The following is a 69,465-nucleotide window of genomic DNA, read 5'->3' as shown; positions in this document are numbered from 1 at the left end:
GGTCTGTGGGGAGGCTTCGGGCTGTGCTTGTTGGCTCCTTCTGCCCTCGGAGGCCGTGGTGTGGGCCGGGTGCATGGGCACAAAGCCCCGCCGGTGAGGTGGATGGGGTTAATGGCTGCGTGCCATCGCGGCCCGGCCGGCCTTCGGTGGCCTCCTCTCTGCGTGCCGCTCACGGACGCTGGGAATCTTTAATAATTTACCCCGAGCAGACAGGATGTGTGCACATGTGCACGGTGCGTGGGCACCTCGCTGGCGTTTCAGGTTTTCATGGTGCAGACGAGTCCCAAAACCCAGCGGGAGGTGACGGGCCTGAGCGGGACGGTGCTGAGCCGTCCCCGCACCTCCGAGCCCCGCGAGGTTCGCGTTGCACGGCGATACGCAGCGTCCGACCCGCACACGGCTGCTGCATGTGTGTGTTTGGGGACTCCATACGTCCTGGCGCTTGTGTTTGTTTTAATTACAGCTAAATATTGATCTCACTGAAGGCAACCGCACTTAACCCCTTTTTGGGGACAACATTTGGTGCTCAGCGCAGTCACATTTCAGATCCTCGTTAACTGCTGGATTTCCGGCTCGTTTCCACGGCCCTCACCCCGCTTCATCTCCGTCTTCTGTCCCACCTCAGCCGAGGGTGGGAGGGCGCGCAGGAGCCTCAGAAACCCGGTGACGGAGGAAAGAGCTGTAAAAAAACAAGTGGAAGAGATAACATTTGTACAGGAAGCCAGCGCTAATTACGGGCTGGGTATTTTCTCGCCGGCGTGGCGCGGCGCCAGGAGGACAGGTGAAGCTGCCGGGGCAGAGCAGCCCTCGTCCGCTCCCCGCGGGACCGGGGGCTCCGTGCCCCTCGCCGGGGCTGCCCAGCTCCTCCGGCAGCTCCCTGCTCCCCGCAGGGCCGGGTAGGGCTGGGCAGGGGTTGGGGGAGCCATGGGGCCGCGGGGAGACCCCAACCCCGACCCCAACCCCAGCCCCAGCGGCATCGCACCAAGGTGCCCGCAGCCCGTGGCGGCGGGCCGCGCCGAGTTCCCCTGCCTTGTTTTCATGGTCTCACCCAGCTCTGACCTGCCTCAAATGTTGACACAATGTCACGTTTCCGACTGCAGTCTTTCATGTGCAGCCGGAGGCTAAATACGGCTGCTGGTTCCTGGAAAAAGACGTGCCTGGCACCCTTTCAGCAGAAACCCGATCCCCATGCAGGCTTGGCACAACAGCTGAATAACATGGCAATAACTCTTTCAGCAGCATTTCAACCCATAAATAGGGCTTCCCAAGCAACTCCTTGAAGGAAGGCAAGGAAGATACGCTCTTTTTTTTTTTTTTCTTTTCGTTTTTCAAAAAAAAAAAAAAAAGGAAAAGAAAGCCAGAGTGCGAGAAAAGCGAATAGGAGGAAGCAGCCTGGTTAGAAGCAGATCAAAGGAAATCGTGGAGATGCTGAACGTGGTCTGGTGAATGCGAACACAGGACTGCCTCAAAAGGAAAGCAATGCTCGTGAATTTTTTACTGTCTCAGTCCCGTTTTCTGCCAGCCCTGTGGCAGTGGGATAAGAGCCTTCCTGAAAGCGAGGACCCTCCCTAACCCCGGCGAGGACACAGACACACATAATTTTAGCTTTTCACCACCTGTTTGGAAAGCTCCTGTAACTGAGCGCTATGGGACTGGATGGTTTTTACAGGCATGTACCCCAGGAGCTGCTTATTTGCATTATGCATGGACCAGGGCCTAAAATAATCTGCAGTGACGCACATTTTTTGCTGTGATTTTTTTTTTCCTTTTTTTTTTTTTTTTTCTTTCAGGACTCCATTTTTTGTGACTTTTCAGGAACAGGCGCCCAGAAGGGGACTCGGCCCCGGGCTCCCCAGCCCCGGAGGCAGCGTGGCTGAGCCCACCAGGGAGCGGGGGCTCGGCCCCCCGGCCGTGACATGGCCACGCGGGGAGAGGTGCCCTTCTGCGCTGCCCTGGCTTTCATCTGCAAAGCATGTAGCTGCAAGTGCCGAGTGTTTACAAATGCAGGCATTGCAAGATCCCTTGAACTGTGTCCTAGTACAAAAGAGGCTTTGAAACAAGAAACACGTTGTCATGGCATGTTCCAGGCCAGCAGCACCAGACTGAACCAGATAATTGCTGTTTCTGCTCTAGCTGCTTCATTGTGGAAGAAGCCATCGGTCTTGAGCAAGCCTCCTTCCCTGCAGACGGCCGGGGCGGTGGGGGGGGCTCCGAGGGCAGGGCGGGTGTGCAGGGCGGGGGGCCACGGGGCAGGACGGGCGCTCTGCACCCTCCTCGTCCCCCACCCGTGCTTCTTGCCAGCAAAGTCACGGCGCTGGGCTCAGGCTGTGAAACCGTAGCCGGAGGAGCCGGGGCGCTGACCCTCGCTGCGTGACCCGGGTTAGCAATGCCCAGCCCTGACTCAGGGCGCGCTGCGGCAGCCGGGGAATGCGTCCCTCGCCACCCGCCGCGCGCCGGCCTTTTCCCCAGCCCTGCTCGGGGAGCCGGGTGGCACCGCCGAGGTACCCAAATAGCTCTCGGCGGCAGCTGGCCCTGCGAACACTGCTGGCGGGGCACACGGCGGCTCTGCCCCGCTACACACGGGGGGAGTGAGGGCGGGTGGCGAGAGGGGTCGGTGCTGGGACCCGCCCAGGTCACTCGTGGTGGGATTTGAGAAACGGAGGTGGGATTTGCGTCTGGAATTTTGAAATAAGGCGTTTCTTACACATCTCCCTTTCTCCTGGGTGTGTGTCTGCTCTGGGCACCTCTCTCCATGAAGCCAGATATTGCCATTATGCCCGGTGGCTTTGGAAACCGTGCAGCGGCCAAACTGTTTGGTTAGTGCTCGTGGCTATGTGCGCGTCGATAGAAACTGCAGAAACCAGGGAAGGCCGGGGAGCACCAACAAAACAGAGGTGGCCGGGCAGGGCACAGGCACCTAGCAGGCCTGGTGTGGGTTGGGCACGCCGGGCTTGGTCGGGTTGGGAGGGCTTGGCTGGGTCCCCACCCTGACCTCTGCCTTTTGCTCCGTTACTCAGCACAGGATGCTGTTTTATTATTTTCTGAACACCACCTTGGTCCAAACCGGTGACAACGGTCTGTAATCACCAGCGCCGTCTCAGAGGAATGGGTCATTGCACTGCTCTCTGCCACCCAGCTTCCCTCCCAGCCCGGGGGCTGCCCCCTTCCCCTCTGCCGGAGCCGTCCGCCTGCCCTTGGGGCAGCCGGAGGGAAAGGCAAAGGTAAATTCTGGTTTAAAGCACTGATGCACATGCAGACAGCGATTCCTGGAATATTACTTATCCTCGTCACAGGGTACACGCGGAGTTCGTGTCGGCGCTTTGCCTGAGGATATACACAGCGTGAACGTGGATCTGGGCAGCTTATGGAAGATTTAACTCTTATTTCTATTCTCGACAGCGAGTCATTAGCACGGTTATGGCAACGTTAAGGGCCTTCCCCAGCGCTATCATCTTGCTGCATCTGGTGCTTGGAAGCCTGCCTGGATAGCTTCACTGCAGATACCGACTGGTGCACGGCGGGGGCAATATTTCATTCCGCATGGGAGCAGTCACCGACGGTTATCGTGGGGCGCTAGCACGTGTCGTGAAATCGGTGTGATTTGTGGCAAAACGCGACCTTTGGGCGCGCAGACCTTGCAGCACGCTGCGTGTGTGTGTGGCGTGCGGCACGGTGGGCGCGGGGCGCGGCGAGCTCTCCCTGCCGCGGCACCACGCTGAGCGGATCCAGTGCTCGCTCCCCCCCCCGGGAAGCGGTGGGAGGTCTGTCCCTGCCCCCGGCGAGCGCTGGACCAGAGCCAGCTTTTACTTCGCAGGACAAATTATTCCGTGGGATTAACGAGCGAGAGGGACCCCGCTCCCTGCTCGGGGCTCCGTGGCAGGGAGGTTGCCTTGGGGCTTCTGGGGGGGGGGGGGGGGGGGTGAGGGCACCCCCGGCACTGCTGCCTCGTGCTCCCCCTGTGCATTTGAACCCCCTCGGGGTGTGACTGGGGCCAGACCACGGTCAGGACCGCATCCTGTGAGGGCACAGCACTGCCAGCCAGGCTCGGGGCACTGCTCCCCGGGGTGCAGGCTAACGGCGCAGTGCTGGGCGCTCCCTGGCTCAGCTCTCTGAACAAAATTACGCCGCTGCGTCAGGACAAGGCACGCGGGGTGACTGTGAATTGGTACCAAATTAAAAACCTGAACAAGCGCCGGGAGGAGGCTCTGGCGCTGAGCACGGCGGTCAGCAGCCTGCTGGGGAGGGGTTTTCTCTGGTTCTTGATTTCAGGCAGGCGTCTGACTGCACGCCCGCACCCGCTGCCCTCGGGCCGAGTTCCCCTTGTGGTCTCCCAGCACCTTCAGGGTGTGGGCGCGATCCCGGCGGGGCCGTGCCAGTCCCAGACCCCGCGGGCACCCAGCCCCTGCGGCCGGAGTGACTCAGGGGCCCCCCGTGCTGCTGGGGAACTGAAGCCATCTGTTTATCATGGAAAAACTGCTCTTTGCTGCAATTCAAATGGAAACTTCCCAGAATGACTGTTTCAGAGCTTTCCCCTTGAATCACCATCGCTCCGAAGAGCAGCTTTCGAAGATGATGCCCTCAGGAAGGCTTTCGGTGGCCTTGGCCATGCCGCGGTGTGACCGAGGCCCGTCCCAGCCTCTTTTTGGGCCCGCTGCTACCGGAGCATCCCTGCCCAGCGCGGCCGGGCTGCTGCTGATGGCAGTGCTGGGGGAACGGGGCCGGGATGTGGGATCCCCTGGGGACCTTGGGCTGGGGCTCAGCTCGGGCGCTGTGCCTGGCTTTGGGGCTGTAGGGCACAGCAGGAGCTTGCACCGGGAGGGACGGTACGGGGGCGTTGACGGCAGCACCTCACAAGGGCCGTGTGCTCCTTTTCCCTGCCCGCTGGCTGCCCGTCACCCTTTCCATGCTTTAAATGAGCGTCCAAAGGTCACGGCAAATTCAGCCTCTGCCCAGCGGCTCACGTCCTCGAATGAATAAGCAGTGGGTGTGCAGCGCCTGAGTCAAACCTCCCCTGCTGCACACCCGCCGAGCGCTTCCCACCACGTGCCAGCCGGCCGAGAGGGGCCCCGGGGGATGCTCTCCCCAAGGGATGTGCTCCTGGGGCCACCCCGGCCCCGAAGCTTCTCCCACGGGGCGTTTGGGGATGTGCAGCCCCAGCTGCGTGTAATGGTCTGAGTTATCAGCCGTGGCGGACTGGGGAAAGACGTGAACCGTCCGTGTGTCGCAAGGGGGCAGGCGGCGACGCAGCTGGGCCGGTGACGGGGCACGAGGGCAGGTTGTTACGCCTGGGTTATTTCCTCCGCCAGTGTCCGCGCAGAGCTGCCGCCGTGTTTTCTGCATTTACTCATTTTGCTCACTTCCAGGTGTTCCTGCGGTGCTTGTCCCCGAAGCAGCGGAGCAGCCCGTCCCTGTGCTGTGGCACTGCGACATCCCCGGGGCTGCTGGTGGGAAACTGAGGCACCGCAGGGCCCAGATCTCACAGGCATTCGGCGTGCTTCGCTCCCGGGGCTCGGCACGTTCACCGAGGTTGCGCGGACACGCAGAGGCTGCAGGGGTGAGCGTGTCCCCACTGCAGAGAGCTGCCACAAACCGCCCTGAGCCTGCCGGAGCCGTGGCCCCGCTGCACCGAGCGTGCCGGCAGCTGTTCGGAGCATCCCCTCCGGCAGCACCCGTGGGACTCTCCCTGCCCCGGGGGCCCCATCCAGCCGGTTTGGGCGCTCGTCCCTCTCTGGTGGCTGGGACCCAGCGGGAGCTCGCCCCGGGGCGAAGGCGGCCGGGGACAGGCGCTGGTCCCTGGGGCACAGGCAGGTGTCGGGGCTGGTGCCCGGGGGGGACCCCGCTGATCCCCGTGTTTGCTCCGGCGAGGCTGGGCGCTGCCACGCGCGTGACCAGCACGAGCCCCGGCGGCTGCGTGCCGGTGAGGCACCGACCACAGGGGGGTTTTCCAGCTGCAGCAGGGCTCTGGCAAACACCTGGGCACTTGAGGCCAGGAGGCATTTGCAATGCGGGCGTTTGAACCCAGGAGTGAGGCGAAGGCGGTTATGAGGAGGCCGGGAGATGGAGATCTCCGTGCGGATCCTGGAGCTGCTCAGAAGAAAGATGAGTCAAAGGATTCCTGAAATTATTACAGCTGCGAGGGACGGCAGCGCCGGCACATCCACTGTCAGCAGAACTGCCAGGCTGCCTTGGACAGCTGCTAGCGCTTGCAGGTTAATAAGACATATTAGGCAATTTCCCATTAAAAATGTTTATGCGAATGTATAAATATTCATTTATACGGAACCCGCCTGGCCCTCTGCACGCGGAGCGGTGTCGGGAAGGACGTGAATTGCTGTAAATCTATCGAAGAACTCGGGACTGAAGTTGCCCTCGCCGTCCCGCAGCAGCCCCGCGGGGCTGAGCTCGGCTCCTCGCAGCACCCGCCCTGCGCCGCGCTCCCCGCCGGGCTGCACGGGGCCGCCGCGGGACCTGCGCCACGTCCCTCCCTGCTGCAGCTGGCGGAGGGCAGGGTTTTCCCTGGTGTGATTTCCCAATGGCCACAGGAAGAGCAAGCACAGACCCGAGCTGGATTAAATCAAAGGAAAATTTTTTTTTTTTTTCATTTGCTGTCTTACGCGCTGACCACTAAACCACATCCTTCGAGCTTGAGACCAGCACAGTGAAACAAAAACTAGGCCAGGGCTTTTTGCTCTTTTTTTTCCCCCTAGCGTTCCTCCCAGTGCTAGCGATGGGGGAACCCCTCCATCAGCTGCTGCGGCCTCCCCTCGAGCAGCGCAGACCTGCCGGGTCCTGCTGGCCCTATCGAGCCGAGTTCTGCGTTTTGCTCGGTGACCCTAGCTGCTGGATCCAGCGGGGCCCCGGGCAGCGGGATGCACGTGGGACGTGGCTCTCTGCGTTTGGCCAGCACGGATCGCCAGCTGCTTCAGCAGAGCAGAAAGCGAGCGAGCACCTCGCGTCCCCCTGGAGCGACCCCGAGCTCCTGCGCTCCCCGAGCGGGGCCTGAAGGCTGTGGGGCGCATCGCGGTGTGTGCGGCCGCGGGTGCCCCCCAGGCAGCCTGGAGCTTCCCCCCGCTGAGCCAAGCACTCGCAGCTCCACGTGCAAGCCAGTAACTGCAGATTATGCTCACCGAACATCAGGGGGAGCAAATACAGAGCAGTGCTAGGCAATGACGCCCTGGCCGATCATGCTGCCGGTGCCTAATGAGAAGCAGCGCGGGGATTGCACTCGGCTCCCACCCGAGCGCATCGAGCAGCCGGGCGTTTCGCAGGCTGGGGGGGAACCGCCGGCGGAGAGCCGCGGGCGCTGGCAGAAGCGGAGGCAGCAGCAGGACACCTGTCCCCTCCCGACGGCTTGGGAGCATCGGTTGTGATCCGGCTGCATGGGGAAGTTCTCACGTTTAAAGAACAGACAGCAGCTTTATTGGTTTAGTTTGCAAACCAAAACCAGCCGGGAGTTTCTGAAGTGTCTGCCATCCCCGCAGAGAGCTGTTTAGTCATGCCTTGTGTGCATGCATGTGAGACAGAGTGCAGGGGAGGGAGTCTCTAGGACTTTGCAAAGATTAAAGATTTATGCTGACCCTTGAATCCGATCCAAGACTACTAATCTGCCCTGATCCTATCGTCGGCTCAGGGTGGATCTATTTCACTTTCCTTTATGGTATTCCTGACTCACTCCACTCCCACTCCAGGCCAGCCCAGTGGGAATGGGAAGCACTACCACATATTTGTTTGGGTTTGCATTTAAAGCTTTGGCCCTGTAGTGGGTGCAGCTCATAAAGGAAACCAGCGTGGATAAGATATGGGTGAGCTGAATGCTTGGAAACCACTCCCAAGCCCAAGCTGAAGTGGTTAGAAATCAAGGTGGAGTGATGTGCGGAAGGCACAATGCTTGGCAGCTACGCCCAGCATGTGAGAAAGGCATCTAAACCCGAGGTGGTAAGGTAGGCAGAGCATCAGGCGTGCTCCGGAGGGAGACCTCGGGGCTTCGCAAGGTCTTTAAAGCAAGGTTTAGCCTCGCCCGGAGAGGAGCGGCTCTCGGCCCCCTCTGCCCCCTCTCCTGCTCTGCCCCTTCCGCCCCTCGCCAGCCCCCAGTGGTGCCTGGCTCTGCCCTCAGACCTCCTGCTGCTCGCACCCCACCGCCAGGTACCGAAACGCTCCCGAAGGCTGCTGGGGCTTTACTGTGAAAAGCAAAGCGCAGAGGGAAATACAGACGTGATTGTGCTGAAGGCAGAATTAATCTTCTCTGCCCTTGCAAAAAAAAGGTGTGGCAGAAAGAGAAACACGAGCTCGCCGCCCCCGCGCGCCTCTCCTCGGCCTCGGCCTCGGCCCCATGCGTGGATTCCTCTGGAGGAAGGCAGGGGCCGGCGGGCAGCTCCTGCCCCCTGGCAGCTGGGGGCCGGAGGCAGCAGCGTGGCAGCGGGGCTGGCAGGCTGGCCGGCGAGCCAGCAGGGCCCGCGTCCGAACCGGCCAGAGACGGAGAGCGCGGTGTATCCGATTTCAGCCCCCCTGGGACATCCTGTTCTCCCGATAACCGATGATATGTAAATATAGCAAATGCAAAGCGAGGCACTTTCCTACCATGCCTCGCTCAGGCTGCATATAGAAGGGGGCTGAAACCTAGCAGCACAGTTGGAAACACCCATCTGCAACTGTTAAATAGGCATCATGTTTTATTTTTAGGTTAAAATGAAGTTCCTGTTTGTAAGGCCAGAAGGGTTACAGGAAAAAAATGATGAAGTGGGATCATTTACTGCTATTTTTCTTTTCACGTGTCCTTCCTTCCTTCCTCCCTCCTGAGAAATAGGATGTAGAACATCACCCTTCCAGCCTGCAATATTCGTTAACAGCGAAGCTGGTTCTGATCCCTTCCAACAGGACCATTACACCTTGTGTAACAAAAGACACCGGGCTGCCTAACTATGCCAATTAGCCTTGATGTCTAGTTGCTACATGAAGGCGCTTATCTCATGTAAATTAAACGCTGCCTTAACACTGACTCTTACTTCCTTTCTCTTTCGTCAGACTTTTGGGCTGCCCTGCCAGGCAGGGGTGAAGGGCAGGTCAGGCGGGAGGCACGAGCATCCCTCGCCTCCCGCCAGCCCGATCCCCCCGTGCCTCGTCAGGACAGACAGAAATGACGTGAAGCCTTTGGCCATGTCAGCCAAACGAGCTGTTCTAACTAGCAAATCTGGGTGCTAATTAGGCTGCTGTTCAATTAATTGACCCAGCACCCAGGCCTCCTGTGTTAGGGGGGTGGAACTGGATGAGCTTTAAGGCCCCTTCCAACCCGAGCTGTTTTGTGATTTCATGGTTTCTCCTTCTAGCTGAGGTCTTCTAGGATTTGTGGAGCGGGAGCGCTTTGGCAGGTGCCTGCACAGTTTTCTCCTTTCAGTGCCCCAGAAGGGAAGGTAATCGTGAGCTGGCAGGAGGGGAGGTGAGAGCTGCTGGGAATTCCCAGCCCAGGGTTTTGAGGAGCCTTGGTGTGTGGATTAGGTTGCTTATACACACTGTCATGTGAAGGAAACAGGCAGTTTGCTAGTGCCCTTGCACTTTAGTTTAATAAAGCAGGATCGGTCTGGTGGGAAAGAGGCGTGGTGGGATTTAGGCTGTGCGAGTCGTGTGTGTGGTGCTGCAGCAGGGCTGGCTGGGGAGGGGGCGTGCAGCCCCCGCATTGCCTCTCCCCCATGCTCTTCTCTTTTTAACCATGGTTTCTGAGTGCCTGCACCATCAGATGAGCTTTAGTTGGGACTAAGTTCATGAAAAATCTGCATGCAGATTCCTGCACTAAATTCTGGAGCCCAGTTTTTCAGAACTAGGAGTGCCCTGGGTCTAGGAGACCCCAGCCCGCTTGGTTTGGGAGCGCTGGGGGCTGCTTTGGCCCGAAGTCAAGACCCACATAAACTGAAAGAGGATAAAGAGAGGGGTGGATAGCACACAGCAAGAGAAGGGGCAAATTAATATCTGGTACAGCCTCTGAAGGGAAACTAGATCCTTCTGCTTCTGATTTTAATGAGAAAAGCCCCAGTGGAAATTTTAAATCTGGATCTGCATCAACTCCTCAAAGTTCAGGGAGTTTAGGATGACGAGTTCGGTCCAGTCCACCATGCAACAGAGCTATCTGCAAAATTCACAGCATAACGTGTGTGTGTTTTTTTTTTTTTTTTTTTTTCTCCAGTGATGGGTTCTGCCAAAGATGAGTGCTTGGATGTGAGGCATTTTTCTTCTTTTTCATCCCTTTTGCTAATTTAATTCCCAGATCTAAATCTAATTTTTCTGTCTCAGACCCCTATGACCTGGGATGTATTGTTTGCAGTTATGAAACTGTTGTGGCTTTGTCACTCCTAGCATTGCCCGATGAAACATCTGCAGTGTTTACCTGTCTGCAACAGCCCGGTGTGGGGAGGCCTCAAGGTTAGGTGCTGGGCAGGTTTGTTGCTAAATTGAGCCAAAGCTTTCTGATGTGATAGCAAGCAAATCGTTACATTGCTCCTCTTCTGCATTTCTTTGTTATTAAAAGAAAAAACCCTACCAGTTTTTATGATATGCTCAAATGTGCCACTGAGGAGGGCTGTGAGCAACCAGGAGGATTTTTTGAGGAGCCTGGGAGCAGTGTGGCACAGAAGCCACACGCTGGGCTCTCCCTTATTTTCATTCTTTCTTATTTTCTTGGTTGTAGAATAAGAGATAATCAGCGATGCTCTGCAGCAGGCTTTTGTGTGCAGCATTACAGTAAAATCCTAAATTCCCTTTCCTGCTCATGCATACAAAGCAGGAAGAACTAACATGGCTGCAGTCTGTTTCTGTTTTCAGATGATTTAGCCAAGGAGAAAATAACTGGATGGCTGAAAGAAAGAGTATTCGGTGGGAAACAACCCTGGAGCACAGCTCCAACGTGATGGCACGTGAGGCGTCCAGCGTCCTGAGATGCCCGTGCTCCCAGAAATGTCAACTGCCAGAGGAGACAGCACGGGACAATGAGGAAAACCAGAGCGTGCAGGATCTGATGGATGACAGGCTTCCTCCTCCTCAGAGCTGGGTGCTCCCTTCTGCTCCTGGTTCCAGCACTGACACAGGGAAAATTCCTCCTGGCCAATTTAGGGCTGCTGTTAGGTGCTGTGGCGGCGAGCCAGGAATTCGGCTAGTGTAAATCAGCGCAGCTCGGCGGGCTTGGTTCAAGCAAGGATGTTTGTACCCGGGGATGAGCTGCTGCTGCCCAAACCAAGGGCAGGGACTCCGGCCCCTGCACCTGGCGCACGCCCTCCCTTAGGGCAGGGCAGGTTCTCCATGGCAGAGAGCCTTGCATTGATACCTGAGCAAAGCCCGACACCTCCCTGTGCATCGCTTCACGGTCTGTGGTCGGCAGCCTGCAGGAGAAACCTCAGCTTGCCCACAGCCTGAGGGCTGTGCCTGGCTCTGAGCACATGGCTTTTCCTGCCCCGGCCTCAGCACCCCGACTGCACGACGCTCTGTGAGGCGCTTTGAATATCACTGATTAAAAAGTATTAAATGAGACCGTCTGGTCCCTCGGGCATGTCGCGCAGCCATGGCAGCTGGGCACAAACACCCCCCCGGCTCCCTCGTTTTGAAGCTTCACCCAATTCCCAGGATTATCCCCCCCTTGTCTGTGACAACGTGGAAAGGCGCTGGGACGACACGAGGCCAAGTGTCGCTGCGTGCCCCCGGCCATCTCCTGCTGGCACCTGGGGCCGATGAAACCCCTCGCTGTGGATTTATGCCGGGTGCTGCAGAGATGTGCTGGGGGGCGAGGGGATTTGGGGAGGCTGAGGTGAGGTGAGGTGAGGCCAGGGCGAGGCTGACGGTGAAGCTTTGGAGGCCTCAGGCGAGGAGCACGGTTTGGGTGAGGTTGCACCCCCACCTGCTGGATAAGACAAGCAAGGACAGGAGAGAGGCCTCCTGCCGGGGACAAGTGGGGCGAGAAAAGGAGAAAATAAATACTCGAGGAGGGCAAAGGAGCCCCGGCTTCCTGGTGTCTGCGGGGGCACAGGGCGGAGACCCCGCTGCCCGCCCGGGGAGCTGGGTGTCCCATGGGGTGACACTGAGTTGGGTGCTGGGTGTCCCATGGGGTGACACTGAGCGGGTCCAGGACATGAGGTGGCTGTGACCCGGGCTGCGAGGGCCTGGACGCGTGGAGCAGGCCGAGTAGAGCTGCTCCATGCTGCTTCGTGCCAAGGGGCCACGGCCAGAGGGTGCTGAGGTACAAAGCTAGTGGCCTTGGTGGGACTTAAACGTGTAGAGGAACCCAAACCACAGGTGCCCAGATTTATCAGGAATGGTGCTGCACGGCTATCTATGGTCCATGATCTATGTGACCAGCACCCTCGCAGTGAGTGGGCATAAGCCCTGGGAAGGAAAACGATGCCATTTTGAGGCACAGGGCCTCCCCCAGGACTTCTAGGAGGCTGCTGCTGTGGGTTTTCCCTTGGTGTTGGCTTCCTCTAAATTCAGTAGTACACGTGTCTGCACCAATCTGGAGGCTCAGGGCTCCGTGCCCTTCTTGCAGAGGCTCGCTTGGAGACTGTTGGTGGCTACACTTAGCACTGGAAGAATGTTTTTCTTTTTTTTTTTTTTTATTCTTTTTTGGATTTTAATTCTAAATTATAGAAAGGGTGAAATGGTGTGACTTAGTTGGCGAAGGCCCTGACTGTGCAATAAATCTGCAAGCATGAGCTGGCTTTTTTACAGGGGTCTGTGCAAGTGCCAAGGTCTCTGCTAATAAATCTGACTGGAAAACCAGGAGGAAACTTTTTTTAAAAAAACTTATTGCTAACAGCAGGCTCCTTTTTTAACCATCATTTTTTCCCCTCTCTCTTCTGCTGATTCATGCTCCTGTTGCCTCGCCGCGGGGAGACTCCAGCATTCCTGAAGGTCATCACTTGCATGCAGCAGCTCACGCTGCAAAGTGTTTGCCAGCATCTACCAAGTCAGAATGCTAAAGGGACTGCGATCATTTATCTTTTCATTGCCAGCAATGGAAAAACTTGCATCTTGCCAGCCTCTTAGCTGCCACGTTTCCAGTCTGCTAGGGTACCAGAAGGCAGAAGGGGTGCAGGAAAGGCAATTCCTCCTGGCAAACCTGATGTCAGGTTGCCTCACTGCTGTGGCAGCCCAAGGATTTCCACCTGGGCTTACCTATGGGCAGTCCCCTTGGAGATCCAGAAAACCTAGAGCCCCAGAAGGCACCCACCTGGCAGCGCAGCCCGTCCCTCAGCCAAGTATGCAAGACGCTGGGGAATGAGATAGTGGTGTACAGGTCGGGTTTCCTGCAGGCGTCGCAGCGCTGCCTGCGGCCTCAGCGTCCCTCGCCAGTGCCTCCCTCCCCTTTTGCATCCCTCTTCCCCAGCATGGGAAAGGCTTTACGCTGTCCTGTGCGACAGAAGGGAGGCAGGATTGAAAGGCACGCTATCAGCATTCAAATATCTCTAAGAAAATAAGAATTATGTTTTGATTTTCAATGCATGTCTCACTTTTAATGGCAAAGGAATATTTCTGTTTTAGCTCAAACAATAATAGCACAATAGACAAGTTTCTTTCTGAGAAAAGGTGTGGGGAAAACACAGTGAAATCCTTCCTTTACTCTGTTAGTATTTCCACTGTGGCAGTACCCAAAAGTCCCAGAAAAGAGCAAGCAAGCCCTGAGTACAAGTGCGGGAAGCCACGGGTCACTGCCCCCAGCGCGTCCAGCCACACCAGGTGTCACAGGCTATGTGCCAGCCTTAGATCTTGTTACAGCTACTTTGATGTCCATCTCTTCAGCTGTTTCCTTAGAAAAAGGAAGTAGTGCAGAAAGAGAAACGACTCTTCTGCTGTTAGTATGAGTACTTAGAAACTGCCCCCAGCTGCTATATGGGGGGGAGACGGGGAGGAATCTACCTGATTTGTTGTGGTCTGCCTTTAGCCAGCAACAGTGATCGCAGAGTACCACTGATTAAAGGGGAAAAAAAAAAAAAAAAAAAAAAGTCCAGCATTAGGCTGGGATGGCATTTAACGTGGATGAACAGGCGGTTTGTTGATGTAGGTCTGATTCACCTGAGCTGAGATTGCCAACGTATTAGGCTCCAGCTGCTGCCACTGGGATGTGCAGCTCTGGGCAGAGGTGATGATGGTGTCCGTCAGCCTTATCACTTTCCTTTGAGTGTCTGTAACACGAGGGTGACACATATTTTGTATACGCTACCACACGCCTGCTTTTCTTTTGCCAATACTTTAAGTTGGACTTGAAAGTCCAGAAGCGGAAGCAGGCCCCACCTGCTGGTGCTGCGAAGCAAGAGTCCCAGTCATGGCCACTTTGTTCACAAAACTCCTGCTTAGCTGCACCAGTTCCTTCTGCCCTCGGTAAGGGAGGATGCCTGATCTGGAAGGCACCGCCAGCTTCTAAGAATATTTCACAAATCATTCTTGAAAGAAAACCGGTGCCCAAGTGAGCAGAAGGCACAAACAAGGTGTGTATACTTGCCTCCTTAAAGCATGAAACATGAACAAGCAGAAATGTAAAGTCTCAGAGCAATATTGATGCTATTATTTTGCCAAGGTTGCTTGTTCAGCAGCAGGGGAAGAGCCACACAGCCAGGTTCTGTAACTAATCAAATCAATTAGTTTCTTTGTCTGCATCAGCCAGTGGGAGTAGTCTTTAGCTGAAGACAAATTAAAGAAACGTCCAGTAAGAAATTCTATTTTGAGAGGAGCTGTCCTATTTTCTCATGCTAATGACAGACTCAGAAATCTGTGCACAATTTAGCTCGTTATTAGGACTAATTGGTGCCAGGCATTCCATCCTCTTTGATACGGCTAGACATGGCTAGAAAATTTTCTGAGTTAATGAACCATAAAATGGATTAAGAACTTTCAAAGTGTAGTTCATATCATGGCTTAATTGGAAGGAGTGTAGTAGTTGGCTTTTTATGGACACAAAGAAAAGCCATGTTTTGGGGTGGGAAAGCACATGCACAGCCACCTTCCCTGCCGCTGGGGAGCTGGGAAATTTCTAATTCCAGTGCCGCAGAGCAGTCTCATTTCATAGCAGGCACCTTCCACGAAGGCAGCACAGCACGCCGTGCAGCCCGGCTCAGTGGGATCTCTGCAGCGGAGGTGGATGGATGGGCTTTTCTCTCTGCGTGCGGTACTTAGCATTCCTCCTGCGTAACGCTGTGTGGAGAGAAACCAATTAATACAGATCCCCCAGCAAGGTCAGTGGAGCTGCCAAGCGGATGAGGTGCCAGTAGGAAATGTAGCATGAATCCTCCTGATGTGGCTGGCATCGCTGATGCCAGACTGTCACGCCCGAGTGTGCAGGCCCAGTGGTTTTACACAAATCTCATTCTGTTTGCTTTTTTACATCCGTTTGACAGTGGTCTATAAGAGTAGATTTCCTCCCTCCCTTTCTTAACTGTTGGCTTGGGAAAATAATGTAGTGTTATTTAGAAAATTTCCTTCTAGCAGTGATGGTGAAGGAGAATGAGCAGGTGTCCCACAGTGGGATGGAGCAATGGGCTGCAGGATCCCAATGAGATCACTGTAATGCCTTGGGACCCTAATGATACCAGGTGAAATGGAATACATCTGTATACACACAGGCACATGTACATCACTGAGCAGTGCTGATCAGAGATGTAATACTCTATGTTACCTTTCATTATGTCAATATTTTCCTGAACATGCATGGAAAAATCTGAAGCCTTTGTCCTTAGTAGGAGTTACACAGCATTTTTTTTTTTCTTGCATTATCCAAACATTATGAACTTTAATGTTTCACCTGAGGATACAGCAATTTACCATTTCATGTTATGACAGAAATTTGGCACTGTAGGTAATGTGTAATTTAAATGAGTGCCAACCAAAGTGTACCTACCCTAAATATATTTGGGATGATGTGTTGTGTCACTGGGTGAATCCAGTGGCTCTCCTCTTGTGCCTTGCAACCTCCAGAGAATTTCCAGGAAATGTCTAGACACAGAAAGTGATAATCTGGCTTCTGTTTTTATGTGCTCTTTTCCTCTAATATGGCCATCTGCAGACTGGTCCTCCTCAAATGCCAGAAATATCCTGCAAGCCATGGCATCAGTAATTGCATTGCTGTAAGTGCTCTGCACTGCCGCAATAATGAGCGCAAAGATTCCCAGGGTGCTTTATGCAGACAGCCTGACAGTAGAAATGCGAAGCAGAGTCAAAGTCTAAAGACCTGAGAAACCCCGTGTGGAACAGTCAGTAGAATTATGTACCCAGATTAGTGCTCATTGCTGCCTTGCTGATCATAGCAAAAGGGATTTTGGAGAGCCCCATAATTTGAGGTGAATGCCAAGAATGTACTATTAACTCGGTGTAATGAATTTTATCATTCCTTTGTGTTTAGACACACATAGCTTTTGTTATGCTGCACACTATAGCAGGATTTTAATGGGAGAAATATTCATAATGTTCAAACGGAGACACGTCAGAACCTGCAAATGCCTGAAATACTCTGCAACTTCCCTAGGCTTGAGAGAACAGACACAGCATCCCCATTTGCTGGCTCTGGAAGTATCTGATAGTAAATCACAAAGTCTGTTGCCTGAAAACACGCCACAAATGGGAAGAGACTTCCTCTACTAAGGATTTGCAGCCCATGTAGAAAGTCTCTCTGATATCTTTGCGATACAGTGGGAGGGGGCATCGTGTTGTTGTTGTCAGCTATAAAAGCGCTGGGTACCTCTCGTAGTATTTTGTTCCAGTTGGTGAATTAGCAAATTGGATTGGCTCCCGGGAGTAAAATATTCATTTATCATTTAATCGAAAACATGACTGCTGTATACAACGTGCTATTGCCTGTTCCACATCTGTTTCCAGTGAGCTACTATGCGCACCTCAGGAAGCTTTTATCTTTGAAATAATGACGGACACACAGGAGCAACCGGCCACTCAGATCAGCCCTTAGCTGGCTTGTTCAGTCTGAGTGCTACAGCTTCCAGCTCCTGCAAAATCTTCAACATATACCTGTGCAAACCACAGGCAGAAAGGGACTTTGGAAGATAGTCTTCTGTGCTTTAGCCAAAAAGCAGAGAATACTATGGGCTGCCAGGTCCTCAGATGCGCAATGTACTAGCAGTGGTGGGGCTGGGGCAGGGGGTGGCCCCCCAGCTGTGTGGGGGCTGACAGGGCAAGGCAGGGGAGCCAGTGTCTGGTTCTGGGACCCCCAGTACAAGAGAGACCTGGGCAGACTGGTAGGGCCACCAAGGTGGTGGAGGGGCTGCAGCACCTCTGCTGCGAGGAGAGGCTGGGAGAGCTGGGGCTGCTCGGCCTGCACGAGAGGAGGCTCCAGGGAGGCTCCCCCATGTCTGTAAGCACCTGAAGGAAGGGACGGGGAGGACGGAGCCTGGCTGCGCTTGGCAGTGCATGGTGCCAGGACCAGGGGCAGTGGGCACAGCCTGGAGCGCTGGAGGCACCCGGAGGTGTTTCCAGCCTTATCTGATCTGGGACTCTGTGATCCTGCGACAAACAGATCCTGTTACATATTCATTTGAGAGGGTGGTTGGGCACTGGAACAGGCTCCCCAGGGACATGGCCATGGCACCAAGCCTGCTGGCGTTCAAGAAGTGGTTGGAGAGCTCTCTAAGACACACGGCCTGATTTTTGGGTGGTCCTGTGTGGAGCCAGGAGCTGGACCTGATGATTCTTGTGGGTCCCTTCCAACTCAGGATATTCTATGATTATACAATCCACTAATAACTCTTAATGGAGGGAATTCGTGTGATAACTATTTTTCTTCAGCATCATAAGAAATCCTGAGGAAAAAAGAGTGCACTTCAGGTGAAGGGACATGGTTCTCTTCCCTTGGGCACCTCAGGGACCCTCCTACGTTCGTTTTTCATCTCTGCCTCCACATGCTCAGCTCACATCCCTCCTGCCTTGGCCTCACTCAGCAGGTGCCACAGTTGAACTCTGTGGAGCTGGCGCTGGGCGGGCTGGTGGATGGCACGGGTATGTACACTGTGCTCCTCGGCAGTGCCTCTCCCAAGGACAGACGGGTTGTTTAGAGGAGTGGTGTTTGCTATGTAGGTGAAGGTGTCCAGTGTGTAACTCTGCACTGCTCCTGCCACCTTTGCTTAGGTGTGTGCACGGGTTTGTGTTCTTTTCCTGCTGTTCTTTAATAGAGTTAGGGATTTCTGATCTCCCTCCACCTGCTATTGGCTCTTCTGTATGGAACCTTGGCTGGGGAGGAAAATAACCAGCTTCAGGTCCGTGACTGGTAGAGATGCAGTGCCCATGGCAAGTTCCCTGAAAAGCTCTACACAAAATGCAGGGCAGAAACTGGAGAGCGAGCAGGCGTGCGAGAACGGCCAGTTGTGAAGCTGAGCCTGTTTCTGGATTCCCCGTGAGCACGCGTTCCTTTGCGTTTCACCCGTTTGAAACCACTGGGTCCCGCTCACACCGCAGCACCACGGCCCCTCACTCCCCATCCCCTCCCCGCCTTCCCCAGCGCCCACCCGGGGGCGCCCCAAGATGGCGGCGCGGCCCGCCCCCCCGCCGCGCTCCCGCCCAAGATGGCGGCGCCGCCCCTCTCCCCGCCGGTCCTCCCGGGGCGCCGTGCGGGCGGCGGCCGGCAGGGAGCGCTGCGGCGGGCGGCGGGGGGGTGGCGGCGGCCGGGCCGCGGCGTCACATGAGGGCGGCGCGGGGGCGAGCCGGCAGCGCGGGTGCCCGAGAGCCGCCGGAGCGCTGCCCGCCGCCGTCCCCGTCCCCGTCAGCGAGGGCCCGGCCGCAGCCATGCTGGCGCTGCTGTCCCGGCTGCTGGACTGGTTCCGCTCGCTCTTCTGGAAGGAGGAGATGGAGCTGACCCTGGTGGGGCTGCAGTACTCGGGCAAGACCACCTTCGTCAACGTCATCGCGGTGAGCGGCAGGGACCGGGCTGAAGAGGGGGGCGATGCGGCCCGGGGTGCGGCCGGGCACGGTGCTGGGCCGGGGGGCGGCAGCACCGAGGGGGCCCGGCCCGGCCCGGCCCGGCCTCGTCGTGCGGCCTTCTCGGGGCTCCCCCCCCCCGGCCCGCCCGCTCCCCCCGGCCCAGCACGGGGCCGCCACCCGCCGTCCCCTCCCTCCCTCCCGCCCGGCCGCAGTTTCGGGGTTCCCCCCCTCGCAGCTGCGCTCCCGGTTTTGCCTCTCGGGGCTGCCGAGGCCCGCGCCCATTACCTCCTCGCTCTGGAGGTGTGTGCTGAGCCCGGCAGCAGCCTGCCGAGCCCGGGCCTACTTGTCTGATAGCCGCCTGGAGCAGATGAGGGAAGGGTGTGGGAATCCTCCCACACGGAGCTCTCCCGTTGTCGAGCGAGAGTGGCTTGCTTAAATGGCTTGTTTGGCTTCTTCAGCGCCCTGCTCGGCGGATCCACGCCACAGAACGACCGAAGGGGCGAGTTCAGAAGGGGGGGCTGATGTGGGCAGGCAGGGGGCCTTGGTGCTCTGCAGGGACCGGGACTGGCCTGAGTCTAGTGCACCTAGAATTGTGTACAACTTCAGGCCCAAACAGACCTTCAGCCTCTTCTACGAGGTGGCATCTTAATGTTTCTGAGTGTTCTTATAAATGCATTTATTTAAGGTCCACACTTGATTGAAAAACTGGATAGGGAAAAAGACTCGTTCTTCTGCAGTTACACATGGTTCTTGTTACAGGGACAGTGTCAAAACCTAACAAAGCTCTTGTGCAGCTGAATCGTAGTCTTAATGGTCTTCACGATACCCACGTGAAGTGGGTCTACCTTAGTTAAAAGGTGACCCTTCCTCGGCCTGGTTGTGTTAAGGAAAAGTTGCTGGACTCACCTGAGGACTCCAGAAGCCTTTCCTCTCACACGCCAGTGGCTGCAGCTTCCTCTACTCCTGGATTTCTGCAAGTGGAACTCATAAGCCACTGAACAACCTCGATGTGTGGGCCCTGAACTGATACTGCTTGGTGCGTTCTGGCAACTGAATTTGGGTTCTGGGATTACTCTGCAGGTTTCTCCTCTTGTGTTGTCCCAGATGGCGATGGCACGTGTTGAAGTACTGCTCATCTGTGCTTTGAAGCACAGCTCCTTCAAGGAGTTCGGTGAAACTGCTGCAGGTAACGTGGAGTACCACAGGATAGCTGCAGTGGTCACACAGCATTTTCGTCCATCTAGATTGTCCCAGGTGGTAAAAGCACTGGAAGTAAAGCTGGCAACTGCGTCCAGCTTGCTTTGCTAGAGGTTGAATCTTGCAAGGTTTTGACTGCTCATTAGGATCACACCCAGAAATTTATCTGAGTAAGTGTCATTCAAATAGGCTTGCAAAACTGACTGAAATAAGGAAGTCATTATGCATAAGACACAGGATCATTTACTGCTTCAAGTCTGGAAGCAGTAAGGCATATTTCTGAGGCTTTTAATTAGGAAATCTAGTGCCTCTTTAAGAGAAACAGAGTGAGGGAAACTTGCTTAGGTTTTTATTATTGGCTTAAGAAAAATAGCATGAGCTTTGGTTGTCAGCACAATGCAGTCCGTGGCGTGCAGAGCTAACCTCTTGTCAGGTGTTGCCTTGTCTTTAGTTCAGAGCGTGCACAGGGAAATTAGTGCTGGAAAAGAATAACTGCTCTCTGCAGGCCAGTTAATGCTTTGGGTGGAAGTAGCTGTCAAGCGTTGGGATTCCATAAAACTGAAATGAAAGGAATGACACAGCAAGATGCTAGTCCTGTAGATAGCTTTAAAAGCTGGATTACATGCCAGGATGTAGCTTAAGGTTGCATTCTGCCTAGCAAGGGGCTGTTACCAGTCTCCTGACGGCAGTGAGTTTAATGTGAATCTCTAGTGCAGTCTTGTGTCTGGCGTGGGTCCCCACTACAGTCAGGCACATGTAACCAGAGGGAAAGCTTGAGCCCGTTACATTGGAGGCTTGATACAACTCCTGGATGACCGCTGAGGTGGAAATGCCACGAGAGGCAAACAGTCCAGTTCTAGAGCAGTGTTTGTAGGCAGTGAGCTGGTTTGGGCTGTATTTATCTTTCTAGTCTGAACAAGGAGTTAGTTTGTAACCAGACCAAACTTCGTTTGACTAGGGGGCTTAGCAACCTCAGCAGCGAGATCTGCTCGCAGCTGGATGCAGCTTCTGCTTTGCTGTTGGCTCCATATTAGTCACGGCCTCTAATTAGATATTTAGCATAAGTTTTCCGTGTGCGTGAGTAAACTTGCTCACAAGGGAGGATATCATTTCCTTCTGCTCCTAATTTCCATAAAGTAGATGGCCTGTGGCTCCTTTCAGAGAAACTGCATGTCATCCCAGCATCGCATCGGGCACGGCGAGCTCCTTATCCGAGGGCTGGAAATGACCATTATTTTCTGGAGTCTGCAGCATCTTCTGTCGCTCGCCTCTCTGCAGCCAGCGCCTGTCCACGGGCTTTCATCAGACCTGCTGTCAGAGCTGCAAGTCACAGCCACGCTGCCGCGGGAGGCAGGACAGGCAACCGAGCTCTGTCACGTGGCGCAGCTGCAACATGACTCGAATAAACGGGCCGCTTCCAGGCGGCAGGGCTGCTTCCGCGGCAGGAAGGTGCTCCGTGGAGGGGCACTGCGCCCTGTTGGCAACCTTGCACGCAGCGCCGTGCAGCGATCCTCGACCCAGGCGTCTGTAACGCTGCAGCTTCGGGGTCTGGGCTGCAGTGGGCAGGAGAGGGGAGCTGCGAGGGAGGCAGGCTGCCCCGGTGTGGTTGTCGGGTTTAAGAGCTAAACTTAATCTGTTCTGTTTGTGCTGATAGGATAAATAAGATCTCTTTTTAGGATTCCTGTCAAGGCCTGAAGCAGTGTGTGTCTTCTCTAACTGTGGCATGTCTGACAAGCCTTTGAGTGAGGCTTTGGTCCCTGGAAAGAGACAACACCAAACGAAGCTCCTCGGAATGAACGGTTCCGCTGGGCGGCAGCAGCAGTGGCTTCCTTCAGTCCTCGTGACTGTTACACGTAACTTTGTCTTAGAGTTGTCCTGGAGGAGCATGGAAAAGGATTGTTCCAACCAGCTTCAGCACTGGCTTAGTGCCTTCTGAAGCACCCAGGTAGGCTGTAAATAGTTTACGTTGACGCTTGGTAGCACTTCAGTGAGAAGTGCGATACATCTTTAAGTGAAGTGTTCCTTAATTGCAGGAGTCTATTGAAATGGATTGCCTCACTTCATTAGGTAATAAGGCAACACGAAGTGACTCACGTTCAGTTAATGCTGTCTTTGAGGTCCTGCTTGCTGTACCCCAAGTGGTCTGAGATAGAAATGTTTGTCTGTTGTCACGGTCTTGAGTTCTCATGTAGCTTCTGAACGTGATCACAAGTAGCTGAAACGCTGAAGTACTTCAAGAGGAAGGTGACTGCAGGAACCATGGAGCCGACTTGTCCTTGCGTGATGCACGCCTGTGGTTGAGGCCATCAATGCTGCAGAAGAGGCATAGTGTACGGGTAGCTTTATATAATGCTAAAGTGACTGCTTTTTGAAAATAACTGGTAAGATGCAGCTTTTTTCATAGTGTAGGCAGAAATCTAGGGGCAAGCAGCGGGACTTACGATGGTGTCCTAGTTCAGGTGGACTAGGAGTGTCCTGGCTGGAGTCTTTGTGCAGTAACAAAGCTTAGGTGAAGAAATCAGTCCTATGGCAGTAATAAATCATGTTAGCTTCGAGATGCAAACCGAGGTCGGCCCTACCGCTCTCTGTTGCTATAAAGAATCCCCTCGTGCAGGCAGCGGAATGGTGATCTTGTAGCTATGAATCGGTCACCGAGGACCAGGTGGATGAGCCATTGTAGATGTGGTTTCTGGTGCCAGCAAGAAAGCTGCCACACTAGCCAGAAGGAAAGAGGAAGGAATGCAAGCTTTACTACTGCTACTCGAGTTCTGCCTTTTAATTGTTTCAGCATCCTTAACATTTTAAAGAATCTTTAGGGAAGGTACAGGAAACAGGAGCTCCAGTCTTAAGCTTTGTTACTTGCTCGAGCTGCTTTGGCATTTGTGCTGCCAGCCCGGTAAGCGTACCTTTCTGGAAGCTGGCAGTCCTCTGGCTGTAGCTTGTGGCTACAGAAAGGCGGGCGGGAGCTGGAGTCTTTTGTTCTGTTCTTTTGACTTGAGCCAACTGAAAATGGTACAGCTAGTAAGCAGCTTGTTTCGATGCTATGTATTTAAAGAAGAAAACAGCATCCTTTGTATACTTTTGAAAAGCTAGATGATGCTAGGCTAAATGCTTGTCTAGAGCATTCATATCCTCCCCTCCCACAATACGAAGCGTAGCTGTAACTGGCACACCGCAGTTTTGTTCCTGAAGGAAAACTCTGGGGATGCCGGCTGGCGAGGCTGCCTCGGGGCTGCTGGTGGGCTGAACAAAAGGAGACCAGGGCTGCGGGAGAGCAGTGCAGACCCAGGAAGGCACTCTGGCAGAGTTCAAGGTAGAAAGCAGTGCCTGTGCGTGTGGTTGTACTTTAACACGTTTGGTTGTGTTTCAGGGCACGCAGCGGCCGCAAGACCCCGTTAAAGCGGGTGCAGACCGAGGAGCTGACCGTGGCAGCAGTGCAGAGCCTGGGCTGATGAGCGGTGTGAGGGCGCCCAGCAAACCACTCGGGTGCCTGTTGCTTCCCTGTAACAAGGAGCTGTACGGTGAAGCTCAGCGCGGTGCAGCCCCAAACCAAAGCTAGCGTTAGCTGGTGTGTAACAGGCGGACCAGGTTGGCGTGGTGTGGAGAGCGTTCGTGAGTGCCGTGGTCTGTGCAAGGGTTGGAACTGACTGTGCTAGTCACAGGGGAGCTGAGTCCAAACTGATGGATGGACGTAGATGTCTGCCCTGTGCTCCTAAATTACTTAGTCCAGCCTAGAAGCAGTTTTGCTTCTCTCGGTAACCCTTATCCAAGGCAGGCTGATACTTGGGCAGGTAGGGGGTGCGTATTGCCCTGTGGGAGAAGGTTACCTGTATCTCACCTGCCAGCTTGTTACGAGAACTGTCTCTCGGAGTGGGCAAGCGTCGCGCAAGGCTGGCTTGCTGCCTGTGTAGCTAGCTAGTAACCCCCGTCCTCTTAAAGTGCTTCAGGTCTAGCACTGGGTGTGACTTATTGCCTGACCTGGAATATAAGAACTGTTGGGTCGAGGTGGGCTTCGCTGGGCAGTTCCACACTGAGCTTCCCCGTGTTGCTGGGACTCAAGCCTCATGGTTTTGTGCACCAGGGCCCAGTTAATAGTGGGATGACTGTAGGCAGATGTGAGGCTTTCAGAAGGGTTGTTGCTTGCCCGTTATCCATAACATACCAAGTGTGAAGGGAATATAGTGTCCAGATACGTGAGGAATGGATACCAGAGGGCACTTCTAGCTCATCTCAGTCACTGCTGCAGTGGCTAGTGCTGTCTTCTGTTAAACAGGTTATAGGTTTAATTCTAATATTCAAATACCTTAATATAAATGCTGTGGAACCGCCTGCTGATGTGCCTGACCTTAGGAACTGGATGACACTAAACTTCTGATACATCACGTGCTTGGGTTTTCCAGGAGCATGGGATATTGTAAAGGGAGCATCTCTTAAACACAGAGGCTTAAAGACTAATCCTGCAGGTTCTTTCTGCGGTCTCTGGAATTCAGTCCGTTTAGTCTCCCTCTTATCTTTCACTTATGGACGAGAGCTGACTAACTCTGTTTTGTGACCTTCAGTGAACAGCTTCTGTTAGTGCTGTATGGTCTGTGTGGCCTCAGAGCTACGGGCCGAATTCACAACCACTTGCAGTGCACAAGGCTGATCCGGCAGGCCTGAATGAAGTGCAGTGTCTGCCTGTCGGAGTGTTCACGGGTGCTGAAAACAGATGCTGTGGCTAGGTTTGCAAGCAGCTACTCTGCTGTCCTTGAGTGTTTGAGCAATGTGTGACAACAGCCAAGTACTTTCAGGCTGGGGATTGAAAATATTTCTGTGCTTATCAAACTTGTTTTGAAGCTGATGCCTATTTTAGGAGGAGAAGGCATCATATTGTGAAAACGAGGGATAGGGCTGAGTAATCTGCTTTGTGTTCGTATGGGGGGAGGCAGGGGAGAAGCCCAACTCAAACAGAACTGTGTACAGATGAGGAGTTCCTCTTATCTGAAGGAATCTGTGTTCTAAAGATGCAGTGGGAGAGCATAAGCTATTGATGGGAACAGCTCTCTGTTGAAGGATCTGGAAGTAGCTGTGAGTAGGAACAGCTAACAGCATGTGGGGTACTGTGAAGTAGCACAGAAGTGGAGGTTCAGGGAGTGTTCAGGAGACGCTTGGTTAGAAGATGTGGGTGTAGGGTGTGACTGCAGAGGGAGGAATGCAGTGGTTCTTGAGCAACCGTGGCAAGCTGACCCTTCAAAGGCAAGACTGGCAGTGCATGCTTTGAGCTAAGCTGCATCAAACGTGGAAACAATGCTTACCCTTCTGCTGTTGAATTACACACAATCAAACGGGCTGAAACGGCCGAGCTGGGCGCTAGGCTTTCAGGGCCGTAACGGGAAGCTAATAAGGAGGCGTTCAGGTTGTGCACCTACCTCGCTGAACTTGGCAGAAAGGTTTGAGCAGTTCCTGAAGCGGCGCTGCGTGAGACTGCTGCGTGTTCTTCTGTGTAGTCTAGGCAGCTGAAACTCCATTTAAATGGAAATGCAAAACATCTGCTTAAAGAGGCTTAAGTTGTTCATTTTTAGGTCATCACTGTTTTTAGTCACATTCCTTAGATTCAAGGACTTAGTTATTTTCAAATGCCTTTTAAGACTGTCTGTATAACTGTACATCTGGGAAGCAGATCTTAAATGTGACAAACCATCACCTGTTCAGGAGGCTGCTGCCTTTGTGTTCAAGCTCTGGATATATTCGTTGTGGAGGTCAACCAGAACAATGTGCCACTTAGCTTTTCAGCTGAAGAGTTTCAGTTTGGCCAAATAAACAAAAATGAGATTGTCATCCATATGTTTTCAATGTATTTTAGTGTTATATTGTGTATTGTGTGAAGCTTCTGGCTTCGGTTTGCTAGTGGAGGTCCGCAGTTCTGCTGGGGAGGGGAACAAACCTATGAAAGCCTGGGGTTTTTAGGTCAAGAGCTGAATGACAGAGCACTGATATTACAAACTTCTGGTTGCAGACTCTGAAAAGCATGTAGTCAAAGCATGTCCAGTCAGACTAAGGCAGTACTTCCAGCTCGTGAGCAGCTGGGCCCTGACTTGTAGGGTGCTGTGATGTCAACACAGCTGAAGCACAGCTGTTGTAAAGGGGCTTTTCATTCAGGCTGCCTTCTCTGTGCAGCTTGGGGGGAGAGAAGCAGGCTTCCTCCTGCTGTGATATCGAGCACTAATTAAACAACTGAATGCATCTGAATTGACCTTTTTTTTTTTTTTCCAAATCTGTCTGGTTCTGTTAAATGCAGTGGATGTAGTGAGATGCATAATGCCTGCCGTGGCTGAGATTCACCTTCTGCCAGATAACCAAGGTTGCATGGGAGAAGTCTGTACTGCTGTTGATAACACGTGTTGTGACTGCTGGGCTAGCTACCAGAGATAGCTGTGAACTTGGCTTTCAGGCTGTTACAGATAAAAGTGTAACTGATAGTAAAACATCTGCCATTAGAGAGCCTCCCTAATGCATCACTGTTCTGCAGCAGTTATACCAGAGCTTAAAGTGATGCTGAACTGGTAGAAGCAGGAGGAAACGCTCTCCACTTGCTTTGGTCACCTCTTGCACTGCTGAACGAGTTGGACACTGTAGCCACACAGGAAGCAGCCCGGGCAGGTCCTTCCACTTGCCAGCCTGTGAAGACTCCTCAGGTGCTAGCCATACCTGTGGGTTGAAGGCTTACTCCGCAAGAGTGATTTATTACTGCAAATGTTGCCCGTAGAGTAGCTTGCATCAGAGGAACAGCTGGCTATTTTGAGCTTCCAGGAGACTCGCAGATCCTGAAGCACAGAACTTGGCTCCAGCGGAAGTAGGTGAATGGCTTTCGTCCTATACTTCTCCTGGCTGTCCATCTGTTAAGCTATGTAAAGCACTGCTCTATAAGTAACTTTGTGCCTCTGACTCCCTCAAGGCTTGAAAGATTATTTAAGTGCTTTTAAGAAATGCTGTGACTGCCCGTGCAAGCTTCAACACCCATCGGTGTAATACCTGTGACTTCCTGGCTATAAGGCCTTCGACTGGAAGGCTAGAAAAGCTTGTGGTATTTTACCACATAAACTAGTTGTATGAGAAGTGCTAGACTTAACTTTCTTTTATTTTTTTTTCCAGTCAGGTCAATTCAGTGAAGATATGATTCCTACTGTGGGCTTCAACATGAGAAAAGTTACGAAGGGTAATGTTACAATAAAGGTATGTTAACGTTGACAGTCTTTCTTTTTAAACCCATCCAAAATTGTCTTCAAGTTCTAGTTTAAAAATTGTACAGTTACTGTATTTTGTTCCCACCATTGGGACAAGTATAGCAAACTGAAGAGGCTCTGCTAAATCTGTGAAATAGCATAAGAATACAGTTATGTTTATTTACGGAGTTTCTTAAATGAGAAAAAGTATGTGATTTCCAGAGTCATGGACTAGTTAAAGCAGTGCTTTAATAATGATGTCTGGCTTTAATCTGAATTAATTTTCACATTTCTCCTGTTCTTCTTCTGCTCTTCAGTATTGCTCAAAGCTTAAGTCAAAACCGGAGTGTGAAGTTGGTACATTGTATTTTTGTGTATTCTACAGTATGCTTCTGAGAAAACTTAATCCACAGGTTTTCATGCATCTGATATAAGATGTCCTAGTTTATATCTTACACTATTGGGCCTGTGAGATTTGAGCAGCTGTATTTTCACTGCTTGCAGAGATTATTTCTGTTCTAATAAGTGAAAGGTCCTGCAGCTAGCATAAGGAAGGAAGAAAACTGTTTTGACTTCTTGCCTTGTATGTATGACATGCTTAAATGGTGTATGGCTAAATTGTCTTTTTTCCTTCCACTTCAGATTTGGGATATAGGAGGGCAACCACGATTCCGAAGCATGTGGGAACGATACTGCAGAGGAGTTAATGCTATTGTGTAAGTGTCATTTTCCTTAGGCTTATGTTTAACTGCAGATTTGCTTCTCTTCTGTATCTAGTATAGTAGCACACAATGGACTTGGTATGCTCGTATTAATTCTGAAACTGTACTGCAACTGTATTAAGTAACTTCTGTACCTTCAAGTTCAGGGCTCAGGATGTGTTATTTTCTCATCAGTGTCTAATCCTGAGTACTAACTACTTTCAGTTTGACTTGGATGGCAGAGTAGTCTAATGGAAAGAATTTTGCCACTTCTCTGATTACGGGGAATTTCTTTGAAAAGAACCGAATTCCTTGCTCAGAAGACCTAGCTTTGTTTAAAGCTTTGAATGTGCTCAGACCTGACAGTTTAAAGCAAAGACTGCTGTTTCTGAAGCAGTTGAGTCCTGCTGAACTAACCTTAAATTCTCCTTAAAGCTACATGGTAGATGCTGCAGATCGTGAAAAAATAGAAGCCTCTCGGAATGAGCTGCACAATCTTCTAGATAAGCCACAGTTACAAGGAATCCCTGTAAGTATTATTGTCTCACATCACTATTAAACTTTCTTGAGAAATATACGTAGTTTAGTGCATCTGAAGAGTGTCTTGACCTCTTTCAGTCCAGTGTAAGCACTGTAAGCAATACCTCTCCCTAGTGCCTTAAATACAATTGTTGACCTTGATCGTTCCTTCAGTGATAATATTTGTTCAGTACCCCCAAAAAAAAAAAGTAGAGCAGTAATTTAGAGAACCGTATTCTACCATATGGGTTTGTGCTCTTCTAGTTACTATAGTACCTGTTAATCAGGTAGTACAGAAATACCACGTAAGTTTGGGAAACTTCACCTGAAAGTTTATTGAAATTGTTCACACATGCGCAGAAAGCAAGGATGAGAACGCATCAGTTCACAAGAGTTTATTTGGACCCCCCTCTTTTCCTGTGACTAGGTAAATCTTTCCTCTTGACCTGGTTTACTATTAAATGTCTTAATTCCTTGGATTTAAGTCTAGTGTTGACTGCTCGTCAGGCTCTCCTGAACCTTTTTAAAAAAAAGGTTTTCTTCTGATTTGGATTTCAGGTTCTAGTACTTGGAAACAAGAGAGACCTTCCTAACGCTTTGGATGAGAAACAACTAATTGAAAAGATGTAAGTCTAACCCTTCCTGAGAAAAGCTATGTTAACTCGATAAAGGAATTGATGTACATAGGGATGTTAGATGAAAAACTTGTATTGTAAGTGGAAAACACAGCAACAGGTGGTAACTGAAACATTGTACAGAAACAAGTTACGTGGAGAAGATGAAGTGGGAGTAGTTTAGATTCTCTGTGAAAGAGTACTGGTTGTAAGGGGAGCGTGTGTTTAAATTTTGTCTCTTTTGTAGGAACCTTGCTGCTATTCAGGACAGAGAAATCTGCTGCTACTCAATTTCATGCAAAGAGAAAGATAATATAGGTAACTATTAACCTAAAATGTTATGTGTTATAAAGACCATCAGAACGGATTGGGGGATTGTAACATCTTAAACATAAGCGTTCTTGCTTCAGGAAACTGGTAACGAATCCGACAGCAACACTTAAATGCACTGGTTAAATGTGGTATGACTCCTGATGGCAGTGAGAAAGCTTGACTGGTGTTAGTTTGTGAAGGGGCTGTAGTTAGCAAAGCATATCATAGCCTACTCTGACATACTCTGACACCTGCTGCCTTTAATTAGTTTGCAGGAAATACCTGACTAGTCTCACGATTAGCTTGCCCTGAATTTTATCCTTCTGTCAGGTACTCTTAACTCGGCTTCGCTTTGAGGCTGTAGGTGCTAGCAAGCCCTTGCAGCAAGTTTTTCCTCATCAGTCATTCTCATGAAATAATCATCTTCCCTCTCTGGTTTATCGAAGATGTTCACGTAGTGGCCTGTGCTAGTCACTACTCCGGGCAGCCAAATAATAGATTTTTCTGGTGCTGATGTCAATTGCTTTAGAACTTGTGGAATTCAAAGGCAGAAACCATGGTATTATGTAATTACAAATACTAGCGTCAAGTACTTGTTATACTGAATAATCTCAAGTGAATGAAAGCACTTCACACTGACGTCCTTCTCCTGGTGCCTTCATATGCCTGCCGTGAAATTAACACTGGTTCACTGGCTGCCTAACGTGAATTTACTGATGAGGAAATCTTCAGTCTAGTGGTCACAAGAACAAACTGTACAGGATACCAAAACTGCTTCGTATCAGGAACTTGACTTCTGACCAGGAAAAATGAACAGCCTGTGGAGCTCTTACGGTTTCTTATTCAAGAAACCCCTGTCACTTTGCCTTCAGTTAGAGATGCAAAAAGGGGGATAGGAGAAGGGGATGCTTCCTTCCGTCGTATCTCCCACACAAGGCTTACAGCACAGCTAAGCCTCACTGATGCTATAGGGAAGCTGTTGCTGCAAGCATTATGCTGGTGTGATGTTTGCGCATTTCACTTCCTTCAGAGAACCTCTTTCAAGAACGGAGAAGCTTGATGCCCGCTAACATTGTTTCCATCAGGTGAGGATAGGCAGCACAGGCTGTCAGGCTGGTGTAAATGTAGCGACGTTGATCTACAAGTGAGCATGAGAGCGAGACCAAGGTATCAGATTAATGGAAGTCTCTTAGAAGTGTGGTTGACTGAGGAATGCGGATGTCTGAGGCAGTTCCTTCAAATGTTGCTCACAGGACTCTGGGCAGTTATAGGACCAAAGCACAGACAGCAAGCCTTCAAAAAATGATTCTGTTAATCCATCTTGGACCAGCCTGTAGAGGAAGGCTGTCTGCTCTTATGTGTTTGAGGACATGGGCATACCAAAGTGGTGCTGGTTATGCAAATACAAATCAACACTTGAATATGGAACTTCTCTTCTCTCTCCAGATATCACGCTTCAGTGGCTTATTCAGCATTCAAAATCTAGAAGAAGCTGAAGTCTTCCTGGAATCTCCAGTACCAGTTGGCCATAATCTCAATTGTCCACTTCCCTCCATAACGAGATATTACCCAAAAATCCTGTAATGAGAATCTGCCTTTTCACAGTTCATTTCTCATGTGCACTGCTGAAGACTTGTATTCCTATTATGTCACAAAACAACTAGAGTTGTCATAAAGTCAGCACAAATATTTATTTTACAACCATCCATGGTGGGAGGGTTGGGGGGGGGCTTTTTAAAAAAAAAAAAAGATCTCTACCATGTTAACTATGATGGTACACTGTTCTGGTTTTTCAGGGCCAGGTTTTTATATGATTTTCAGCAAGTGTTTTATTTCTAGTGTTTAGTGGCTTGAAGATGCTGACGCCTGACAGCATTGAAATTCTGTAAGATGCCACATACAGTAGTTAGAAAACATTTAAACGTGAGTTGTGGGATACTAATCTGTCTCACAAATGCATGTGATGTGTGTATGTTAGCAGAGAAATGGAAACTGTTTGCAGAGGGGAGCACAAGACACAGATCAGCATCACTAATCTACAGCTGAGATCTTACCCTGTCACTTAAAAAAAAAAAAAACAAACCAAACTCTTATCATGAATTAGGGGAGCCGACTGTTTAAATTCATTTTGTTGCTTCTGTTTAACATTTGTCTGGGGGATAGGAATGGACTGTTCTGTTAAGCTTTCAAAAATTGGAGTATTCCAGCATGAAAACAAATTGCTAGGAACATCAGACTTTGTCCAAACACATTTTTCTGTCTCCAGATACTAGTGGTCTCTATCTGAAACCAGAATATACATTCTGAGCGGCTGCATGACACTTAAATTACTGATGTTTTTGTAGAGAGTCAGTCGTTGGCCTGTAGCACAATATCTATGTAATTGTCTAGTGTCTCTCCTGCTCATGAAATAGCTGGGCACAGTTTCACCTGGTGCTATGAAACATCTCGGCTATTGTGACAACTCTAGACCTGCCTGCTTTCTTGATGTAACCATGTGCAAAGTCTGTAAGTTGCAAGATGAAATGTTCAACTGTGTCAAAGCACAAGAGAGCCAACGAATCGATCCTATTTCTTGACTAGCTTCTACAGTATAGGGAAGTATGTATAAACTAAAGATTGTAATGTTTTTGTAGCTTTACTTTCTCAATGACTTCAATATATTTAAAGGGACAGACTTGTTAAGACTGGTTTGTTCATACAGTAATGTCAGTGTAGCTTGCTAGTGTATACAAATACATGGTACACCTGCTTGTGTTGCCTCACACTGTGTGTGATTCTTCCTTACCTAACTGTGGAGTTTGCGTTACTCTGGGGTCCTCGGTTGCAAACACTGTTTAGTCCGTATCAGTTGTGACAAACCAGTTTTAATTTGGACTGCCATGGCCTTACTGTTCTGTACCAACTGTCGCACTGTTGCACAGACACTACATGCTGCCTGCATTCAGTCTGAACTTGCATTTAACTTTTTGTCCCCTTTCAGTTCTCTGAAGCATGATTTCAATTAATTCATACTCTGGTGCTGTAGAGGAGAGGGTGTATTAACTTGCTACTGTAGTCCCTAGTTCACCGTGAACTGCTACAGGTACTTTTATTTAGCAAACTTGCTTGTGCCTAAAATATGGAAACTAAACTAGAATGTGTGGATCTTTGTGGGGGACCAGGTCACTGTTTAGTTAACTGGCCTATAGCTAAACTTGATGTGTTTGGTGTTTATATACTTCACTGCTTTCAGCATTAATGGCATCCAAACACTACCAATTGTTAACCTGTGCATTATTCTCTGCATGTGAACAACTTATACAATTACTGAACTTTGTAAATATGTGGATTTTTTTATTTAGGTGGATGCATATGTTGGTTTACTGCTCTTCAGCTTTATTCAATAAACTTATGTTTTGAGGGTTGTATTGACACTTAACTGACTGACTTGAGTTGAGTGGCTTAACTCATGGCGCTGCACTGTGGGCTGTCTGTCTCCTCTGATAAAATTAAAATGAGTGAAGAAGGCTGAGTATAAATACCTGAGCTGCTTTATGTTCTGCGGTTAAACTATTAAAGCGAAGTGCTCCTAAAACTACCTTTCACAGGCCATGGGGCTTTCTCAGCAGAAAGAGCAGGTTTAGCTAGAGTCAACCTCAGTGCTTTTTACGCCTATGAAAGGCGCTTATTTGTCAGCTGAAGGGTTGTAAGCAGGTCAGCCTTCTGGAGTTCTGTTTTTGGGGAGAAAAATGCATGCATCTAAAAGCTTGTTTCTTGTCATCGCGCCTAAAGTCCTTGCTTTTCTAGCACAAATATCAGATCTAGCAGTGTCTGATCATTCGCTGCCTATTAAAGCGTAGAGATTTTTGTCTCACTGGAGAGGTGAGGCTTTCATTGACTAAGGTCTTAAACAAAACCCTTTCTTGTGATTATTTTTTCAGTCTGAAACTACACTGACCGTGGCTCCCAAACACTGATTTATTTATTTCTTAGGTGACTGACTGACCTGTAGGACCATATGTCAACATCTTCCAAGTAACGGTAACAAGTTAGATGTCTTCTATGCAGTCTGCCTCCATATAAGCCTTCAAACTCCCTGAACTGTAGCAGGTTAGTTCTTAGGCCTGAATACTGGTCGGTTAGCATCCTTCACATCGGTTAGCATCCCCACAGGCTTGGGGGAAGGAGTAAGAACTGTTGAGTGAAACATCATATGCCTATTTCTTCAGTTGACAGGAGTTTCCTGCATGCAAAATTAGCTACCTGGAGCTAATATTCAAAGCAAAACTGCCTTGTGACAGTCTCAAAATGCTGTTACTGCTGTGCGTGTGATCTGTCACCCTGGCAGGTCACTCAAATAAGCTGCAGTGTAAAGTTGGCCAACAGCTGATTGCTTGAGGTGGTATTTAAATAATGGCCAGTTGCTACTTAATAGCAAGGAAGACTACACTGGCCACCTGTAATGTACATATTTCAAACTGTACGTTTGTGTTACTCACAAAATGACTCTACTTAAGTTTCCACAGCTATTCTTGTACTGTTCTTGCAGATGCCCTTAGTTACTTATGTGGCAGAAATGTAGACCTCAAAGTGACTATCTGTATCTAATGCTGAGGATTATGCTCTTTTTTTTGAGGGCTCGTTGAACTTGCCAGTTACCTTCATTTTGAGATGGAATGGAAGTGTAGTAAGTCTTTCTAGAGAAGTGAGGCTGTTTCTCTCCACCTTTCTGCCTTGGACTGAAAAAAAACTCTGCTCTTCTGGCATGACTTAAGTCCAAGGTTAAACCTTTTCTGTTCTAAAAAAAATAAAAAAAAAAATGGAGAGCCGAAGGTATTAGCAGTGTTGTTGCTGAACTTGGTTGCTGTAGTTGTGTTCTGCTTCTAGAAATCTGTCGGGTCAATCTAATCTCTCAGATTACTTGACTCAGGCTCCGTAGTGAGCAAGATCTCTTCTGATGTACCTGCAGTAGGCCTAGACCGTTATCATATTAAGAGAACTGAGTCTTGTGAAAAGGCAAATATTGAGCCAGAGGCAACTCTTGGTCATGAATATGCATGTGATCATCAATATGCACACAAGTTAGACATCAGTCATACCTGTATGGCCTTGTGGTGTGTTAGTCTTGTATGGTGTTCTTACGGTTTGCAGTAGCTGTCAGCCCCAAGTGCTTGTTGATTTTGTTCAGTGCTACGTGGTCCCTTACCGGTCACAGAGCAGCAAGTCTCTAGGCTAGCCTGGGAAGAACCGATGGTGCGTGCGCCCACAGCACTGGGATGTGTGCAATTTTTCCCTGAGAAGTGTTTATGGCCCATCGGGTGGTTTATGTGATGTTGTGCGTGGCTGGTGGCTTCTTGCAGTGCGGCACAGTGCGCATCACCACCCCCTAGTGCAGCCGGGTGTCTTAGCAGCTGCACAGGCAATCCTGCCCTATCACAACATGAAAAATGCCCACGTGGAGCTGTTTCCCGGTCTGTGGAACTAATAGCCTAGGTTCTTAGCAGCTTTTTGTTTTCTCTTCACTTCTTCATGGAAACAAGTTGGGAAGACCGTCCTTTTCGGATGCTCGGATTAAAAAAAAAAAACTGTGTTATTTTCACTTTCTGGTGGAAGAAAAGAGGCCAAAGGAAATGCCTTAAACAGTCTTTCTGGTTAAATTAACGAGCGTCATGCAAGGGTCTACAATAAGAGAAGTATGTCTTAGCGAGATTATCAAGTTTTTAACTTTTCTAACGTTTAATTTTATAGTTACTCTGACTGTGCAATGGGTGTACTGGCATGTCACGATTTACTTGGTGTGTGTTTAATGAATGTTAAAGAAATGCTCTTCTTCCCGGGTAGCATGCCTCAGCTCTGCTCCCTGCTGCCTTGTTCTTGCACTGACCCATACGCTAGAGCGAGCTGTATGAGTACTCGACAGGGGGTATAAATCAGATTATTTAAGCTACCTTGCTAAGAGTGGTGTGCTGCCAAGTATGTGAACGGCAAACCAGTAAATCATGTTAAAGGAGAAGCGATGTGTGAATATTTAAGACTGGTAAATGCTTCGGGACTTTTGTTCCAAAAATGTGAGTTCAGAATGACTTTTCTCATGAAATCATAAACCTGCTAAAACCTGTCTGTTGCTTTAGAACTACTACGCATGCTGAAAGTCAAAGTACGCCCTGGTGAAACATCAGGGACTTCTTTCACATGTCACTTAAACGCAGAATGGCACTCGGAGGGGGTGTACTCGTACTCCTTTAAAGGAGAAGTGAAAGTTTGGTGTTTTTGTCTCCATCACAGTGGAAGGTGGGTAAGTAGACCTTTGTGCCAGGATTAGTGCCTTTCAATTAAGACATTACAGGTTTTATTCTGTTAAAGGCAACGTCTATCATTGTGAACATTTTGAAGTGCTTCAATAAAAGTGTTGTTGAAAACCCTTCTTTGGCGTGTTCATTTGTAGTAGCACGGCTGTTTCGTTAGAAATACGGACTGAATTATGGAGAACACTGCAGTCGAGCTAACCCATCGCAGCTGTTAGTCAGTTCTGGGGAGTGCGAGCGCCTTGGGGCAGCCCTGGCAGCGTCCGGGGCCGTGTCCAGCCAGGGAGAGGAGCGTGGGGCACCTCTTTTGGGGCGTGATGAGGAAATTTCCCATTTTAAAGGCTGCCATAAACTGGTGGTCGGGGCTGTAACGTGGGACGAGCCTTATTTCTGAACTAGACTCGAGTTTAAGCCGTGTCTATCAGCTCTCAGTCAGGAACCCAGCAGCTTTCAGTCACAGACGAGCCGGGGCCGGGTCAGGGCCGTGCCCTCCTCAGGGCGGCCCCGGGGCGAGGCCGGGCCCCGCCGCCTCCTTCCGGGCCGTGCCACGACAGCCCCCGCCGCCCCGCCCCGCCCCTCCCTCCCCTTTAAACCCCTCCGCCCCTCCCCTCTTGACTGACGTCGCAACGCGCCTATCCGCGAACGCCTCTCCCTCCTCCCCGCGCGCCCCACCCAATGAGCGCCGCGCGGGGCGGGACTCCCCGGGCCGTTTCACTTCCTCTCTTAAAGGCGCCGCTGCCCGGTGTGGGGGTGCAGTCCGAGCGGAGCGCGGGCCGCCCGTAAACGATGCGCGCGGCGCGGGGGGCACCATGCAATGGCGCTCGCTGCTGCTGGGGCTGCTGCTGCTGAGGCTGGGCCTGCACGCGCTGCTCGCGCTGCTGCCCGCGCTGGCGCCGGGCCTCTGCGTGCGCCGCCGCCTGCCCTTCCCCTTCCCCTTCCCGCCGCGCGCCCCCGCGCCCGGCCGCAGCAGCGAGGCGCCGCCCGGCCGCGCGCTCTGGGTGCCGGCGGCGCTCCGGGGCTCGCGGCCGCGGCCCGGCGGGGAGGGGGCGGCGGTTGGGGAGGGGGGGGCGGGCGGCGGGGGGGGGGAGGACGAGTATGAGGCGCGCTACAGCGGGGCCTTCCCCCCGCAGCTCCGCGCCCGCCTGCGCGACGCCGCCCGCGGCATGTTCGCCTTCGGCTACGACAGCTACATGCGGCACGCCTTCCCCAGCGACGAGCTCGACCCCCTGCACTGCTGCGGCCGAGGGCCCGACCGCGACGACCCGTGAGGAGAGGGCCGGGGGGGGAGGGGGCGACCCCAAGAGCCCCGAATCCCGGAGCCCCAGGCCCAAATCCCCACCTCTCAGACCCAAATCCCAAAGCCCGACCTCCCAAATCCCAAAGCCCTGGCCCCGAATCCCAAAGCCTGACCCCCCAAATCCCCCGGCCCCAAATCCCTGAGCCCTGGCCCCAAATCCCAAAGCCCGACACCCCAAATCCCTGAGCCCTGGCCCCAAATCCCTGAGCCCTGGCCTCAAATCCCAAAGTCCTGGCCCCAAAGCCTGACCCCCCAAATCCCTGAGCCCTGGCCTCAAATCCCAAAGCCCGACCCCCCAAATCCCAAAGCCCGACCCCCCAAATCCCAAAGCCTGACCCCCCAAATCTCCCGGCCCCAAATCCCTGAGCCCTGGCCTCAAATCCCAAAGCCTGACCCCCCAAATCCCCTGGCCCCAAATCCCAAAGTCCCGGCCCCAAATCCCAAAGCCCGACCCCCCAAATCCCTGAGCCCTGGCCTCAAATCCCAAAGCCCGACACCCCAAATCCCCTGGCCCCAAATCCCAAAGCCCGACCCCCCAAATCCCAAAGCCTGACCCCCCAAATCTCCCGGCCCCAAATCCCTGAGCCCTGGTCTCAAATCCCAAAGCCTGACCCCCCAAATCCCCTGGCCCCAAATCCCAAAGTCCCGGCCCCAAATCCCAAAGCCCGAACCCCCAAATCCGAAATGCCCTGACCCAAAGCCTAATCCCCCAAATCCCAAAGCTTGCCGCCCCAAATCCCAGAGCCCTGGCCCCAAATCTCAAGCTCCAAATCTCAAATCCCCCAAACCCCAGAGCCCCGACCCAAAATCCCAAATCACAGAGCCCCAGCCCCAAATCCCAACACCGCAGTCCTAAATGCTGAATTCCAGAGCCCTGGCCCCAAATCCCAACCCCTCAAACCCCAAAGTCCTGGCCCCAAATCCCAAAGCCCAACCCCCCAAATTCCTTGGCCCCAAATCCCAGAGCCTTGACCCCAAACCCCAAATCCCCACCCCCTGGCCCTAAATCCCAAATCCTAAATCGCAAATCCCAGCACCACGGCCCAAAATCCCGAATCCCAGAGCCCCAGCCCCAAATCCCAACCCCTTAAATCCCAGGCCCCAAAGCCCCAGCCCTCAATCCTGAATTCCAGAGGCCTGGCCCCAAATCCCAGCCCCCAAGTCTCAAATCCAAAATTCCAACCCCCCAAATCCCTGAGCGCCCCAAATCCTGGAGCCCCGGCCCCAAAGTCCTGGCCCTAAATCCTGAATCCCAGGGCCCTGGCCCTATATCCCCGCCCCAAATCCAAAATCCCAGCTTCCCAAATCCTAGCCCCTCGGCCTGAAATTCCCAAAGCCCTGGCCCCAAATCCCAGCCCCTCAACCCCCAAATCGCAGAGCCCTGTCCCGAAATCCCCAAAGCCCTGGCCCCAAATTCCAACCCCTCAGCCCCCCAGATCGCAGAGCCCCGGCCCCAAATCCCACCCCGGTGACTTTGCCGAGCCCTAACGCGGAGCTGTGTGTTTATTTTCCAGCACAAACCTGAACATCAACGACGTTTTGGGCAACTACTCGCTGACGCTGATAGACGCCCTGGACACCCTAGCGGTGAGTCGCCGGGACGCTTTGGGTCTCCTTCCCACTTTCGTTTTTGGGAATGACACACGCTGTCCCGAACAGAAATCAGTAGTTATAAGGGTCGTGGCGTCCTGGGGAGGAGGGGTATCGGCGCCCCGTCACCTGCAGGGGGAAGCTAAAAGGGTACTGTGAAATCCTCCCTGCCCTGTGGGTATCTGCCGAGCCTTAAAATCGTGGAACAGCCAACCTCCGAAGTCAGTCCTCCTTAAAGAAGGCTTTAATCGGCCCGACCTCAGTAACCCTGCTCCTGCTGCACGATAAAGCTTCAGAATTACTGCCCAGCCGCTGTGAAATTCGATCAGAAGCTCAGGAAGGAAGTTGAGAAGGTCAGTGTGAGAGGCTGAAAGGAACAAACTGATTTTACAAATTAGTTTAAAGGTACGTTAACGTAGCTGGGATGTAATGCCGAAGAGTAATTATTTGGCTAATTAAAATGTAAAGGCCATGTCTTAACAGGATATGGCCGTGAATGTCTGAGAGGATGAAGTCAGTTGCACGAGGGGTTTGAGAGACATGAGAAACGCCAGGTGCTCTGAAAGCACGGGTGTCTCGTTTGTTCTCTTAGTCTGGTTGTTAGCAGCGGAAACGAGGCTAGGAAAGGGGGAGGCTGTCACGTTTGTTGGTTTATTTCGGACCCATGTGTGGGAAACCTAGAACCAAAACTCTGGCACGGGGCTTCTTTTAGAAGGCTTGTGAAACTCAGGCCTCAGCTGCAGGACACCTCGAGTCGAGGTAGAAGTACGGCTGCGAACTAAACTTCTGCTAGGTAGCGTTTCAGAACAGACTCTGAAAGAAAAAGGTAAAGGGGAGAATGGGGAGCATCGATTTACTTGGTGTTTTCTTGGAGGTGGGTCACGCAAAGTTCGTCAGCCCTGTTACAGAACAATTCTGGTGTTGTCCTTTGCTCTGAGGTTGAACTTAGACCGCAGCAGAACAACAACAGGAAAAAAAACAAAACACAAACCAAAACAAATACAAAAGAAAGCCAAACAGCTGCACCCAAACCACAGCAGAAAGCGCCCGATGTCTCCCACCCCCTCCAAGAAACACCAAAAGCAAGCTAGTGGAGCCGAAGAAGAGGAGAGAATGTAAAGAAACTTGTTGAGAAATTGAAGGAAGGCGGCAACGGAAAGCATTAAATGGGAGGGAGCTGGTCCGTGGTATGCTCCGAGGGCCTGCCACAGGACAGGCGCCGTTTAGTCTTTGTGTTTTTAATGTAAAAATGCTGATGTTTCACACTAAGTTGCTGACAGAAATGGAGATCAGTACCTTTACGTGAAGAGAAGGTGAAATGTCCTTGTGAGGAGTAATGAAAACCTGTCAGGAGGTTGAGCAGCGTGAACTGGAAGTGCCCAGTGTTTTGTAGGAGCGAGGCTCAGCCCGTCCCTCCTGGGGAGGCGGAGGTGCTGCGTGTGTAGCAGCTGGACCACGAGCGAGCAGGGTGCTGGGGATGCAGGGAAGGGCGAGCGTGCTTGGACGTCGAGTTGGACTCGAGGATCCTCGTGGGTCCCTCCAGCTCGGGATGTTCTACGGTCAAGAGAGGTCTCCAGAAGAGACGGAGGCAATTTTAGTGGTTTTCCCCAGAGCTCAGATGAGATCTCTTTTGGAATACTCCTGTTGTGCTGGTGTTCAGGAAGGGTGGATTTGAACTGCAGTTTGCCTGGGTGCTGAGATGGTGTGAGGAGAGTTCGTCTTACTCAGGGACGCGGTAAGAGCTCTGATTGTGCTGCTGGGCTGGGAGGGCCTGGGTGATGTGTAAATCCGTATGGAGTGTGGTGAAAGGAAAGGGAGGAAAGGCTGTAAAGCTGCCAAAGTAGCCTGTCACATGCATTTCTGATGAAACTTGACGGTAAAGTGATAAGCAGCTCAGTTTTATGTTAGTAGTACCAGTAGCGGGGCATCGTGGAGAAGCATCCCCTCCTTGAACTCCTTACGCCTTCTGGAGAGTGACCGGGGCCCGTCCACGCGCAGGATCCCTGAAGCACTTCTCTCGTCTGGAGGTGGAGGCGTGTGCGAGGACGTCAGGTTATACAGTGCCTCCAGCTGCTGAGATGGGAGCGCAGCTCTGCGGGAAGAGGTCTCAGCTGTCGCTCTGAGCGTGGCGGTCAGGAGCAGAACTGAAAGCAGGAAGTGAGGAAATGTTGGTTTTAACTGAAGCAGCAGCCGGGGATGTGAGCTGTGCGCCTGGCCGCGTGCTGGTTAAACGGTGCCTTCCTGTCCTCCTTCACCAGGGGCTCCGTGTCCTTTCTCTGCCTTTGGGGACAGGGTATAACTTCTCCAGTGTGAAACTTCTGGTTCCTAAAGTCTCTTCTGCTTCAGAAGCTTCTGTGGGGAGAAAGCTATTTTGTTCTTCATCCCCTCAGATCAAGCGTGTGAATGCTTCCCACTAGGTCTGGGTGTTGGAAAGAGCAGGCTGGCTGGCACCGGTGCTCTGATGGTTAAAGAGCTGCACACCCGGCCTTATTGTGAACTTATGCAAGGAATCTGTGCTCTCCTTCCGCATTCCTGCTTCCCTGAAGCTGGAGCTGAGTTTACCTTGGTCTCTGGATCTGGTGGGGACTGGTTGTTGAGGTACACCTGTACAAACCCGGCACACTTTGTCCTGGGCACAGCGTGCAGTGAATGTTGTTGAGTCAAAAGCCCAAGACGTTGGATGCCCTGCTCAAGTAAATGTCGAATCAGACTTCATTGTTCTTCAGGTCGTGTTACCTTTTAAGCTAAACTTAACTGTTAAGCCGATGTGTGTGTATAGCAAAGCAGGTAAACGTTCAGTACGCTGATCTTAAGAGATTTTAGGCTCATGGGCTAAGAGATCACCCACAATGGTGACGCTGGGTGAATGGGAGTGCATAGATTTGTGAAAAGGACAAAAATATATCAGGATTTCCCTGTTTTAACGTTATGTATATGTATTTAAATGCAGTTTTTCATGTCAGTGGCATGGTTAACTTCCTGGAAAGTCTATTACCAGGAGTTTGAAGTACTTGTTTGAGATCTAGAGCGTATGACTGTTGGTCTAAAATGTGGACTGGCCATTCTCTTGTTTTCCCTCTTCTTCTGAAGCAGTAATTAGACTTTATTTTATTTTTTTTCTTGTGTAAAAGGTAATGGGAAATTCCTCGGAATTCCAGAAAGCAGTGAAGTTGGTGATTGATACGGTCTCATTTGACAAAGACTCAACTGTCCAGGTGTTTGAGGCAACGATCAGGTAGGTAGCCCTGAGTTTCTGTCGTTAAAACAGTGACAAGGTTAAAGGCTCGCTGTGTGTATGTGGGAGATCCAAAGTAAAATCATTGATAAAGATATCTCTGGTGGGCTTTATGCCATGAATGTTCCTTGACTAAGGTTTTTTTTTAACCCTGTTGTGAAAGGATTGCATCTTTTCATATTTAAACTGATTTTAATGAGTCATGCGATTTAATGCGGTGGTACAATGGCAGTCTCAGCTCTCTTTGGGTTGCAGACTGCTACGTTTTTGTTGCTGCTCTTGCAGCAGAGACACAGATCTGTGCACAACAAACAACCCTGCTGACAGGTTTTCCTTGTCTTGGTTGTTTGCCACGGACCTTCTGCTTGCTTTCACTTTTGTTCTAGATGAAAAACAGGCCTGTCGGTCTTAGAGATGAGTTGAAGATACTGTCTGGTATTAAATGATTTCATTATTTGAATAACTGCCTTAAACTGTAAACTTGCTAGGATTTCTTTTTTTGGGAATGCTAAATTTGTTACATAAACTTAATGTCATTTGTAGCAGTAAAAGGACTGCAAAAAAAGGTGGGGGAATGTAGTTTTTGCTCATAAATAGGCTCGGTATGTTAAAAGGAGCTACTAAGTTAGGTAAGTTTTGCAGAACAGGATCTTGAGGTTTCTGTGGGTAACAAAAAACGACTTCTGGATGTTTTCACTAATGGTGGGGAAAAAAGGAGATCTCTTTCTGTAGTGCCTGTAAGATGCACAAAGCAATGCTTGTTAAACACGATAGTGGTAAGGGGTTAGTTGAAGAACTAGGTTCAAGTTAGAATTAAAACCTGGAGATCTTTTCCTTTTCCAATAGGGTTTTGGGAAGCCTGCTTTCTGCCCACATAATAATTACAGATACCAAACAGCCCTTTGGTGATATGACCATTAAGGATTACGATAACGAACTGTTGCACATGGCTCACGACCTGGCAGTGAGACTACTTCCAGCCTTTGAGAACACCAAAACTGGAATTCCGTATCCGCGGGTAAGTGAGCACGTCAGCACGGTGCGGAAAGAATCTAAAAGTAGCGACTCTCCTGCCCTACAGCTCAAATTCTGCGTCCACATTTCTATGTGCACGTAAGGTATTGAGCCTGTTACACTGAAATGGGGTGTGGGGGGGAACTGCACAAAGTTGTGGTGAAAGGGGCGACGTGTAAGTTGCTCCTGGTGTGCAGTGACCATTTTCTTTAGGCTGTTTCCTCACCCCGTATATGTTGCTCGCTATGGGTCAGTAGTTGTTTGCTTCCGTGCTGGTTGGCTAGAACGTGCCCTGCCCCATGCTTTCCACGTCTGTATCGTATGGTAACAAACAATGCTGGCAGCAAGAAGGTTAACCAGAAATACTGCAAAGGCAAATAGTTTAAGCAAGTACCTTTGTTGGTGACTTGGTACTAATATCGTTGTGGTGACAAAATAAAACCGGTCTGAAATAATTGTCACGTTGGGCTTGGTATTTGTCATTGTCTTGAGTGCTGCCCAGGAAGCACTCCAGAATACCGCGGTGTTCTTAAATGCTGCATCCCCTGGTTTTAAACATGCAGTGGATAAGGAGAGGAGCATAAATTCTAGGGGAAGAACTCTCAACCACAAAACTAATTAGCACTTCCCTGACTGCTTTGAGTTTCTGGGGGTGCTGTGCAGCCCTGCTGTGCTTCCAGACGTGTCGGGCTGTAGACACATGAGCTTTCACTTCTGCTCAGAGCGCAGTAAAGCAGCTGAGGGTGGCGCAACTTCCCTTGAGCATTTTGCGCCATGGGGAAGTTGAGGAGCATTTGCTGGTGAAGCTCTTGATTTTGGGAGCCCTAAACTAGGGGAAGCAGTGCTCGTGTCACCCTGCAAGAACCTGAATGGTTAGCAGAAAAGATGAAAAAGGGGATTGAAATTTGGAAGGATTATCAAGTGTAAGAGTAACAAAGTGAGGATTTCTCACCTTGAGAGTTATGTTATAAATTCAGAAGATGAATTTCAGGAATTTTTAGCCAAGTTTTTTGACCAAGCAGAAATATTCTGGTTTTCAATGCATTGCAAAAACTAACGGAAAAAAAGTTTTCTAATAAATATAAGACTGTGTATTAGAGCACAACTGTATGAGGAGCAGCCTGCCTCCTTGCTGTTAGCACTCTCTGCTTTACAGGTCAATCTGAAGAAGGGAGTACCTCCAAACAGCAATAATGAAACCTGTACTGCAGGAGCTGGTTCCTTGTTGGTGGAGTTTGGTATTCTGAGCAGGCTGCTGGGTGATTCCACGTTCGAATGGGTGGCCAGGAGAGCTGTCAAAGCGCTCTGGAGTCTCAGGAGCAATAACACTGGACTGCTAGGTAATCTCCTCTGGGGTGGTGCTGTATTCGCTGGCTGTATGCTTTATGCTGCCTCAGTCTCCTGTAGCAGAATGCCCTCACTCTACAGGTTTCTTTGGCATATCAGAAACTTTGTTGATCTGCTTCCCCTGCAGCTGTGGACTTGTACTCTCCTCGTGTACTCGTGCTTTCCGTTGAACAAATGGCACTTTCTAATTTCATAAGAAAAATGGATTACCTGAATGACTCCTTAGGGCACAGCTTTCCAAAGACAAATTTTTCATTAAACTGGGAAATGAACCTGAAAGTGCTTGTATTCGTATCCCCATTAATATGATTTAGATTGGCAGATGACGAAAAGTACTTAAAATGACTGCAGGTGTATCCTAGTTCCATGGCTGAATGCACCGTAACACTTACATTGATAAGTGGGAACAAAAAAAAGATTTTTAAGACTTTGAAAATTTAATAGTTTTAAGTTCTATCTCTTGAATATTTTCTGTTTCTCTCTGATGTTCTCAGCTACTTCAGACTAAACCTTTTGTCTGTTCTAAAAGGGAATGTTGTGAATATCCAAACCGGCCATTGGGTTGGAAAGCAAAGTGGCTTGGGAGCAGGATCAGATTCATTCTACGAATATCTTCTGAAGTCTTACATCCTCTTTGGAGAACAGGAAGACTTGGAGATGTTCAATGATGCTTATCGGAACATTCAGAACCACTTAAGAAGAGGGTAAGTTATTTCTAATGAGTATCGATTCCTTAAACATATAAATACTCCAGCAAGTTACGACAGGTGGTGGAGTGTTTTGGTCACCTTCTGGAAAATTTGTTCTCTTTTGTTCTTTAAAAAAGAAAAAACTTATTTCTGTGTTTGTCACTGTGGAAAGAAATTTTAACGTTCTCTTCACTCCTTAGTCAGCTGATGTAGATGGCATTATTGGTGCAAAGAAGCTGAACTGGTTACTGTCCAAATTAGTAAATTCTAGGCTGAGAGAAAGCTGTAGGGCTGTGAAGGAAATGCGCTACACCGGCTAACTTAATACTTCTTAAGGCCTCATCTTACCTAGTGTGACTTTTTGGCAGGCATCCTGCTGACATACCTTAAGGATAAGGTGTGCATGCCTTTATGAATTGTTTCTCTGAGAGCTGAATGGACTTCTTGGTTCCTTCTGAAATGGCTTTGAAGTGGCCTAACACTGACAGAACTGCAACTTGTTCTCTTTGCTGGTGCCAGTGGTGTAAAATGGAACAAGCATCGTGTTCTAAACCAGTGAATGTTTACACATGCTTATTGTCCTTTGGCAGTCGAGAAGCTTGCAACGAAGGTGAAGGTGACCCGCCTTTGTATGTTAATGTAAACATGTTCACTGGGCAGCTGATGAACACTTGGATTGACTCTTTGCAAGCCTTTTTTCCAGGACTACAGGTAAAGTAAACTTTGGTTTTGTTAAAGACTGAATGATGCAGTGGAGGGGTTCTCAGAGAGGCTCGTTCTAATCACAGCCTTCACATGAACGTGAGCGTCTCTTCTGAGATGAGTTTTAAGTTGCAGGCTTACACCTGGCTGTTCTGGTAAGAGAGGCTTAGGGCAGTTCAGTGTCCGTATCAGGGTAACAGCGCTTCAGTTCAGCATAGCGATACTGGGTGTCTCGGCGTGCTTTGTATGGAACTTGGGATACTTCTCACTTACCTCATTTAACCTCAGCATTTGTATACCATGTTGTGGGGGGAGTGTTTTGCTACGTGGTATGCTCTTAATACAGAGTAGAAAGTAACTTGCTGGCCTGCAGTATTAAGCATACGTGTTTATGGCTGTTGGTACACCTAGGTACTGATAGGAGATGTGGAAGATGCTATTTGTCTCCATGCTTTTTATTATGCCATATGGAAACGATACGGAGCTCTCCCAGAGAGATACAACTGGCAACTGCAAGCTCCGGATGTTCCCTTTTATCCGCTGAGGCCGGAGTTAGTGGAATCCACATATCTTCTTTATCAGGTACTTGACTCTTCTGAGCTTACAACTCATGTTTTGGCAAAAAGATTTTTGATCAGAAAGTCACTTTTTACACCCCTACTTCCTGCCAGGTCCTTGGGGTCACTGGTGGACCGTTAAAGGTTAGTGCCTCTGTGTCTGGATGCTCTTATACAGAGGTCTCTGTATAAGCAGTTGACTTATGTAATATAGTTGCTATGTTGCTTGCTTTGAAAATAGCCCTTTTTATAGGACAGGCAAAAGTGAGACTAAACAACCTGTTGAAAAATGGCTGGCAGATTTTTACACAGTAGAGACTTGTGACTTAATAGAAATCATTGAAGTAAGTGTAATAGCTTTCTTTGCTATATTGTCGAGGTACAGTCTCTGACTGGCAGCAGATGCAGTAAACTAAAATAAATTTCTGGCTGCAAGGAAGCTATCAGAGCTTGAATTTATTACAAGTTTTACTAGGTTCTTGCTCAGAGTAATCTAAGTCATGTTCCTGTAAAGGTAAGTTTACTGTGACACATGAGAATCTGACACAACTGCGCCTTTGCTATAAGTGTTATTTTTACAAAATTTCCAAATTGCCGGCTCTACCTGTTCTCTTTTTCCCTTGTCCAGGCCACAAAGAACCCATTTTATCTTCACGTGGGAATGGATATTCTACAGAGTCTGGAAAAATACACAAAAGCAAAGTCAGTCTTCAGTGTTCTTTACTTTCTCTCACTGCTGTATACATATATTTTTATATAAATGCTCTGTACAAACCAATCTGCCAAATGTAGGTAAATCAGGAAAGCCAGTCTGTAGGTAAACCAGAAAGCCACAAGTGATGATTTATTTATTGAACAATTATTTTTCTAATTTGAAAATGAAATTTATTGTCCAGTGACAAATTTATGTCTTCAGAATTTTATAACATTTTAAAAAGGGTTTGTTCATGATCAGGTGGCAAAAACTGGTAAGATTATTTTTTTTCCCTGTGGCTCCTGCGAGAATAATTAAAACCTCATGGACTCGTGGTATTCAGCTAAACTGAGGGGATGGCCTCCAAACTAGACTCTGCTGCATATCAGCTTTCTTCTCAAGACAGTAACTATGAATCCTGACTTTAATAGTACACATATGAACTTCTTGCAAGACTCATAGGGAAGATAGCAGATTTTAATTCAACTGTTGGAGTTTGCTTTCATAGGCAAGTCTGTATTAACTACAGGGCAGTATAAAATGGTGCTGTTCTGCAGTTAAATGGGATTCAGATGCAGTATAGGGGTGTGACTGAAATAATTTCAAGTGCATTCCAAGTATATTGCAGCTTCAGCATTTGTAAGGGTCAGTGGGAGGGAAGAGTAGTAGCTAGCTTGGGAAAAAACATTTGTGTGAGACCAGGCTTCCAGACCTGGGTCTCTGGTGTGCTCGCTATGGGGAAATTACCTGTGCATGCAGCGTGACTTGAGAGCATCTTGCTTCTCTGAAAGACTCTTTCGATACGTCTGTACAATGACACTGTGGTTGGGCTATTCCAATGATTACAGTCTCATCAGGATACCAGGAATCACTAATCGATGCTTCCATGTAAAAGAGACTTTTCCTTTTAACCTCACCCCTAGTGAACTGGAATGGTCTGAAGTTGAGGGAAATTCCGGGAGTTCTTCAAGATCAGAATTTGTGGGAACGAAGCCCAAACTTAACCTTATATCTTTCAGGTGCGGCTATGCTACGTTACACCATGTTGTAGAGAAGACAAAAGAAGATCGAATGGAGAGCTTTTTTCTCAGTGAAACTTGTAAATATTTGTACCTGGTATGTAAATCTTCTTCATTGCAAAAATACTATTGCAAGTCTTGTGCACAAAGATGGCACAAGGAAGCAGGTGCTGTTAGAAACTGTGCTGGGCTGTGGGGAGCAGAGGTGTTTAGGTATCAGAGTATTGGAGAGTGTGCTCTTCTTTCTTTGCCCCCACCCTAATCTTGGAGGTTTGGGCAGCTGCCTGAGCTGCTTGTCCTGAAATGGAAGAGCTGGCAGCTCTTTCAGGGGAAAGCTGAAAGGAGAGGGAGTGAGACTGGAGGGGAGGTACGGCTCAGCTGTAAGTTAAATTGCTTTAGCCATTTTGCCTGAATAGCAGCAGCCTCCAATTACTCCCCATCGAGCTTTGGCAGTCACAGGAGAAAGCATTTGAGCCAACACTGCTTAAGCTACTCTTCTCAATTTCCTTTAGTAGAGAGAAGAAAAAAGGGGGGGTGGAAGGGGAGGAAAAAAAAACCTGTGACTGAATAGCAGCAGTGGATGCCAGCCTAGAAATGCCTGCATAGTGCAGCATACAAAGAGAAGGTTGCTTTAAGTAGCGTGAGAAGTTTTTTCTTTTGATCTCCTCTTTTAACTGCTAAAATAAATCACTTGCATTAAAGTTGTTTATTTTCATTTGCTTTAATAGTAGTTGGCCATTTAGCACGAAAAGGTGTGCTTTTTGTGTGATCCTTCAAATGCATCTGTGTGCTTCTTAACTTCTTGATGAGGGGGACTTGAAAAATGTTGCACACTTAATTCAGATCTGTCTCTCATGTCTCTTGTTTAGTTGTTTGATGAAGACAATCCAGTGCATAAGTCTGGAAACAAATACATGTTTACTACTGAGGGACATATCGTGTCTGTGGATGAACGCTTCCGGAACTCACTGTGGCAAGACATCCTCCCTGGAGAAGAGGACCGCGCAGAAAAAGTTAAACCTAATGAATTAAAGGCAGTCAACTTCAGTTCTAATGTAAGGAATACACAGACCATGTGTGCTTGTGCTGCTGGGAAAGGAATGTATGTTGGCTTAGGCTAGGCAGTGGAAAAAGAAAAGTGGAAAAGTCCTGTAGAAAAAGAGCATTATTTAAAAAATAATAATTCACAGTTGTCATAGTGAGGGGAGTCTCAGTTGAATAACAAGCTGCAGTAGTTTGGCTTGTATTTGGAATCTTACAGCCCCCGCTAAGGAAACACTTGCTGTTCACTGATGTTGTTTGTGCTCTAAGTTTGCAAAGGGTGAGGGAGAGTAGGGACCAAAAGTGCTGTTGGTTACAATTTTCTGCACTGGGAAGAAGTCTGTGGTCACTGATACCGAAATGCCGGCTATGTTAAATAGGATATGGGATGGACTGTTTCCAGATTTGAGTTCTTAAAAATATTCTTGTTTTGTTAACAGTGTAACAGAGTTCCTGATGAGAGGAGGTACTTGCTGCCACTGAAGAGCAACTACATGAGGCAGATTGATCGAATGGTGGGCTTGATCTGAATGGTTCTTCAGAGTAACTTCTATCGTATGTCTGGAGGAGTATGGGATTTGGCTCTAGACATTCCTCTTCAGCACACATCTGCATATGCTGAGTCACTTGGGTATCCCCAATGCTTGTTAGTTTTTGATTATGGACCTGAAGGGAGATTTTATTCTCTTACGAGTTCAGTCTTCTGAACTATGGTAACTCCATGTGCCACCTGAATAGAGATTTCTTGTTTTAAGACTTCCTATGAAAAATGTTGCAAATGAAGGTTGGATATACTTTTAAAAAAAAAAAAAAAAAAAAAAGGAAAAAAAAGAGAAGATTGGCACGTGCCACTTAGCTACCTCTTTGTAGCTGCATTACAGATTTCCCTTTGGAAAAGGGTCAGGTATTTAATTTGAAATGATCTTGGGATTGGGGAAGGAATGGGAAAGTGCAATTTCTTACACCAAGGTTAATTATTGAGCTATTCTGACTAGCAATACACAATCTTAAGTACTTCTCAGGTAGCAACCCACTGGTAGTGGGTTTTTGCTGAAACAAAAATGCTCTATTTAGAATAGTATCCCGAAAAGATAACTCTTGATCGTACAAGAAGCTATCAGTAGAGTCATGAGTTCTCTCATGTACACAATTGTATAGAACTGCACAGTCAAAAGGGCCTGTAGCTACAGAAACCAGTAATAAAACAAATTAGGTGCCTTTTTTTGTAAGGGAAGGGGGGAGTGAATTACAAAGCCACTCAGCTGTTGAAGCAGCTAACTTGATATAGCTCAGCTGAGCAGAAGTTCATAGAGTTACGTTGTCTGCCCATGTATCTAGTGCCTCTTCAGGACAGATGCTGCTAAGAAAAGAACTGGTATACGAGTATATGAAGAACAAACTGTTTCATATTCCTTACAGCATTAATATGTTAGTGCCTTGCGTTTTCTTCTCTTGTAGGAAAAGCTGAGCTTACTTGGGAGGAGGGATGAAGTATTTTTGAACAGCTAGTTAAAATATATGGTGGGTCCCAAAGTAACATATGAAGTAACTTACATGTGAGACAACTCTTCTTTTTTTTTTTTTTTTTCTAACGATGCAAGAATATCAACAGCTGTGCCCCTCCCAAAGAATACTTATGAGCTGGTTTATTCTCTTTGTCAGTGTAATTAGTACCGGGGCTGTCTCTGCGTCATCCTAGGGAAGGAGCTGGTAAGAGATCTGAGCTTGCAGCGCACTAATTTCCTTCTGTTACAGGACGGTTTGGTCCATGCCAGCATAACAGGATCATGCCTGCAGAAGCTATTGATGCTGACAGTAGTGCTATAATGTAACTGCAAACTGTGCCTTTTGGTTCCAGTAAGGAATGATGAAAAACTGCTGTTGCCTCTTCCCAGCATCATGAAGTGCAGCTCAGATATGTTTGAGGAGTAACTATATATGAACTTCCAGGAAAAAAGCATTTGAATTCAGGCAGCACTGTCGTGAGGGATGAAAAACTGAGGCCAAACAACTTACTCTATTTTTTCAGTGGCTGCCTGTTGCTTACATGCTCTTTACTTCTGGCTGCGGTTGAAGTAGTTAAACGTTGTTATTGGGTTCATTATTTTTAATTTAGGGCTTAAATGTAAGGGCAAACTTGATCTGCTGTATTTTCACCTTCTATGATAATACTGGTTTTCATAAACATTGGTTTTCATAAGCCATATGTTGCAACTTGGAACATTTCTAATAAATATGAAGTTAGTGCTTAAGAGGTTATTGCTTGAATCTTTAGCATACAGATGCATCTCAGGGACTTCATTATAGAATCTTCTATTTCTTGATGGTAGAATCTTATATTCAGGCAAAAAAAATATCCTGTCTTCCTAGCCTTAATGTATATGTTTTAACAAGGGTTTTGAAAGGTAGGGGAGGGGAATATGTTAAGATTTCCCAAAATGTTGCAATAGGATCAATTGCCTTGCTATTTGAGGTAGCTGGCAATTTGAACTCTTTTAGAATTGCCTTTGCAGATCTTTTCCTAGAATGTGTTAGTTGCCTGTAAACACTGACTGGGCATGCTGGCACACTTCAGTCTGTAAACACCTACAGGAGTGTGGGAGGACACAGCAAGGGAGCGCGTTCTGCCTGCTGCGGGAGGGAGAAAGCAGAAATGTCTGGGGTTTCTGAAATGCTGCTGCTGGGTCAGATCTTCTAATTTTAACTCTGAAATTAGAAGTGCTTGGTAACGTGGAAGCAAAACCCAGCATTCTGGTACAGGCCATGTAAAGTCACAGTGTGCAGATGCCAACACAAACGTTGCCCTAGGTGTGTTTGTGGATGCTTCTGGTAATGATTTTTCCCCGACTTGCAGTTTAGCTCTCCGAACGTGCATTTATGCATCTTGTAATTGCCTCTGTGTTTTGTGCCTTCTAAAAACAAAAAAACCTGAGCTCTGGTAAGGGTTCCAGCTGAGTGTTATGCACAGAAATCTGTTTCACAGTTTTCCTCAGAGAATTACACGGCTGTAATGAAGTTGCACAAGTGTTCTACCACCTTGCTCTTTCACTTCTTGTATATTGCCAGAAACAGTGGAAGGTGGCTGTACAGTGGGAACAGTACAGGCGAGTATTACTGCCTTTCAGCCCTTAGTGGCTCGGACCGTTACAGTGCCAAATAGTTTATGGTTAGCTTCTCATTAGAAACTGTGCTGAAATTCGTGTTGCCAAGGTGATCCAACAGTTACCATCCCATAGGAACGGGTTCAGTCTGCTAGGAGACTGATACTGGCTATGTGCTGAAAGGCTTTGTATTCCTTAAGGAGCCAACTTTCCTTTGTTTTAAAAATACTGATAAGTTTTTACTCTGCAATGACAGGGCACATGCTATGCACTAAAATGGAAATTTTTGTCTAAGTCAATGGTATCAAAATGAAATTGATAACACTGCTGGAATAACTTACTGAAACAGACTTTTGTATTTCTCAGTATAATGTGCAATATAATTTTTTCCTGATTAAAAATGCAATGTATGCTTAATTGTTGTTTTTCAACAGTATTTAATTGGGGGTGGGAAACTTGTAAGGGGACCAAATGTGCTTTCATGAAATGTCCTAAATTTTCAAAACTGAGCTTAAATGTTAAAGTTTTGCATTAAAAATTGTGTATTTGAGCACTTGTGTTTTTCTTCTGGTGTAGTTTTTATAAGGTCATTGTGAATCTTACAGGTGATCTCCCAAAGGGAGAGGAAGAAACGAGTTTGGGTGCGTATACCTCATCTTTGCCAGTCATCAGACAGGAAGGCTTTGGGAGATGAGGGTGATCTGGGAGTGGCAGTGAGTAAAGGAAGGCATACCTGATGTCTGTGTTGGAGCACATCTGTGGCTCTTACTAATATTTTCCTGGGCTTGGCCTATCTGAAGAGCTGGAGACCTCTCACTTCAACACAGCAACCCAAGGCCTAAATCCGTTCTCCAGTTCTGTTGTGGGTGTGTAGGGCAGCCCTGTGTGTGAAGAATGCAAGTCTCCACCTGTGTGCCACACAGAGTAGGTTGGGAATTCACTTTTTTTTTTAATGAGCTATCCCCAGCCATGAGCAGCTGTCAGCCAAGAGCATTCCTGTCTGTTACAGCAAATGCCGTGTTACAGCCCTTAGAGATCGAGCGTACCGCTGGGTATTTTGGGGGAGGAAGGAAAAGACTGCTTAACCCAGAACCTGACAATTCTTTTCCTCCAAGGATAACTTGTCTCTGTCTCTGCATTGGACCTGTTTAGCACAGGAGCACATAATTGAGGTGTGTAAGAAACAGCATTTACTTTCCCTGCGGGAGATTAGAGAGACTTCTCAACCGCATCCTTGCAGCGACACGCAATAAGTGGGTTTGGAGAAGCATTTGGTGTCTGGTGAGGGGTTTCTTGGCAACTTCATCTGCCTTTGTTACTAGCCGTAAGATATTTATATGCTGGATTTTCATCTAGCTGGGAACAAGGGATGGCTCCATATTGCAGGAAAACAAACAAACAAAAAAAACCCACACCCTCACCTGCAGCACAAAAAGCCTCCCTCTGCCCCTTCCCTGCCACCTGTGCAGTGACTCAAGGGGCAGCCGGTGCTGAAGCAGGGATTTGATGTGGAATGAGGAAAGGAAGCGTGGCATCGAGCTGTCACCCGGGGAGCAGGTAACTGAGCGAGTGGTGAGCGACCTGCTGGTGTCTCTTAATGCCACTGTCTGCAGGTGGGTCCATGAAGAGCGCAGTGCAGGTGGGAGTTCTGCACCGACAGCCTTGCTGGGCTCTCTCAAGGCTTGGGAGAACTGTATGCTAATGAGCTCACAGGGTATTTAAAACAGGGCTGTGAAAACAAACTATTTGACCATCACTTTGATTTTTTTTTCTGTGTTTGTTTTCTCTGACTGACATCTGTTCTGTTGTATGTTTTGTAGTCCCGATTCAAGGGCTGCTGGAGCTGAAAGGACATTTTGTTGTCTGTCTTTGGCTCTTGATCAAACCCCAAGTTACGAGGAAATGCCTGTTGACCATTAGTGATTGTATAGACTGGATTTTTGTAGTGGTTTTACTTTTTTTTTTTTTTCTGGATTTTTTTTTGATGATGAGATTTTTGCTTTCTACTGGTGCTTTTGCTGGCTTCAGACTGACAATTCCTTAGTACCTTCAGTGGGCTGAAGTCCTGCCTTTGAAGAACCAGAGCCCTAACGTCCTTCACTGCAGTTGCCCATTTACTAGTGGTGTCACTGCCCCGAGCAACTGTTTGCTGTCCCTATTTACCACGTGCCTTATCTCATTTTCCCTCTTATCTGCTGTTGGAAAGTCGGCGGGTTGGGAAGTGGCTGTTATGCCTCTTGAAACGGGACTGTTTTGATTGTAGTTTCCCTGAAGTCCATGTTTATTAAAATAACTCCAAAAAGCTTCTATTCCCATTCTCACTTTTCTGGCAGGTTTGGATTCCCGTGCCTTTGGTGAGAATGGTGTAGGTCTGATCTGCTTCCACAAGAGACCACTCTTGTGCCACTGTTTGAAATGTCTGCTCTGGAGCTGTGAAACAAAAGTAATATCTTGTAGGCGGAGTGTTTGGAAATGTAGCTTTATAGTTTTGGTGAGTGCTGCTTCTCCTTCAGGTGGAGCTGCAAAGCATTGAGGAAAGATGAGAGAAAAGTGCCAACGTGTCCTGCTGCTGGCAGATTGTCCCAGCAGCTCAGCTCAGGACAAAAATCGTTTTTCCTAATTCAGAGGCGTTTATCTGTGTCCTTGCTTGAAATTTCTTTTAGAGAGAATTTTTGTTTCACTGATCACCACTTCTGTAACTTATTCACTGAAAAAGATAAGCACATGTTCACTAAAAGCTGCTTTGTACTGTGTTTGCTTTGTCCCACACTTAACTGAAGTAGATGAGAAGGTCATTCGGCCTGCACATTGAAAAGCAGCTTTTTTCAAAGGTAATTCAATTTCTGTTGCCTTAAATTTTTGCATGGCTGTAGAAAAGGACAGCTTGGGATTGCCGCTTGAGCCTCGCTGGCACAATTTGGCATTGCAGCGACGCGAACTGGTCGCTCCCAGAGGAGACGGGGGTTGATTAGTAATAGAGTAACTGTGAAGTTCTGTAAAGTCATTTATTATTTAGGTAGTGCTAATAAATAGGAAAAAAAATCCCCCGTTTCTGCAGAACGCCGTCTCGTGGCTTGTGGTCTGATAGAAGGGGCTGGCAGAATGGGGGTTGTTGAAGAGAGAGCTGCGATCCAGAGACGAGCTTGCTGAATTCTGCAGGGTGCTGCCTGCTGTTGCGCTCAGCGGAGCAATTTACGGGGAAGGGATGCGGTCTGTCTTAGCTGTGTTGTTTTGAATTGGGTGCTTTGGAGAAATGGAATGAAACCGCTGTGAAAATGATCCTGGTGTGTTTATGACTGCTTCTGAAACACGGGAGGTGGGGGTGTTGGTGCTGAGGGGTGCCTTCAGCTAAATGGCTTCCTGAGCCTGTCCCATTGCTGGGTCCCTGCAGCCAGCACTGTAGGCCCGGTGGCCAAAAAAAGGGGCAATTACTTGTGCCTGGAGACACGTCCATGCTATGGGCATGCCGACAGCAGGCAGCTTTCAGGGAGCCTTTGGAGCTCCTCGGGGCGGCTCTGGACTGCAGGTGCCCTGGGCCACGGCCAGCACGGGGGGCACAAACACCCTGCCGAGAGCAGGAAGGCAAAGGCCTTGTGAAACCAAGTCACAACTCTGCCATTCCCACCCCTCTGCCAGCGGGTGCTGAGCTCTCGGCCTCCTGCGGGCACCTCTGACAGGGCTGTGATCCCGCAGTGGATTTACTGGGGCCAAGGGAGGCCCGGGTCTCTGCTCCCTGCCCACCCCACTCCGGGTCCATCTCCTGTTCGGTGCCCAGAGGGGCAGCTCTGCCTCTCCGTCCTGACAGCGTGAACCTGACTAAAATCTGCATCCGGCCCTGCTGCCATTTCTGCATACATATTCAGCAAGTGGATGCTTAAATTCAAACGATTGAACCCACTGTTTCAAATGAAATAATGCGTAAACAAACTTATGGGGTCCTCAGCTGCTCGGCAGAGTGCTTCGGTCTCCCCAGGGAGCAGCTCGTGGCCCAGGGCCTCCCCCGGTGGCGGCACGGACCTGCCTGTGGACCTGTCCTTAAGGACGTTGTTGTTGCACAGCTCTGGAGGTAGATCACAAAACACAGTGGCATTTGTCCCCGTGATGTGAGGCAGATGCTCTAAAACTGTGAAAAAACGCATTAGAAAAATTATAAAAAATTATTTTCCTTTATTAATATTTTTAAATAATTGAAACTACTTGCCCTGTAAGGCCCAGAGGCCTTCATAGTAATGGAAATCTGCACACTATTAATTTTTTAAAGTGTTCATTTGGTGGAATAAGTAATTCTTAACATTAACAGTTCTTGAAAAGTACCTCAAATCAATTATCTTTATCACATGAAAGTAGTGTTAGGAGTCTGGAGTTACGTCGTTCTGTCAAGGAGCTGTGTTACCTTAACTTCAGATGAAATATAAAATTCTGTTTTGAAAAAAATACTGCTTTTGCCTCTTCTCTTACAGAGGAGATTGTTTTTTAAAGCAGCCTTCAGAAGGAAAAATAAAAAGGAGTTTTTAAATAAGCATTTTTAATAGAACAAATATCCCCTTACCCTCAGATGCTGCTTATGAAAAAACAAACTACGCAGTAGGTAGATTTATTTATTTATTTAAAAATGACTTCTCCTCCTTTCCTTTTGCTTCCATTTCTGCAGATGAGTGCAGCACAGATACACCACAGCAGAGCACAGATCTGCATTTTTATGCACATCAACAGGCTTTTTGCCATTTTAATATGCTGTTATTAAGCAGTGAGGTATTTTGTGGAGAGTACTAAGAATAATTAATCCATAATTCACAAAAGAAAAATCACATCCAACAGGCTTCATTTTCTTTTTGCCAACTTTTTTTTCTATTATTATTATTTTTGCGCTCTATAAGCCTCAGCCAGCGTGTTTTGCACCCGATTGCACAGTGACTGAAGAGTGATGGGCTGAGCTGCTTTGCTGCCTGGAGGGGCTGAGCAGGTTGCGTGATATTATAAAGGCTGTGATAATAGCAAGTGACATTTTGATGGGAGTTTTATGCTTGCTGGGTCACCGAGGCTGGTGGCTGATCTCTGAGATGGCGAGAGGAGAGATGCTGGCGGGCATCTGGAAATGGGAGAGGCTCTGGAGTTGTCCCCTCCTGCCCCAGGCTTGGCTGGGGAAGCCCCCGTGCCCGTGGGGCTGCGTGGGAGCGATGTGCCATCCAGCGGTGCCTCTCCCAGCCAGAGCCGGCGGGCACCCGCTTGCCACAAGAATAAAAATACTGAGCCTAGCTCATTAAGGATACCAGGATTGATGCCTTTCATTTGAAATGGGCTGCATTCCTGGGAGCAGTGAAATTACACCACAGACACGGTTGTGCTTCAGTGTGGGTGGAAGGTTCTGTTTATTCCGGCCTGTGGGGAGCCAGGAGGGCAGCCTCCCCAAACCTCTCCTCGGACCTTAGCTGCTGCCAGCCTCCAGTGGAGCTGAAGTGACAGCAGCATCCCAGGCCCCAGCCAGGAGCCTGAAATCGTGCCCCTCTGGCCGGGCCCTCCGGGGTTTGCAGCGGCCACAGGAGCTGCAGCGAGCGGTGCCTGTGCGCCAAGGGGTCGGCTCTGCCTTCTGGTGCTCCCCTGGGGCATGGGGGGGCCCGGACTGCAGCCATCCGAGTCCTTCACAATTCGCTGTGATCGCTAACATCCAAGTAACAGGTGCCGTGGTGCTGCGGTTGCTGTACAGCAGCTCTTTGTGGGGCATGCTTTGATACGGTTAACAGCTCCTCAGCTGCTGAAATGGTTCTCCTAAAAATCCTGGGATCTCAGCAGTTGGCACGGGCTGAAAACGTGCGGTGAGGAGAAGGAAAGAAGGGTCTGTGATGTTGACTTTGAGACTGACTGAAGTTCAGGCTGTTCGTTTTGTGGCGTGAGACCACAGAGATGAAGCCACGGCATGCCCTGAGCTCAGCACCTGTGGGTTAATCCACAGCTCCCTTCAACCTGAGCACACTTCTGCACTGAAACCTGCGGGTAGAGCAAGGATGGCGCGGCATAAAGGGGGTTAAGGTGATGTGCTTAAAACTTCTGAAATGGAAACGCTATTAAAAATGTATTATTCATAATGTGAAAAACGTAGCTTTTCACTTCTGTTGACATACAATTATTCGGTGTTTGAGGATTACTGTACCTGAAGTTGTTTTGCTACTGACGCAACATGAATGAATATCAGAACTTTTTGAACCAAGGAAGTGATTTAGTAATCCCGTGCTATGGTAAAGAAAAACAAATAGGCCTTGTCTGTTAGCATGTAATGGCCCTAAAAATATACGGTTGCAATTTCATGGCTGACCTGTGCTGTAATTTGATCGTGATGACTCAGGAGCTGAATGCACATTTACATTTTGGTCCCCTGCCCGTCAGCAAAACAAGCACACGGCTTCTGTAGGGCCGGGCGGTCGGATGCAAAGGCGACCTGGTGAGACTCAAGGTGCTCCCCAGGGACCACCGCCACCCTTCCACCCGCCTGTTTGTCTGCGGAGCTTTGTGTTTCTCGGCTAATAACCAAAACCCTGGGTTTTGGTGTCCCTGGGGACACCACTAAAACCCTGAGGTTTGGTTTCTGTGTCAGGCCGGCTGGCCGGGTTCATCCAGCGGCAGTAGGGGCAGGATGGGTTGTACCCCATGTGCTCTGAGAGCTGCAGATTCCCCTGGACCATGGGGCAGGGCAGAAATGGGCGCTCAGCCTGTCCTCTCTCATCCTCTCCCGTCCCTTTTCAGTGATCTCACTAGCTTAAGCTAGTGCTGGAAATATTTCAGCACTGAGCAATGATTCAGTTTGGTGATTAATTAGTACTGCTGTTAATACAAGATGCAACTCCATTAGATTAATGTATCTTATTGGTCAGGCTTTAATTAATTAGGTAATAAAACCGACCCTAAAAAAAAAAACAACCCTCAACAGCGGTTAATGAAACCCATGGATCTACTTATTAAGAATTAAAACCTTTCTCTATTTAATATTTTTCTGCATTATTAAACCCTGCTTGGTTTCTTTGTATGGTATGTCCCATTAATGATGAGAGTCTTATTTCTCAATTACTTTGTGTGAGCCCAGAAATCTAGTATTATCTAATTAGGGAGAACTCTTCCTGCATACTAAACGCAGGAGCAGCAAAATCAATTTGTTCCAGGCACTTTGTATTACTCTTAAAAAAAATCCAATCTGATAGACCGTATACCAGTTCTCACAGAACAAAAGCAGAAATGCTATGGGAACGTTGACAAGCTGCCCCAACCCCGCGTTTTTGCCATGGTTTAGATTACAGGTGCTCGTCAGCAGCTTCTGCTCGCGCTCTGAGGAGATGCTCTCGGCTGGGCCATCGCAGCGAGGAGGGCTGGGGGTGAGTTGAGCCAGGAGGGCAGCGGGGCCAGCCAAAAAGATACGTGCAGAAAGAAACGTAGTATGAAGAGCAAACCCAAACTCAGTACATTTGCGCCCACCCCTGTGCTCTCTGGTGTGTGGTTATTTTGGTTCAGGGACGTCTCGGCTCCCAGGAGCGGGTCAGGGCTGGGTGGAATGGTGCTGGCTCACATGTTGGGCGAGAGATGCGATAAAGCAGTTTTTGCTTTGTTTTCCAGTTTATTGACTTATCCTTTTTCTTTCCCGTGCCTAGGGCCAGGGATTTCATTGGGATTTGCTGTGATAAAAGTTCAGCAAATTCACTGCAGGAGCAATTTTGAGGCTTTAATACTGAAAGAATCCGGAGGATCTTTTCTCAACTATTTCACCCTCTCACATCAAAACGTTTATGGACAAAGCTTGAGTGTTTGGAGGCCTTTTGGAAATGGCAGCAGGCGGTGCAGCCCGGCACATGGCGATGGGGACATGTTGTGGGGACACTATTAGATTAGAGCCAGAGGTTTGGCTGACTTCTAGAGCAAGAGCCTGCGGTAAGTTATCGTTCTGAGAAAAGGAGGAGACTCTAAGCTCTATTTAAAACATAATTAAAAAGATATAAGTGGATTCAACGTTAACAAAAATTAGATAAATGCAAACAATAGAAGGCAGAGAAAACTAGGAAATGTAAGTAATGTTCCAGCCCCATTAGAAGTCCGTTCTAATGGCAGCCCTTCACGGTAGAGGAATGACATTAATAGCCCTGCTTATTGCTGTCTGCTGACTTTAAAGCTGCCTCGAACTGACCATTGTGGGATTCACGGCACTCGCATTAATCCAAGGAAACTTGTGACCTGGTTTTCTTGGAAGCAGTCCGAAGCGAATGGTGGCAGAGGGCTGCTGGGTTCTGGATGTGACCTCTAGTGCTGTACATAAGGAAAATAATATAGGAAAAAGTCATCAGGCAGCTTGGCATTTCTGAGTAATTATCTTTGGAGAGCATTCTTAGTACTAACATAAAGGTAAATGACTGTAAAATAATGATTAAACCTCTCAATGTGTTATAAATTATTGAAATTGTGCCACAAGTGACCACAGAACTGCCACAAATAAATGTTGGTACTTTCCCTGGACAGACTTCTTTAAACATAAAGAATTTCTGATAGAGCAACAAGCAAGGATTTTGTCTGCCGTTTTTAATTTTAAACAGGCTGTGGCCGGAGGCATTCTGGTAACCCTGTGTAATGAGCAGCTTTCCCCAGGCTTTTGGAAAGGTGGTGATCAGAAATGCAGGAGTGCACCACAGATAGAAGAAAATGCAAGTTTTTTTCCCTTTGAAATGGAGGAATGAATCAAGCTGAAGCCAAGAAGAAAAATGTCACACCCGCAGAGACATCGCATCGGCTTCTGTAACGTAACAGTAGCGGGCACAATAAATTAGTGGTGCCCTGAAATTAAAATTTCTTATTCAGGAAGTTTTGGGCTGGCTTGTGCTGCCAAAAAATGACCTTGGAGCAATTATGTGGTAATAAAGCTGGGGGGTGGTTAATCAATACCAGAGGCTGCGTACACTTGCCTTTTTAATTTAGAGGTTATGGTTTTTAAATGCCATTCTAAAACTTGCTCTTAGATTAAGGAGTTGTTTGAGCTCTGTGCCCCGAGGCGTGCCTACTGACGCTTGTCCTGCTCTGAAAACTGTCCCGCACCAGCCTCTGAGTCCGGGGTCTTTTTTCTTTTGCCTTCTAAATATCAAGCAGAGCTTTAAAGCAGGAGTTTTTATTTTCTTGGAAAGAAGCTGGGAAGGCTTTAGGGGTAAGCTTATGCCTCTCTACACGTCAAAGTGCGGCTGTTACTTTCATGGTCTGGGTGCAGACAGGGAACATGCTGAGGGGCTGCTGCTCCGGGCACTGGTGGGCAGGCTGCAGCCTCCCGGAGTTTTAGACAACACCACAGTGTGCCATTATGCTTCTCTTGAACCTTGAGAAAATAAGGTAAAAGCTGATCCCTGGGAATTATTTCAGTTGCACTGAAGGATCCTATGCAAACAGACGAGAGTGGCCTTTGGAGTAAATACTTGACAGCAATTTCAATTTAATCTGTTTACGTGAAATCCTGTTTGGAGAGAGAGGAGAACTGTAATCCTTTTCAGTGCAGTTCTCCGGCTTGTGTTGAGCTGTTGCTGCTCTGTTTCTGTTTTCCTGTGAGTGAGGTTTTGGGGTCTGATCCTGTTTTTCTTTGGCTGTGAGCAGCACTAACCTACTTCTGTTTTATAGCTTCCCTGGTGCAACTTCCAGGCTATTGTAGCAGGGAGCCTGCCAGTATAATTACAATGTGTAATTTATCTTTGGTTCTCAGATACTCCAGTGTAATTTCCTGGAGGGATAACTCAAATGATAATGAATGCACGGTTATGAAAGTTGCATTGCTTTGTAATAATAGTAAAAATGAAAGGTAAATTAAACAAAAACATATTAGGGCACGTTATGCTGAAACAGAGAGGTATTCACCTCTCTGTTATTCAGCTGTGGCTGCAGGTTGGGATGAGCTCCTCGTGCAGAAGTGCAAGTGCTGGGGCAGATCCTGTCTGACCCAGGCGGTCCCTGAGCATTGTAGGGTGTAATAGGGTCAGGAGGACTGCTGGGGTGCAGCCTGGAGCTGGTACCCACTGTGGGGGGTGGCCGGGGTATGTCTGTGTGAAACCATGTTTTATCGCTAAGTCTGCAATCGATAGGGCTGCTCTGACCCCCGACTCCTGCAATTCGTGCAAATCCTGGTTTATATTAATCATTCGGTAAAACTCAATGAACACAAACCTAATTAGCTTTACATCAAGGCCTAAGCAGGGTCTATAACGAGCTTGTGAGCCCAGCTTTATGACAAACAAACCAAAACCAAACCAGGCTGAACCCCTAACGACCAACATACCCTAAGTTCTTGCACTACAGATGGTGAAGAAACGCGGCGATTGGTGTGAGGGCTGGGGCTCCTGCCCTGCTGTGCCCCACACAGACCGAGTCCCAGCGCTGCCAAAAGCCAAGCAGCGGGTGCTGACTCCCGTGGCCGGGCTCTGCGAGCCGTGGGGCTCAGCACGGGATGGGCCTGGTGCCATGGCCATGGCCAGGAGCCCCCACAGAGCCCCCGGGGCAGGGCAGGGCCGCGTGGGGCCTGCTCCCTCCTGGTCAGGCCTTAAAGCGAAGGGCTGGCGGGAGCTGGGGTACGTGAGGCGAGGCCTCGTTGTTAACATGGAGCTGGAGCCTCGGTGCGTTATATGAATTAATTGAGCTGAGAGCCCTCCGAGGAAACAAAGACGTAATTAACTTCTCCTGTATCAGTTCTAATAGCTTAAAAAGAAAACTAAAAAGCACTGCGCTGAAGTAACTGCCCTTTTCTCAGCTTTCTTACCTAAAACTGCGTCTCTCCCTTATGACTAAGGTGCTGGAAGGAATGGGAGCAACAAAGAATTGAAGAATTGAGTCAAATCAGCCCTTACGCAATGTTCTCCATCCGCAGCAGAGTCGCCTGCCACAACCACGGCCAAATCCTTCCCAAGAAGGAAAATTTGGAGACTTTGTGGTGCAAAGTGACAGCGTAAGCTTCAGGAAAAGGGGAATAAATGGCTGTGACTGGACTTGTTTTGGGCTAGGGCTTTGCACAAAGTCCTCTTGTATCAACTAAAGCAGTCCACGAGGCCACCTCCCTGCATGGCGTTTGTGACTGGAGAGGCTCTGCATTGGGCCCCAGAGTCTCCAGCTCCTTACAGGAGCTTTGTGAATTTTGGCACAATTTCACATTTATTTGGTTCCACAATCTTCTACAAGCATCAATGTGTATTTGAACTTTTCTGTACTTTGGGCCCTTGCAGGTACTGGGAAATGAAATGTGTTCCTCTTGATGGTTTTCATGGCAAAGCAATCCACCCTGATTTTGGTGCTGTCTAAGTGGCCGCTGAGGAGTGGGCTGTATTTGTGAGCATCTCCCAGCCCTGTAACTCAGCTGCTCCTTGCTCACCTGGTTTATTTAGGCTGCAAAGCCACGCCTGCTTTTGCTCGGCAGAGTTACAATGCTGTTTTGCCTGTTAGGACAGATGGCAACAGAAGGTGAAGGAAAGCTTTTTAAGAAATAATGAATTTGGAGAAAGCCAAGGAGGTACAAAATTATTCTCAAGATATAATTATTCCAGGGAATGGAAACACAGTCTTCTTGAACTTGCCTCCTCAGGGTTATATTAATTTGAAGCATTTAATCATTAGGGAGAAGAAATTAGTTCACCTATATTGATCTCTAAGCTGAACCGCAGAGTTGGACAAAATAATCATTTCATGAACTCCCTTAGAATAATAATTTCTCCGAGCTTTTATGCTGAAGGGCACCAGCCCCTGACCCTGGGGGACCCCAGTGCCTGCCGTACAGAGTGGAGGGAGGGGAAGGTGCAGCTCTGGGCTTCTGGGGGTGAGGGGGGGAAGGATCCACCTTGCTGCATTGGCCTGGCTGGGTCCCCAGGTCTCCGACACTTGTGCTGCGAGGGGCTGGAAGGGTTGGTTTGAGAATGCTTCAGGACAGCACGTTTTGCTTCCCAGTATTTAGTTTCCAGTGAGCGTAAGGACTTGTTGTTTTAGCAGCTCCTGCTCGGTGTTCAGTCCTATGTGCGATGAGTAAAACTGTCGGAGTTTGCCTGAAGGGTGGAAGAAACAGAATGGTGAAAAATGTTGCAGGTCATTACAATGATATGACAAGAATCAGGGGGAACATGATTAACAGCTAATGCTCAGGGGGTCTTTGCAGGCAGCCAGGCTCTGCGTTTCTGGCCTTCCCCTGATCTGTGAGGGATGTGGCAAGATGTTCTCATTTTTACAAAGCTCTTTCAGTTCTGCAGATGATTTTATTTATTTATTTATTTTTGGATTTCAATGCACGATTCGCCTTTGGCTGATTTTAGTGTTTGAAGTTAAAAGCAACACCGTCAGGGAGCCCAACCTGGGGGCACGAACTGTGGTACAAAAGCCTCGAGGGCAAGGAACGTGAGCATAACTCGGGAATTAGTGAACCTACCTGCACTGTGGGTCAGTTGGGGGCTCCCAGTCTGAACTGGGAGCCAGCCAGTTTGACAGTGGTCCATTAGGAGCAAAGCTACTTGGGTACCTAGCTTATTTTAATTGGTTTTCAAACTTTGCAAGCTGCTTGTTGTTACAGAACAGTAGCAGGAAAAATAAGTGAACAAACGACTTCATTAAAAAAAACAAAAAGAGGGTAGGAAAACCCAAACCAGCGGCTGAGAGTACCTGAGTCTGTATTTCCCTTTAAGTCCCTTCAGCAGTGAAGATCGCTGTATAATCTGCAGCAACAGCTTAAAAAGGTATCCAAAGCAATATTCTGAGAGCAGTACTGCCAGAACCAGTAGGAGACCCGTGAAAAATGGTGCGTTTGATCGCCGAGCTGCCTGCAGAGAGGGCCGGGCGCTGGAGTCTGGAGGAGAGGGTTCCCACGAGCGTTTTGTGGATGTGTCGTGGAGCTTTCTGGAGAAAACAAAAAAAGCCTGTAGCTGGCTATTGCCAAATGACTCAGAATAATGACAGTGTTAGCACTAAACAGTTTTAATTTATACAGGTGACATTTAAAATGCAAATCAGACCTTAAGATAATTGCTGGAAATAAGGAGGTCTCTGTTGGTTTAGGGAATATTTCCAGTTTCTATGGAAATTATTTATAACGCAGTGAGATCAATGAAGAAGCTTAGGTCTTAGGAGACTTGGCTGGAGCTGGTCCTCTGTGGAGTGAGAAGACTTGTTTAAGTGATTGCATGGGGACAGGAGTGTATATGCTAGTTTATACACTAGGAATAAAGCATTCAAATCCACTGAAAAGCGCATTTTTTTTCTTGTGTCATTGCAAAAGCAAAGACAGACTCTGTGACCACAGATGTGCACGCATGACTGCTACAGCCGCACATCTTCCCTGCGCTGGGGACATTCATTTTCAGCCCTCATGCTGTTATACGTGCTGCTGTAGGAAGGAGGGCCAAAGCCTGAAGTTGCCTTTTGCTATGCAGGAGCAGCGGTGTCGGTGCCATCGAGCAGTGACCTGACAGCAGGTGCCTGAGCCCTACTGGGGACATCCCGGCTCCCCCGGTGTTGGCTCTGGGGTGCGCGGCTCCACGTGGTGACACAGGCGGCATCGTCTGAGTGCTCGGCATCGACCTCGTCCGGAGCAATCATTCCCTCCTTGCGGCAGGTGAACTAGCACAGAGCATCCTCCTGGGGACGTCGGCCTCGTTATCTGATTTGTAACGGATTTCTCCACCATTTACGCCCACTGATCTTGCCTTGTGCTTTGATTTCATCTTCCGTTGCTGAAGCTGGACTTCAGAGAGAGGCTCTGGGGATTTTTTTGAGGATAATTGAGTGTTATTTTTTTTCTTCTGATCAGCCTCCCGCAAAACTTTTAATTTACTTGATATTCATCCTTCTTTGTACCTTGCTTCCGGGTTTATAATTCAATATTTCTGTGCACCCTGCCACCCGCGCGGTTAGCTGTGAGACACAATCTCGTTGTTTCCATTCGAATGGTTTCTCATTAGCGGGCGTGGGTGGGAAGGTAAAACCCGCACGGGTGTGTGTGCTCCCCCCGCCGCGTGCGTGCAACCATCTTCTGGCTAGAGGAAAGGCATAAAAACACCATTCTGGCTAGGAAGGGGACACCTCACGCACCTTTGGCTTCCAGTTTACAGATGTATTTCATGCACTTGTGAAGAGTGACGTGTAGTGGGGCAGTCAGCCCAGTGGGCTGCTCGGGGGAGCTCTCCCAGCTCTGACAGCATGGTGATGCTCTGTGCTGTGCTGCACCTGCCCGGGGGCTCGCTTCGCCCCGTAACGCCGTGCTGCCGGCCGGTGGCTCCTGCACTGCTGCCTTCCCTCGAGCCGACTGCATTGCTGCTCTGCAGGGTGACAGCACCATGGAAACAAGGAGGATGCGAGGCCGTGTCTGCTTCCAGAGATGCTGCGCTGTGCGAGCCCGGCAGACCGGGGCGAGGGGAAGAAACAAATTTCTCATTAGTATTTCCTAAGCTGGTGTTTCCATGGGCCAGCTGCCAGCAGGGTTGCAGGACAGTAAGTGACTCAGAACAAACTCTTTATGGCTGTGTTCTCAAAAAAACACCCCCCAGCTCTCCCCACCCAGCCCAGGGACGCCGGGCTCCCAGCAGGGCTGTACCTGACCCTGCAACTTCCACCCGAGCCTTCACCCCCCAGCACCCCATCACCATCAGGACAAGTATATGCAGTTACTTGCCTCCATCTAGGGTCAGACCCGTGCCAAGGTGTGCACTGATGCGTTTTTGTAGCTTTGAGCTGGCCACCGGCCAGGGTGAGCTTGGAGCCTGCTCTGTGCAAGAGGTTGCACGTTAGTTGTTTTGGTGCTATCTTTTAATCCTTTGGTGTTTGCGTCGCCTACACTGAAAATACAGCAACATGCTGGTGTGTCTCCTCTGTCTTTAATTAGGCTTTCTTATTTGGTTTGAATTCTTTTTCATATTCGGGTTAATAGCTTGCAATTGCACTTCACATTAATGTTTTTATTAAATGATCAATTGTTTTTGCAGGTAAGAGAACTCAGCAAATCAGCAAGCTATTTATAATAAAAGCTGTACCCACTTGATAGCTATTACAAACCATATAAAATGAACGCTACTCACATTTGCCCATGTTTATAACAACCCTAAATCCTTAACCACTTATTACACTGCTTTTTATACGTTATTTATAAGCATATCAGTGTCTGTACCCACCTTACGCAGCAGACTGCGCTGAGTGTGGTGGACGGAGGTGAAGCTGGCTGCGGGAAGTGTTCCCTTCCCCTTGCTGCCCCGTGGTGGTGTCACCGTCACCCACTGGGAGTGACGGCAGCCGGGGTGCCCGCAGGAGGCTTGTGCTCTTCCCTGGGCACCATTAAGAGAAAGTTTGAGCAGGAGCAGCCGCTTGTCACAGTGAATGTTGAAACCAGCTGGAGTTTTGCTTTCTGTCTGTACAGGGAAAATGGGAGTGGGTCAGGGAGATAGGTGTTTCTGCCCTGGAAGGAAAAAGGACTTTTCTGCTCCCTCTGCAAAAGAACTGCTTCAGAACTGGAAGCCCCTTGGACCTCAGAGCAGTCACCACCAAATACCTGGTAAGGATGCTGTTCTGCACCACCACCAGGCACCTGGTAAGGATGCTGTTCTGTGCTCTGCCGCTGGAGGAAACTCTTGATGAACCCAGCTGGGACGAGGTCCAGAAGGTTTTAATGTCGTTCAGGGCTCTGCAGTAATGCTCAGTGCCTGCTTACAGCCAAAGCAGGCACCAGAAGTCTTTGGGGTGCGTGCTTCACTCTTGGGACATTTGGTCAATGAAAGCCAGGTTTTTGGGAGAGGCCAAGTCATTCACGTCACCCATGAATTGCGACAAGTCTCTGGAATGTGAGGTTTTAGGAAAAGGCTGTGGGGTGAGCGTGGTCCCTGCTCTCCCTGACAGGAGAGAACAGTTCGTCCAGGATGAGTGGTTCATCACGGCATGCCTGCTGTGCTGCAGATCGTTAATAGGTATCACAGATTAAAAATAATGACCTCCTCACAGCCACTTCACTCCTTAAGGATAGCAGAGGGCTGCATTTAAAAGGCTATTCAATCCCCAGCTCTGTTACTGTAGGGCTGTTGTGAGCTCAGGTACGGAACCATAATCTTCACCAGTTAACGTTGTGCGTAGGAATTGAGTATGAATCGCACGAACTAAAGCACATTGATTAGAGAGCTGACTTCCATATGAGGCTGATTCATCCAATTTTTATACTGCTGGCTCGACAAGTATTAGCTAATCATCTACTGCGAATGGTTTCGAGTCACCACTTTGCTACAGTTGGCTGGCAAGTGGCCACTGGCAGAGGACGGGAGCGAAAAGCAGCGGCTGTCACCCGCCCTGCAGCGGCGTTCACAGCCCCACGCGGGGCAGGGGCAGGGGCAGAGACCTCGCGGGGCCGGGTGCTGCCCCGTGGGCCACCTGTCCTGCGGTCACCTGGGGATGTGCAGGAGGACAAGCGAGGAAGCAGAGGTTGAATGAGGAAAGGGGGAGAGCCTGGGTCTGGAGTCGCCTGTGGGAGGGGTTTGCAGTTTAGAGCCCGTGCTCAGGTGATGATGTGCGAAGGCCTGCAGCTTTCGGTGAGATGATTGCTTTTCTCATAAGAAATGGATATAGTGATACGATCTGTATTTTGGGGGGAGCTTCAAACTAAATTATTTTTTTTCCCCTTGTAAATAATGACTTGCCGTTCTGGAGGTGCAGAAGAGATTGTATGTCTGAGTTAGCCAGCACGCCCAGAGACACCTGGGGTGATTACAGTGGGAAAGCCAATTTCTTAGCTGGGGCTGGGTGGGGACAACTGTGCTGCCAGCCTCGTGGTGGGACTCTGGCCACCACTCCAGAAGTGTCAATCTGTCCCCTGGGGCTGTGCCATGTGGATCTGAGCCCAGTGGGGTTTTGGTAGCAACTCATTGGTTCAAGTGTTATTATTATTTTGTTTCAAGTATACTGATGTTATGGAAGAATCAGGACAAGTTGTGCAGAATTGCCTTTGAAAATATGCATTTTGGGAAAACAGAAGTAAGTTTTTCCTTCTGCCACAGCAAGCGAGGAGCGGGACGGAGCCAGGGAAGCGCTGCGGCACGTGCAGCCCGGCGGCCCTCGGGAAGCCTCACGCTGCAAATTGCCCTCCCTGTCCCGAAATCTCACCCTTCTCCCTGCGGTCCTGGGTCCGTGCAGTGGCAACTGCCCATCCTTTCATGCTGTCTGGGTGTAGGGGTGCAGGGCTGAGCCCCCCCGCCGGCAGCGAGGGGTCGGCTCTGTCACAGCTCTGGGGCACAGAGCCGCTTCCACCTCGTCCCAGTGCGCGGAGGGCGTGAGGCTCTCAATGCAGGAGTCACAATTAAGGAACAATTATCTCTCATGTCTTGGGCTGATCTCCAGGTCATCCTGGCATTATCGCTTTTGATCTCATTATGAGTTTAAAATATGCACTAAATTGGCTCTTAATTCAATAGAAAAGGTCGAGCTTGCATTCTGCAGGAGTCAGGGGCGTGCTTAAT

The 69,465-nt window shown here is 49.2% G+C and overlaps 2 protein-coding genes across 2 annotated transcripts; both read left to right on the top strand.

Moving 5' to 3' along the window:
* The first annotated feature begins 18,630 nt into the window (after nucleotides 1–18,630).
* Nucleotides 18,631–32,859, top strand: ARL8B (ADP ribosylation factor like GTPase 8B). Its single transcript, XM_035546625.2, has 7 exons — nucleotides 18,631–18,876; nucleotides 27,217–27,297; nucleotides 27,930–28,003; nucleotides 28,424–28,517; nucleotides 29,066–29,133; nucleotides 29,369–29,439; nucleotides 30,880–32,859. The coding sequence occupies exons 1-7, from the start codon at nucleotides 18,754–18,756 to the stop codon at nucleotides 30,927–30,929; spliced, it is 561 nt and encodes a 186-aa protein (XP_035402518.1). The 5' UTR covers nucleotides 18,631–18,753; the 3' UTR covers nucleotides 30,930–32,859.
* A 3,604-nt stretch (nucleotides 32,860–36,463) lies between these two features.
* On the top strand, nucleotides 36,464–52,558 carry EDEM1 (ER degradation enhancing alpha-mannosidase like protein 1). Its single transcript, XM_035546912.2, has 12 exons — nucleotides 36,464–36,984; nucleotides 38,532–38,604; nucleotides 41,739–41,842; nucleotides 42,689–42,860; nucleotides 44,013–44,196; nucleotides 44,733–44,907; nucleotides 45,483–45,603; nucleotides 46,006–46,176; nucleotides 46,780–46,853; nucleotides 47,865–47,961; nucleotides 48,734–48,919; nucleotides 49,346–52,558. Exons 1-12 carry the CDS (start codon nucleotides 36,530–36,532, stop codon nucleotides 49,433–49,435), a joined length of 1,902 nt encoding a protein of 633 aa, XP_035402805.1. The 5' UTR covers nucleotides 36,464–36,529; the 3' UTR covers nucleotides 49,436–52,558.
* Nucleotides 52,559–69,465: the final 16,907 nt, after the last annotated feature.

Source organism: Cygnus atratus, chromosome 10 (genome assembly GCF_013377495.2).
Source record: "Cygnus atratus isolate AKBS03 ecotype Queensland, Australia chromosome 10, CAtr_DNAZoo_HiC_assembly, whole genome shotgun sequence".
In the NCBI taxonomy this organism is placed as follows: Eukaryota; Metazoa; Chordata; class Aves; order Anseriformes; family Anatidae; genus Cygnus; species Cygnus atratus.
Note: the sequence above shows the minus strand (reverse complement) of the source record. Positions and strands in the feature narration are given on the sequence as shown.

Coding starts and splice junctions, on each gene's coding strand:
- ARL8B (XM_035546625.2), top strand. CDS start 18,754: ATGCTGGCGCTGCTGTCCCGGCTGCTGGACTGGTTCCGCTCGCTCTTC. Junction 18,877..27,216: donor CCTTCGTCAACGTCATCGCG/GTGAGCGGCAGG, acceptor TTTTTTTTCCAG/TCAGGTCAATTCAGTGAAGA. Junction 27,298..27,929: donor AGGGTAATGTTACAATAAAG/GTATGTTAACGT, acceptor CTTCCACTTCAG/ATTTGGGATATAGGAGGGCA.
- EDEM1 (XM_035546912.2), top strand. CDS start 36,530: ATGCAATGGCGCTCGCTGCTGCTGGGGCTGCTGCTGCTGAGGCTGGGC. Junction 41,843..42,688: donor GTGTTTGAGGCAACGATCAG/GTAGGTAGCCCT, acceptor CTTTTCCAATAG/GGTTTTGGGAAGCCTGCTTT. Junction 45,604..46,005: donor CCTTTTTTCCAGGACTACAG/GTAAAGTAAACT, acceptor TGGTACACCTAG/GTACTGATAGGAGATGTGGA.